Source organism: Anomalospiza imberbis, chromosome 6 (genome assembly GCF_031753505.1).
Source record: "Anomalospiza imberbis isolate Cuckoo-Finch-1a 21T00152 chromosome 6, ASM3175350v1, whole genome shotgun sequence".
Lineage (NCBI taxonomy): Eukaryota > Metazoa > Chordata > Aves > Passeriformes > Viduidae > Anomalospiza > Anomalospiza imberbis.
Genome location: NC_089686.1, coordinates 25558951 through 25631039, shown reverse-complemented (window position 1 = coordinate 25631039; position 72089 = coordinate 25558951). Strand labels below are relative to the sequence as shown.

Here is a 72089-nt window from a genome sequence, read left to right as displayed (position 1 = left end):
TGTTTCACACCAGCAGTAATCATATGGTGAGAGGCAGGGAATAGAAGGGATTCAAATAAAGGCCTCTATCCCCGTTCACGTGGTCATCAGAATTGGCTCCAGGCAGACTCCAGGAAGAAAGCTGCAGAAGCATTTCAAGACAAATCTCAGGCACTTAGGCAGCAAAATGGGAGATGCTTGAAGAGTCTGTCTACATGGCCCTTGTACAGCACTGTCTGTGTTGTACTGAAAAGCCTGCCTTTATTGTCTTCTGTGCTGGAGATTATTGATTTTTTTTTTTTTTTTTTGAACCTATCCAATTTTTAATTGGAAAATACAGCAAATTGCTTTAAGCAGATCTGTTTAGGGCAGGTTTAAAGGGGTTTTCCATTAAATTCTTAAACAACATTTGAAAATATGAGTTAAGAAATGGGAGAATATAAAGGGGAGGGAGGGAGATGGAGAATTATAGCAACAGATGAGAGATAAATGAGATTCTGTGGCTACTAGTAACCCCAGGTCTCTGATGCCTGTCACGTGCTCCACATGGACCAAGGAAATACAGGAGGAGCAGAGCTATTTCTAAAAGAAAAGGAAACAAGTAGACTGGGCTGAACGATGTCCAGGTTTGGAGCAGACCCCGCACTGAGAGAAGTTCATGCTTAGAACTCGGAGAGGGTCTTTCTCCTGCGGGCGTGTTCCGCGAGAGGGGCGCGCTGCGAGCGCTCCGGGGCGAAGCGCGGTGCCGCAGCACCATCTAGAGCCAGCTGTGAAGAGCAGCGAGGACGCGCAGCAGGGACACCCTGTGCTCCCTAAAGCCAGACCCTGCTGAAGAATGAGCCCGTAGATCCTCATAAACATGCGACTTCCCGATAGCCAGGTGGGCCAAGGAAAATGCTGGCTCAGGATGTGGAGCACGGGGCTGCGTCAAGAGGAACGGGAGAAAATGTAGGGCTCTTCACAGTTCTTTACAAATGTGAGTGCCAAAAGTTTAGGTTCTGATACTGATGATACTGTATTCAACTTGTGTCAGGAAAAGGATTTGTATCACTGAGCATCCGAGACACTCGGTTTTTTGAAGGAAAACTTTTCTTTCCTTTAACTTTTTGAAGATATTCCTCCAATCCTCTTCGGTGTTTGAGACTTTGTCATCATATAAATTGGTTGGATTTACTCCCCAGCAGAACACTGAGCAATAATAAACCAAAATTATGTTTAAGATCCTCTCCATATAGGACATAAAAGACAATTTCTGCAGTGGAACCATTTCAGAGAAGCCAGGGACTTGCCCTTACCAATACGCATCCTGAAATCCAGTCCACACTGGAGTGTTACTGCTGATTTCAATGGGACCATGATTTCTTTCAATGCTTCTACATCTCATGATGGCAAGTGCCAGATGCTGCTATAACTTAACTGAAGCCTCCTGTCATATGTACTGCACTTCACTAAGTTCACAGGTGTGCCAAATAATGCAATCTACTGGAGCTCTAGGCAGCATGATAGAGCTGAACATAGGAAGAAAATTGACTGCCTTTCATACAGGGCCTCAGTATTGACAGCTGATTGCTGTACTTCATTTAAGTGAAACAAAATCTTCAGAGAAGCATATTGACTAGTCTGTGAATAAAAATCATTCCATAGCTATAAAACTGGAAAACACAGACTTTTCCTGACAGCAATATTCTGCTGTCCCTTAAGAGGGCTAGGGCTCAAGGAGATGATACTTTAATTATTGAAATTTTATTTTCCTCTAAAAAATATCTTCGTTTTCTTGTAAGTAGCAGAATAAGGGCTGCTAAACCAGCTAGAGGTGGATTTATTCCTCTGCTTATAGAGCATCTTTTCAATATGGCCCTTATCTCTGCAGACTTTGCACACCATAATAGCAAAAAAATGATGGTAATATTTTTAGTAATAATAAATGTTAATTTAAAGAAAATCCAAACTTAAACATAATAACCAGAGACCAACAAAAATGCCAGTTGCTCTATTGCCATAGGTGGATATACTAAAAGGAGTGGAAAGCATCAGTTCTTTCTTTACTTCTTATCTTTGGTGGTAAGAGTAAAGGAATCTAACAAAAAAAACAAGGGGAAAATCTAATGTGGAACTAATGCAACATTTACCAGTTATTATCTGATTATTGTTCCTGATGATATTTCCGTTTCTCTAATCTTTAATCTTGTTGCATGTAGATTGAAAGACCTTCAGGGCAAGACTCTTTCTACATCTCTGTGTAACATCTAACACAGTGAGATCCTGATCCTCCCTCTAGCTTCCAGAAATTTATGAAATCAAAATATGCAAGTGATAAGAGTCTCCAAGCTTGACTCACCAAAGAGTTTGGGAAATACAGTACTTAGTTTCTCAGCACTCCTAGGTTCTTTGCCAGCTTGCAGAACTGGGAGTCCGTAACAGGTGCCCAGGTTCCACTGGCCTGGGCAGAAGCAACTGCAGCATGGGTGACTGACCAGTGCCAACACATAACCAATAATATACTAGTCAGGAACTGGATGATCCTGAAGGTTTCTTCCAGCCTTGATGATTCTATGAAGCATTAATGGGACCCTGCTGGTCCCCACACCTCCCTGGCAAATCTGTATTGTTGACGATAGGCTCAACAGAACCATGTGCATGCACATTACCCCAGAGCACACACAGTCACAGATTTGCCCTGTGTTTTATATGGCTCAAACAGTTCTCACTAAATGTCAAACTGTGTCTAAAAAGGAGGCACTTAGCCCAGGCGCTGCTCAAGCTGAGCAGTGCTGTTCCACAGCCCCACAGCTTCAGGGCACAGATATGCAAGTAGGAGTCGTAAGGTGGGAGATACAAAAGAGAATTGCATGTGTTAAACCAGAGACCTGGTGTAAGGAGCATTGCCCCTGTCTGTCCTACATGCACAACCTTCAGCTCTCCCCTGCATTTAGGAGCTAACCCTTTATGATGGAACCTGGCCACAAGTCACACCTACCAAAGAGAGATTTTGGTACAACTTCCCTCATGTCCCTTGGGAATTCAAACTCACTTAACAGATGTGCAGCATCCAGGGCCAGGATGGTGTCAAAACCACCAGACTCAAGCTGTTCTGTTTTTTCAAGGAATACTTACATATTCCTTGGGCCACAAGAACAAAAGAAAGTCCAGCTACATCCTTAAAGTTTAAACTCAAGAAAAAAATAACAGATTCTTCTTCTAATGAATAGTTTGATGTTCAATTGTAGGGATTAATTAATATTAATTGTTGTGTTTAAAGCCAACTATCTCAGAAGTCTTTCTGAATATTACCCCCCCCTCTAAGTAAAAAAATATTGTCATAAAAATTCTGGAAGCTATCAAAGAGATATATGAGCTGAGGAAATACAGATGCAAGATCTCCACAAAATACTTTGTCTTTTCCAACAGTTCTAGGAAAGTTTCAGAAACTTTGACTAGGGAATAATTAAATAGTCATTTAGTGCACGATGCATTGTAAAGAGTTTAAATCATGTTCAAACCAGACACGGGAGCATAACTTTCTTTTTAAGTTTCTACCGCATGCATTTCTTTGAGGATGAGATATTGCCACTCCCATGTTTTATGAGTATAGCAGCATACCACTTTCATGAAGGAAATGAAATTTGCCTTCTTCACCCATTAGTATGTGGTTATATGTGATTACAAGATCACAAGAAGATACCTGATACAACAAATTAACAATGAAAAAGTTTTTTTTTAAAGAGACAATAAAACCAATAACAATACAGGGATGTGACTTCTGCCAGTTGGTCAGCCACAAAAACTGTGGAAGACAGAAAGGTGTGAGCCAGAGGACACCTCCCTGCTGGGCTCCCACCAGGGCTGCAGTGGAAAATGAAACTCTGCAAGCCCACAGCAAGTGAGCTGCAGAAGACAAAGTGGAGTTTAGATGAAGAAGTATCAGGCAAAAAAAATCTATGCAAAGCTCCAGTACCCCGATGGGAGTACTCCATGACAACTACAGAAACTCATTCCAGGAGGGCTGGATGACTATGCTGATTCAAACAGAGATAGTTCAATGCTCTTCCTACAATGCTGTTCTTATTTGCAACAAAAGATTTGGATATTTTCAGTATTAACACATTATGGCAAGAATCATTGCTTTTAAAATCCAGGTAATACACAGAGCCAATTTGTGCCAAACAGCTACTCAAATACCTCAGGAGCATTTAGAGCATTCAGAGTAAACACAACAAAAATGTTGGAAGAAGCAGAGTAACAGCTACTAGCAAGTGGTCCAGCAAATAATTTAATCTCAGCAACCATCTACTTGAGACTGACACTTCTCCTTCCTTGGTGCTTCTGAGCAGTGGGGAACACCGGTTGAAGGGCTCTATTAAACTGAGATAATACAGGATGTTGACTAAATGTCAAAGATTATGTTTTTTTAGTCTACTTCAGAAACACACAAGGAAAATGCACAAGCAAGGATAATTAAATTTTTTAAAAGAAAAGTGTAAAAAAAAAAAAAAAAAAAAAAAAAAAAACACTAAAACACTTTCCCTAAAGAGCAGTCAGCAAGAGGTGGTGCAGTAGTGCAGAAGAGTTGACAGCAGGAAGGAATTCACAGTGAAAGATGGTCAGAAATACTAAGGCTGGTAGGGAGACAAAGCATAAGAAAACAGCACAGTAATATGAAATTAGTCTGGAAGGCATTTGGCATTAAAAAAAAATATATAAACTCAGGTAAATGGACATGCCAGCAATATCATTTTAAATGGCTTATAAATCATTACTCATGGTTTGCTAATGTCAAGAAACAAAGCTAGTAATAGTACTAGACTTGGATAATCAAAGTTAACAGTCAGTTAAGGTGATATTAATTGTACTTGACTGATGAGAAGGGGCAGAAGAGTGAATAGCTGGCAGAGGGAAAATGTAAAATTTGATGCCTGCTAAATGAGGCATGATGAATAATGGTTTTTCTTGTCAAAACCACTGCTAGATTCCCCTCAAGCTGCGAGCGGGTATTCAGGAACACGTGTCTGGTTTTAACCAGGGGTCTGATCATTCTCCTAATAAAAGCAACAAAAAATATGATAACTGATGCAAAAAGGAGCTGAAAAAGACCAAGATAATGTCCTATAGCCACAAGCTGAAATTCCATCTTATTTCATAAAATGTACATCCAAAGCAAGTTAAAAACAATCCAGGGAGGGTACCTATTATCTTGCATGAACAGACAGCAGTTGTTGACAGGAGTTAATAGCATTTCTCAAGAAACTGGGCTTAATCTGTTTTTTGTTGAAACCTTTTTTCCATGTATTTATTAAGAATAAGTAGAATTTCTGACAACATTCTCTCTAAACAAAGCATTAAAAGTGGATCTCACCTAAATAAAATAATACAGCAGAAACATAAGTCATTCAGATATTAGGATAAGGTTATTCAAAGAGTTATTATCAGTGGTTTTGTTTATCTTATTTGCTAAATCTTTCCAGAAACTGTTCAGCTGTTAGCCTGCTCTATTTACATGAGCAGTTGTCCTGTTACAAAGTGCATGAGGCTGAATTGCACTTTTTTGGGGAGGAAAGCAGAAACAATTGCATGTGTTGACTGCAGTCTGATGTATTCTAAAACTGCTCTTAGTTCTTGTTTTAGAGAATCAGGACATTTCCTATCATTATTATAAAAATTTAAATTGTGGTAGGGCAACTAATAAATCATTACTCTCTTTAGTTTTCTTTTTATGCACAAGACAACTCTGTCCAATTATTGGGTCAAGAGCCGCAGGTGTTATGCACATAGAAACTTCTTCCACATAACAAACCAATAAACATGCTGAGAGTCATATGCAGAACAGAGATGTGCAATAAAAACAACAATGCCCGAGATTCATTCCCTCCATAAACTACCTTTCAGACGTTTTTTTCTCTATTGTTGCTGAAGCAAACTGATGCTAGATGTTTAACAGCAGGCTGCAGAAATAATTTAGGCACAGAACAAGCAAAGCACGTCCTGGGGACGAACTGCTGAGCGAGCATAGCCACAGACCCATCAAGGTCCCACTGATTCCAATGAAGAAAACACTGAGCAGCAAGGGCCATGTAGCTGTGTGGTCTCCACATCAAACTTCTAAATCAAAGGTCAAAAAGAGCCTTAGCCAGCCGTTCATTACAGAGTTCTTACATCTCGCCCAAAGCAGCTATTACTGACCACCTTGAAGGACTGTGAAACAAACAGATCCAGTGATTTTCCAGATTGCCAGGTACACAAAGGAAATCAAAGTTTTGAGAGATAGAGAATTAGGACTCCCAGCCCACTAAATCGTGGGATTGGAAATGAGACCACATCACCACAGAGTTCAGACCAAAATTCAAATTTTCCCCAGATTTAGAGAGACTAAAAGTTCGAGTTCTAATTTAGATTAGATAAATTCATAAGCTCAAGGGTCTGCAAAGTCTGTTTATGAATCATGCTAATGGCATCTATTATAGAAGTGTACAGTGCCACTGAGATCAGTGAGGAGGCCTGAAGGTTTTACAGAACCCTTCCAAACCTTGCAGGCAACACGAGGCAAAAGTAGAGGTCAGGCTGAAAAGCAGGAGGGACTTATCCATAGAGCAGGCGTCCATCTACATGTAAATTCAAAGGTGCCACCAGTGATGTGTTAGTACGAATTAACTGATACCAGGAACCTAACATTTGACAGCTTACTTTCACTATCTTTGCAGCTCTGTGGTTACCCAGTTTTTTCTAGTCCAAGAGCTCTGCTATATTGCTGGAATACTCAGGGTACTACCTCTGCCAAGTTCTTCTCACTGCAGAGGTGCCTCCAGGCTGTCCCTACAATGATCTTGTAACCACAATTCCTTTCTCAGACACAAACATGTCTTCACACACACCTACAGCCACAAGCACCAATTAAACACTGTACCTTCTCCCTCCCTCAGACACAACCTCACTGAGTCTGCCAAGATGCTCCAGCATCGAACCCACCATGGGGAAATGCATCAACAACACTGAGCAGAACACGTGGAAGCATCTACCTCCTGATCACCTATACTGGGGGAGGTGGCAGATGAAGCTCTAGCCTGGGTGTGTGCCAGAGAAGGAGTGTGGCTTTGTGGGCAGTGTCTGAGTGATAGAACAGGCAGAAGTGTGCATGGGCCCCATGGAACCTGCTGCTCAGAGCACACTGTCATGCATCACTCAGAGAGAACACACTGCATGCTATTACAGCCTTCTATCTAACAAAGCCCATGGTGAGGAAAGTAAATACTTACTACCCAGGTAGTAAATAATTCAAGGTTTTGATATCCCCTATTTGGCAGAAGGTTTTTTGACAGTCTTTTTTTAACTTACACTTTTTTTTTTTTAATTGCAATGTTTATGAAAGTAAAAATACTAGCACCGGAATGACATAAACAAATTCCATATAAACTTGTAAGCAGATTCCTACAAACAGTTCTTCAGCCCAGCTTGAAACACCCCTGCTGATCCTATGCAAAACCTTCCAGTTTCACACAACTGCCTGCTGCTGATGTGACCTTTCAAAGATGTCAAGTTGAAGTGAATTACAGAACAGTTCAGTACACCTCAAACAGGCACTGGGAAGAAAGCACAGTAGTATGTGTTATTCAGGAGAGGGGAAAGCACTATTATGTATGTGCCTTGCTGGAAACCAGCCCTTCATTTCTTTCTAACAACAGGGTCTCCCATTTTGCACTCATTTCTGCAAGGAGCACGCATTGGTTGGTTTAATAACATCAATGTAAGCAACACACAAAAAAAAGGGAACTTTCACTCCTTTTTGATTTTGCCCTCCTACCCCAGCCCTGCGTGTAGATGAGATTTCCCTCCCCCTCCTCAATCACTTTATGTTGATTTTAGCAATATGTCTCTTACACAAAGAGGTGCTGAGGTTGATTGGGACTCTTTGCAGGTCATCTAGTCCATCCCCTGCTCTGCTACAGATTTCTAATCTCTGTGTTACAAGCATGCAAAAGCAGAACATATGTAGGAGGTATTCATCCATGAACTTTTCAAAGGACTCAAAAGCCTTCTAGCCTATTAATTTATCCAGACATCATACTTTTATATTTTTCCACCAGAGAGGAAAAAAGGCGTCTTCGTATGGCACCATGAGAAACAAGCTACAGCAAATTCCCATAAACACATAGTGGGGATCACCCCTCGACAATGAACATGCAGAGGCAGGCACAAATGAAGGCTTTGTAAATTGACGTACTTAGCACGGTCTATTGTCAATGGTAAAACTATAGAGAAGGGCGTAATGCCACTAGGTGTCATCTGCCAGAAACTGCAGCAATTCAAGTCACTTTATCTGCAAATGGGAATACACCGTTTGCAGCTCCAGCTCCTTTCCCTGAGAGTACTTGTAATAGGACCTGTAAAAACAGCCCCCATGTAAGAGCTGTCCTTTCCATGTGCTCACACAAGCGTGGGCTGAGGGTCTCCTTGCGGAGGTTCTTGGTGGGGTGAAGCAGGGACAACGTTTACTTGTGAAATTTTTGTGAGAATTGATGGTTCTTCTTATTTTCAAACCAAGATAAACATTTATAGCGTTGAACTAATATGTAAACACAATATACCAGCCCTGCAGCAAAAAAAGAAAAGTACGTGGGCAACATCCCTAAGAACTGTCGGGAAATGGGGCTTATGCAGATGAGCTGAAGCCAGGCTGCGAGGCTTCCCAGCCGCTCACAGCAGAGGGCTGTGTTGGGCTGAGCAGAGCCGGGACTGACAGCCGGGAGACTCAGACAGCTGCTGGGGAAAAAAGAGGTCTTAAGCAGAAACAAATCTTCAGGTCGCTCACAGTAGGACCGGGAAGAATCAGGAAGGACCAGTATGACCTCCCCTCATCTTCACCCCTCAGAGCACTGGAGGTCCTGCCATCACTTCTGCTTCATCCCAGTAATTCACAGTACATTGTGAACTCTGGGCCATGCAACCCATCCTCCCCTGAAATAAGCTTACTTCTCCTGTGGTTTCACCCATTTTTTAATTCCAAACATTAATTTATTTTGTTACACACATTTATTCCAGGAGAGAGTGGCTCCTTTGCTGCCGCTGTATAAATCGATTGTCTGCCCTTTGCCATAGGCACACATGCATTTCTGCTCGCTCCACTACAAAAGGGATACATCAGCACTGACAAATTCTGGGACAAATGTTATGGACTATTAGAAATCCAGGAATGTGGAGCAAATGCAAGGAAATGGAGCTGTTATCTAAGAAAGGAGATGGGTGCTTTAAAACACCACAGATTCTATGTACCTGATAGAACATGAAATATTTCATTTCAGTGATATAAGGTGGGATATTCTGAGATATACAGTATGCACTGTTGCTATAACAACATCAGGAGTGCTACCATCACAGCATTAAAACTGAAGATATTGTGATGGAGCTTGATTCATAAGCAAAGAGACAGAAGCCTAGAAGGCTGTAATGAGCAGGAACCTGAGTCAGATCAAATACGTTCAGGGGAGGAGCGGGAAATAGAACTGCAGGAACTGAACAGGGCAAAACCAGCATTAGGTGGTTGCAATGACCACTCAGCCCAAACAACTGCCTAGCACCAACGCTGCTTCATCATAACAGATTCATTTTGCTGTAATGACAAAAAGTGTCACATGTCAACATGAGGAAGAGCTCTGTTTCACCTCTTGTATGACTTATGCACATGAGGATAACCTTCAGTGTAAGAGGTGCTCATTTAAGGGCGAGTTCTTCTGTTCCTGGCATATCTTTGGAAAGATGAGTTCTTATTTTGCTCACTGTGACATGTCGATACTCTGAAGAAATTACAAGTATTGTGGTCTAGATAAATCTATTGGTGAGCAGCTGCCTCTCATGTATTTTTGAGAAGTAATAGTTCTGGTGTTTCCTGGAGTTTTATCAAGGGAGCTCTTTCCTGGCAATAACATGAGGCAGAACATCAGCAGAGAGATGTTCAGTCTTTATGGCACTTACTGTTGAGCGGGCTCTGTACCCCACTGTTATTTTCATTGTTGAGTCACCCAAGCACTGAGACACTTCTCACAGGAACAATTTGTATAGAAACCCATTTTGAGAAGGATAAGGTTCACTCTCAGAGGTACAGTGATTGCACATCAGGCAACTCAGACCGTTCTCAAATGAATCATAAAAATCTCCTCACAAGGGTAAATGTCAAGATGCACCGGCCATGAGTCACAGCTGTCATCCTCCCTCTGTTCTGAAAGGTTTGAATCCTTATGAATTGTCATTGAGACTGAGACAGAAGCATGATGCTGCTAAACTTGAAACACTGGAATTCAGCATTTCCACCATCATTTAGACGGATCTGTCCTGTGGCACTATTTCAGGCGAATGAGTTAGCAACTGGACCAGAAAGGTGAAAATTTATATAAATAGTAAAGAGCAAGAACTGTCAGAAACTCAGTATCCCACAGCAGCAGTATATTTCAAATCTCAAGTGTTATATGAGCTAAATCTCATTTACAGGTTGTGGATTACTGTCTCCCTTTTTATTTTCCTATACATCCAGTATAACCTAGGAATGGGGATTAGTCTGAATATAAACAATCTAATCAAAGCAAAAATTAAACAGTGTGAGAAATTGACAAGATGATACATATTTTTCAACCATCTTGTAAAAAGGGTGGGTCTCATTCAAGAGATACAAATCAACAACCAAAGACAAATTTAGCAAAGTGCTGCTTGTTTTTTCAGACAAAACTAGTCTGTTCATGCCAGCCTGATACACACAGTCATGTACTAGTCCCAAACAAACTAATTCCACTGTCACATAGTTTGAGGTTTTGAATAATTTGCAGCTAAATTCATTGACAGTTTACAATGAAGCTTAATTGGCTCTAGATTATCGCATTGTATTTTGTACACCTGGCTTTGTTTTAATTTCAATTAGCATTGCTGACATTGTAATCCCGTTATTGCTATTATGCTGGCAAGGAACAAGTGTTTGCACATGTTGTCTATCTGCAGCCAGAACATAAGCTCCATGACAGGCTGCAGTGTTCATCATTACTGAGCAGACCATCCCTCAATATTGCAGTCAGAAAGCAGTAAGCATCTAAAATCATGGGCCAGTGCAGATTCAACCTCCTCTTTTCAGTGCTGACAGCTGTGAGCTCCACAGTCAGGCCACCTGCATGCAGCATCGGCACCCATCCCTGGGGATTGCAGGGTGCACCAACAAGAGATAAGCACTGCCCCTGGCATGGCACCACCCACATCTGCTTAACTTCTTGCTTAACAAGAGGAGGTGAATTGACAGTGGAGTCACTAAAGTTATGAATCAATAACCACTCATTAATTTAATAAATGCACATTCCCCTATGCAGGGGAATAGATGGAGCAGGGACATCATGAAATCACCAGCGCCTGGTGATGTCTCAGGTTAGACAGACACCAGTCTAGTTCAACAAAGCAGATGCTGTTGATCTGCATAACTGGTCCTGCACTTGGATGGGACAAGAGCAAACCCACATCCAGTGTAATTTTTTCTGTGGAATTCAGATTTTACTATCCTAATATTGCCATTTTTCTTTTGTCTGTTTGTCAAAACAAACCACTTATTGACTTTAAGACCCACAAACTGCAGAGAAGTGACAGTTGCCTCCCCCTTACACCAGAGTAACTTAGTCCCTTAGCAAGCCCATCATTACACTGTCTGAAGAAAGGTCATTAAAGGGGACTGCACCAGCCAGTGTGCTCCAGGTCACCTCAGCACTGGAAGCACAGGCTGGAACAGCATCACACACTGGTCCTGTCTGCAATAAATAATGTGGGAGTATTGCCCAAGAGTAGCTATAACATTTCAGATCAAGCAGTCAGGTAAAATGCCTTCCAGATTAGACATAAAACCACAGTGCAATTAGGAACATACCCAGGCAAAACTGTGGGTGGCCAGCAAACACATCTGACATAGTAAAACAACCTACTTCTGCCACATTTCACCATGGAGGCAAGATTTATATGGACTTTTGAAAACAACAAAAGCAGGTATTTTTATCTTCTTCACGCTAAACACTTCTGATGAAATTAGCCAGCAACCTGGCTGTACAAGCCTTCCCTGACAATTCCCAATTATTAATTCAAAATCCCCTCGTAATTATTAATTATAATTAATAGGAACAAGTATTAATAATTAGACCTCTGTTAATATCCAGAAGCTGTGGCTGGGAGAAGGCACTAAGTAATAATCTGGAGTAATTTTATGGCAGACCAAGCCAAAACAACATATGGACCCTGGCTCATCAGGGGACCTCCTAAATAATCTGTAACTAGCACTCCACAGTTCTTTCCTAACCAAAATATCCACAGCTACTGTATGAAAATTACTTCAGCAAACAAACACAGGTGTAAATTGAAATGTTGAGAAAGTTAAAAGTCCTGGGCTTTATTTGTTACAGGGTATGCTAAAAATCAGACCAAATAAAACCAGAACAGTAGGGTAATAAATTTGGAGAAATATGGGTAAATAAATATCCATAAGGTAAGTATTACTATCCTTGCCTCAATAGCCTTAAATCAAGGAAAAGTATAACCAACCAAAGACTTAGAAAATGGGATTAATTAGGAAACAGACTTCCAGTACAATCAGAAAGAGCACAAATTTAAAATAGCATGGAAACTGAAAGTGAAAACAGTGAGCAAAGAGGGGAAAGGGCCAACAACAGAACAAAAGCAGGAGGACAACAGAAAAGAGCAGTCTTGTCAACTGTCATCTTCATAAAAATAGGAATTCTGTCTCCAAAACATCATTAAACACAACAACAAAACTCCAACAAACAAACAAACAAACCTGCAGGATTTCAAGACTGAAAAGACTTCCCCCCTCCTCCTTCTCCTCCTTCTTTTTCTTCCTTTTTTTTTAATTAAGAACGGCTTAACCTCACTTTGTTTATTAAAGATTTTGACTGTGCAGAGCCTGCACTTGGGTGTGCCTTGTTTGGCAGCGAGTTGCAATACAAACAAACTCCAGCTGTGGTGCATGAAAAGCTTAGGAGCAGCAGAGAGCTTAATGTCTCTAATGAATGTCTGTTTGGACCTAAAATGAGGCTTTGGAGACTCCAGATAAACTTTGGCATGTAACACATTTCAAAGGGGAATTAGGAACCAGATAAATAGGAGTTTGTCACTACTGTGCTCTGGATATATTTGCAAAACGGAGATGGTGATGAGATCAGAGTATTTTCTTCTGTGCTTGCCTAGGCATCATCATTCTTGTGTCTCCCTTTTACTGCATGGCAGGTCAAGAAAAGGAGAAAGATGTGAAAGAATATCATGTTTAACTTAGCTTCAGAACTACCCTTTAAGCACTGCAGCTATGTCCAGATTTGACTTGAAACATAAACCACCTAAAAGTATGGGTTTGTTCTTCTGTAACAGGTTGTCAATGCCGATCTGCTTTTCAAACAAAAAATGACTGAAAGCCAGCTTTAAGTGAGGATAAAACAGACCAGGTTTATCAAAGCTTTCATTAAACTCACAAGGCATAAAATAATCATAACCTTTCCAGTCTCTGTGCATCACAAAGAAGAAAACACATGGAGTGTGCTTCTGCCACTGCTCAAAAGCTGAGTGCATTTGTGGGCACAGGCAATCCTCACTCAGGTCCACCATCCCCAGAGCACAGACCTTCATTTGGCTCCATATTCTCCTGCTGAGGTTTCACTGGCTGTGGTAAAAGCACAATTAAAGGCACTGTACAAGTACTACCTGCCTGAACTTTCAGTCCAGAAGCCAGGTTTTTACTCCTCACATCAATACCCCTCCTTACCAAGCAATGCTACACATTTCCATGTTTCTGTTCCCTCACCTAGGTTCTCATTACTGTCTACTTGCTCAGGCTTGACCACAAACACATAGATCCATAATAAAAACAACCTTAAGTCACTGTTCTGTTATGCTGCACACCTCCCACCTTTCACAGATGCCAGGAACACACCACAACAGGTCTGGCTCTGAGGCGCATCAGTTCTCACCTGTAGTGCTGGCACGGTCACCAATCCCATGCTCCCCAGTCCCCAAAGATCCTAAGAAGCCAATTCTAGAAAACAAAACAGGAGTTGAGGCTGGCCAAGGACAGCAAGGTGGCGGTGGCTAACTAAGAAGATCCTGTAGAAAAAGGGTTATTTCAGCTTCTTGTGCTTAAGAAGGGACACAAGACAACCAGCATGTGGCAGCAAATGTGTGTACAGTAGGATACAGCATAGAAATAGTATTCTCACAGAATGCAAAAATTAATTATCATAGGGAAAAACAAAATAGACACAGAGTCCAGGATAAGTCAATATAAATCAGAAAGTCATTCCCTTCGGTTATGTTCCCAAAGCAAATCAGACTACTGTGAGCAATGCAGAAATCCTTCAGCAGAAACTGGCCAGCACAGGGTTGGCTCTAACTCAGTATACCTAGTTAACCAATTTCCTCTGCTGCTCATTGGTCATGGCCTTCACAAAGGGCTTCTAGGAAAAAGGAGTCAGTAATGCCCTCTGGAAGGCTCCATCTCCCCTCAGAAGCAGTTTGTGAACAGGAACTGTTGACCTCAGACATGGATAATCATTGCAATTATCAATGGTATACATATATATATATATATATATATATATATATATATATATATATATAGGCTCATAATGAAAACAGAATTTAATGACCAAAACATTCAATATCAGGTGATCCCATCTTTCAGATTATCACCAGTTTTTCAATATCATATCATATTAAATGGCCCATACTTCAGATCAGGGTTGAATCATCCTATTACCTGACCAGAAGCAGGGGAAAAGGTATGGAATTAATTTGTTTGGCTCTTCATCATGTCAAAAGAGATTGTGTTTAGCAGACTGCAGGATTTAAAATCCTGCAGATCTGCAGGAATTAAAAATCTGGTGTTTTTTCTTCTCAGTTATCCCTCATTACCTTCCACTTCTTCAGCTGCTGCCAAGCTCTGTGTTAAAACTAGTTGAAATCAATGTGCAGAAGATGAGCAGTAGGAATCTTTGTTCCCAGTTTTCCAGGGCATGCCCCAGTCCCACCCCTCACATTTGGGTTGCACTGCAGGATGTGCATGGGGTAGCACCATCACCAGAGGTGCAGCATGGAGGTGGCAGTGCAATAAATGCCCAAGTAAGGGTGAGGCATTAAGTAAGGATAAGATGGAGTTTCATCTGATTTTGAGAAGTCTCAAACAGTATCATAAAGCTTATGGAAGTAAGCCCTACTTGAACACCATCCCAAGGAAGGCAAGAAGCGTTTTCCACACAACTCCCTAAGCACAGTCTGAAGTGCAATCTCAACTGAGAGCAGCTTTTTAGGCAGTTTGCCAGAGATACACTCTGTATGAAGGACAGCAAATGGATTCTCACCAGAAAGCACATTTTAATTTTATTCTCCACTGAAGTTCAGTGTACCTAACTATAAGAAATAAGGTAAAAAAATCTCATGGAACTGCTCTCTCCTGCACAGACAGCTATTTGCTGTACTGTAGTCAGCTCAGGCTATCTGAAGTTCTCAGCCCTGTGCAGAGCTGAACTGTTAAGCCAAGGACCTTCCATCAGAAGTTCCCACTTGATCTGACCTAAGGACAGAGATCTCCAGCTTTAAAACCCTCAAACTGGCACCCTTCACCAGTGCTACCTTCACTATTCAGAGCAATTACACTGAGTGCAGGCAAATCTGAGTGTTAATGCTTTGAGAGTAGACTTTCACTTATTTCTCACAAATATTCAGCTTCACTACAATGGATTTAGTTGGCTAAAGGTTTGAATATTAAGTAACCACTTACAAAGGGAGAATAAGTAAGTGCTAAATACACTGCACTCAGCAATCAACACAGCAAGGTAGCACGATATCTCCAAACAGTCCAGACTCACCGAGATTAAATCCTGGCACTTGGCACATCAGCGATACCAAGCCCACTGACTGAACAGGCTGGGATAACTCGGCATTTCGGCCAAGCTACTTGCCACCCTAACAGCACAGTTACCCAAGTCCTGCTCTATCTGAACACACCTAGGAAACTGGGCAGAAAAAGAGAAACAAGAGCATTGACTCAAGACAACCAGAGGCTCGTCTTGTACTTGCAGCTTGTTGCTGTGCCATGCCCAGCAAGGCACGGGCTGGCAGAGGCGCGGAGCGGAGCCCGCGGCCACGGCTCCGCCCCTGCGGCTCCGCGCACACGGACACGGACACACGGACACGGACACACGGACACGGAGCCGAGGGCGGCTGCGGCTCCAGCCTCTCTTACAAGCAGCCGAAGTGACAGGCTGTACCCCTACTGGCTTCAGCAGAGTTTCCAAACAAGCTACGACGTGTTTTCCCCAGATGGAATATAAATAAAACCCAAAGAAAAAGAAGAGTCACTAAATTCCTATCTGCTGCTGTCATCTGTATATCCTACAGTAGCGTTTGCTCTGTCTCTACTCAGTTTCCTTTAAGTCACCAAAAGGGGGACTTTCAGCAGTGAGCGTCAGAAAACCACCCAGGGTTTCTGTGGAATTTGTAGGGTTTTCCAGTTTTGATGAGCATCTGACTATTTTGCCAGCCTCAGTACCCAAAGCTGTGCTCTCCATTTCAGAGAATGGCAAACCAGCCATATCACCATGGGAGGGGAGCACAGCAGGACATAGCCCTGTGGATGGTGGTAACAAAAATCCTTTCTGACATGGAAGGTACAGGAACATGAGGAAACCTTGCTAGATTTGGTGCTAACATGTAAGGAGGGATCACCTGGGGAAGCAAACGTAACAGCAACCAAGGAATGATAGACTGATCCTTTGGAAGGCTGAGTAAAAGGGATTAAGAAAATTACCTTCAGTACAAGGTAAATTTAAAGAAAGATGACTGTTACAAACTCATTCTGTACTTAGGAAATAAAATAAATACAAACTCATTCTGTACTTAGGAAATAAAATAAATAAATAACAGAAGAATTAGGGTGCCAGTTCCTCAAAGAAATTTACATATAAGCTCTTTATTCACCTCAGATAAAAACAGGGAAGTATATGGAAAACCATCTAGGCCTTACTATTAAAGATGAATGTAAAAGAATAGAAGGAGAGCCTAGAGACAAAATCAGGAATGGTAGACAAAGTGAGATGCAACTAAGAAGGAACATTAACAGATACACTTTGGCAACTAGAAGAATAGGAAATTGAGCTTAGGAATTCAAAATATAAAAATATTTTTCAATTGCACAAGTCCACAACACTTAATATCATCACAGAAGCCTCTTCACTAGAAACACCAGCAGTATGCAGATGGTAAATAGAATTCATATCAAAACCAAAAAAGGTAGAAGATTACATATGGCACTGTTGATTAAGTATTTCCAAGAAAAACACTTTAAAATAAAGAAATTAAATTAAAGATTCACAGATTGCTTGAAATTTTAACCCACAATCCCCAGTAAGAACAATAGGTTATGGTAACTCAGCCATCCTCTTTCATATTGGTAAAGTATGCTGTTTTCTGTTCTAGGATAATAACAATTAAAAAAAAAAAAACCTACACACACACACAAACAAAACCACACACCAAAATAACAAACACCAAATACAACCCAGAGGAAGCAGGTAGTCATCCTGAAGAACCCATAGGCAGTTTCTAGAAGGCAGAAGATCGACAGCACGTCTCTAACAAGGGGAGAAAAAAAGAGGAGCTGGAAATTAAAAACCTGTCATATTCAATTATCAGAAAACTACTAGAACAAATCATACCATCTGTAAACCCACCAAAAGTACTAAAGCAGATGAATGGTAGGGAACAAATCATACCAAACCAATCTAATTTCCTTCCACAACAGACCAATAGGCCTTGTGGACAGGGAAGAAGAAATCAGTGTCAAAGCTCAGTTTCAGTAAAGGCCTTTGACATTACCCAGTATGACAAACTTGTAAGTAAGTAAGCTGCAGAAGCAAAGATTAGATCAAACCACCATAGGATGCCTGCAAGAGTCATCAGACACTATTCCTAAGGACCTGTGGTGCCCTTTCAAAAAAAAAAGAAAACACATTGAGGTGGATATTTCATGGATAACTGCACCACTTCAACTTTATTCAGTGCTTTCACTAATAATTTGGACAATGGAATAAACAACCTTATTAAGTCTGCACCTGAGAAAGTAGGAAGAACTGCAAGCATACTGGATGGCAAACAGAATTCAACATAAGCAAACTGGAAAGCAGTTGGGACAAGGTGATAGGACACAAACCAAGCAGGAACTTAGGTCAAGCACTGTATTTTCATAATAACCCCCAATTTAATGACTTGGGACAGGAAACGGCTGGCAAGGCAACAGCTCTTAGGAGAGGGGAAGGCAGCAGATACCAAGCAAAAGACAAGTCAATGTCATGCCATCGTGAAAAGAGAAACATTGGTCAGGGATGTATGAACAGGATCATTTCATGTGGGTTTCAGGATACAATTTGTCTATTTCAGTTAGCACTGATAAGGCCTCAGACGAGGTAACATTCAGTTTCAGAAAATACTCGAGGCAATTTAGTTTATGGAAGATTATTAATTCCCTGCCTTGTCCCTCCTGCCCTGAAGTAACTTACTGCAAAAGAAAAATCATTCATCTTTGCACATTTTATCTAGGACAGGTATAAAGAAAAGCAGGATTATGGTTAGAAATAAGGACAAGTTATAACTGGACGGGTAGTAACCCCACCCCACTAGAGATTACCTGGTTTGTTTCTTTATTTGTACAAGCATGTGACACATACAAAAAGCATCCTGAAAAGACACCTAAAGACAAGAACAATCAGACCATTTTTTAGCTTCCAAAACTACAGAAGTTCCTGCTGATCATGAAAATAGTCTCCTTCAAAACCATGCACTGCATGTTGCTGTGCTAGCAGTCCCCAAAATGAATCTCTAATTGGAACAGAGCTCTGCAAAAGCACACAGCTGGGAGCAGCTGGAGAATCAGCCACTTGCAGACAGACAGGTGCCATTTCCTTTTCACTAGTGTAAACTCCACGGCTCACTTGAGAGCATCCTGTTAGAGTGATTCTTGCAGGGCTGTCATTTGCTGATGGCTTTGGAAGAAGGTTGTTTTGACTAGAAACCTTAGACTTACAGCTCATTTAGAAGCATAGCAGTTGTTTGATGTTTTTAATCCACTTGACATCCTGGCTTGTTATACCAGAACATCAAGATGGTATGACAAACAGGCTATTTAAATGGAGAGCAGGGACTATTTTCACAAGCTTCACCCCACACTGTAGAGGTGAGCTCTAATTCCTTGAGTGCTGTCATTCAAAACAAGCCACTGAATTTAGAGTTGTTGCTAGGGGAATTGCAGGGATCAGGTGAAGGTGTCCTGAGGTATATCAATTGAGTTGTCAATGGAAAATCTGTCCCATTCCCAGAGTAAAATTTTCAATCAAGGTGTAAAGAAAAACTGGAAGCTAATGTACTTGAGGCCAAACACACAGTGTGGTCAAGGGATAGCTAGCCTGGACACATGCTAAGAAGCATGCAACAGTCTCCCTGATACTCTCCTAAATTTATTTGTATGTGAAAGCAATGACTGGAAGCTGGGTTTCCCCCAGGTGAGTGACCATACTACTGCATTTTAGCTACCTAAGTTAAAGCTGACATTAACTTCGGCTAGAAAGGGTAACCACATCCCATAACCATTAGACTGGACATAGAGACAAGAGGAATTCAGGTTACAGGGATCCCCATGTTTGCCAAGATCTCAGAGACCTTATGGTCCAAAGAAGCTAAAAATCAGCTCTAGCAAGAAGAAGAGCTCTCTCTCTTTTCAGCTACTGCAAAAGGCAAAAAAAATAAAGAGCTACTCTCTGACAGAAGGCATCTAGGTGGCATTTTTAAAGTGTTCTGACCCCTACAATAAAAGAGTTCTTTACAAGGTGCTTTTTTTCTTGCTAAGGCAGATCTAGGGCTGGGAGAAAATAGAGCATTCTTTTTTAACAATCCTAACCACATATCATTCGGGAATTCACAAAAGAACATTAACAGCAATTCTATAATAACCAAAAGGAAAGAAAAAATTAATCCATAAATACTTACTGCAAAAAACAAGCTTGTTTTCCCTGGTTTACAGTTTTGGACCTTTCATGAGAAGAACAAGCTCCCCAAAATAAGCTATTTTCAAGTTCCACATGGAACAGCCTCAAACTGAATGAGTGGGAAATAGATTCTTCTTTTTGTTCTCTTCCAGAAAAAATACTTTACAGAAAATGAGAGGAAATATTCTGATTTCTTAGCAGCAGTCATTCAAGACATGTTAAGTCTCAAATATAAAAGTCCTCAAATGTAAGAATGAATCAATGTTTAAGCCCAGAAGACAACTAAGGACACATATTCCAAGGCAAAAATAACAACAAAGTACAGGGCAAGTCCATGAGACACCTATTCTGGAAACAGAGCTCATGAGAAGGTGAAGAACTGCTCAGCTTGCAAGGAAGCTTTATAGGAAACATACTTGCAAAATATTGCAGCAGATGCCTCTCTTGATTTTTTTTTTCCTCATTTCAAGCTCAGAAAATAGTGGGCCTTGTTCTATTAGTTTCAGTCTTATAATGTTTTATTGACTAAAAATAGCATTGAGGGAAATGCAGTGCTGCTGTAAAGATCACATTGGAATCATGTCACTACTGTCATCTCAGCACGTTCCCTATACTTTCACTCTGTCATCCCATGAGTTTCTAACACTGGATTCTGTATCATTCTCCTAATGCCTACTACTTCAGTTGCTATTATGAGCCATGTAAATACTTTTCTCACACTCCTTCACCTGACTTCTTCCTTGGTCTTTAAAGAACTATAGAAAAGCTGTTTCAAAAGTGCTTCTTGAGATCGCCTAGTCCAGCCTCCCACTGAAAGCAGGACAAATGGCAATACTAGTTCTAATCAGGTTAGTCATAAGTCTTGAAAACCTTCAAGGAGAAAGGTTTCAAAACTGCTCTAAGAAACATGTTCCTAACACCTAATTTTCTTTTTAGTCTCCTCAGGATAGTTTCTTACCATCCTTCTCAAAGAGCCCAAAATTAGACACAGTATTGCAGCAGCTGCTTTAGCACATGATGAGGACAAAAAATTTTCCTCAATTTGATGGCCACATTCTCCTACCATAGGCTAGCATGCAAGTTGCCATAATTGTATTGTGAATTCACTGCTGGCTCATCTTCACATGCCACTGATTCCAAGGATCTCTCTCAGCAAAGCTGAGAACTTTGCATTTCTCTTTGTTAAAGAGCTTGAGTTTTCTGTCAGCCAGATTCTGAACCCAGGCTCTATCTTGCAGCATATTAATACTTTTCCCCATAGAGGAACATTGACAAATAATTAGGGTCAGCTAAGAAGATACTGAACATCAGCCCCAGTATCACTTCACAGGGTGCTCCACTTATAGCCACTTCACAAATTAACATTGAGTAACTGCTCTGAGTACAGTGATCCATCCAGTCCAAACCACCAAACAGTCCATTCATGTTTGGTTCCATAGTTCCTCTGGTCCACATGCAAACACTGCAGGAGAGTGTGTCAGAAGCCATTCTAAAGGCAATGTATGAGAATGAGAATATCCACCAGTGCCCTTGCTGACGTAACAAGTCATTTAATCTTATAAGGCCATCTAGTCATCTAAGCAATGCTTTTACACCTCTCCTTTATACCCTGTCCCTACTTATCTCCACTTCTTTTTTTGTCTTCTAGTTCACTAACAAGCACCTTGCTTGTATGAGTAAGCCTTAAAAAAAAAAAAATAACCCTCATAGAGCAGACCCTCACCACAGTATCACAACTGATACTTTCCAGGTTTTGTTTTCCCTTTGTTAATGTAATTCAGTGCTTTACCCTTGGTAACTCCAGTCTCCAACTGGTCAAAACACACCTGGTAACTCAGCAGGTGAAATAAAATGGACATGGATGGATTTCTGTTTCTCTCATCCCTGTTGGCACGTCTGCTGTCCTGCTGCCTGAACCAATTTAAGAAAGCATACAGTGGTTGAAACCAGTCTAATGCACAATGTAAAGGGTCTATCAGTAGTTTGATGGAGAGTTCCAATGTTGCTGAAATGTCAGACAGAAGAGTTTTTTCCAGTAAGACTGCTTCTTGCAGCAAGTATCCATATCATTGGTATATCATGGGATGTATATACATTGGTTTCAAAAGGAATGTCTAATTATCAAATTAGAGATTACCAATCAGTGTAATTAACCTGCTTCCCAGACTGCAGTCACCAGGCAAAGGAGGAACAAAAGGCTTGAACTACACTTGCCACCCTTTTGAACAAGCCTTAAGATTTTTCAAAAAGTACAAGACAGAACATTTGTGCTCACATGTGCACGTGACATTGAGCAGAGGCAGTAAGGAAACCCAAGATGTCCTGCAGATACCTACAGGCTGTCTGCCTCACACCACGCAGCACAAAGCAGAGACCAGAGCTGGCATGCTTTACTTCAACTTCTTCATGATTCCTCACAAACACTTGAAATTTTTTCAATGTAAGCATAGCTTAATATAACTCTCTTTTCAAGGAGATGCAGAGAAGTGGCACAAGTCCTTCTGCAGGGTACTTCTGATCTCAGCATTAGGCACCATCACATTGTGTAGGCAGACCCTGCAGCTGTGTCCTGACCCAGAAAGCCCCACGTCCACAGACATGGTCACTTATTCTCTGGGTAGATAGCCCCTTGATCCCTTTCCAGTGAAGTCAACCTTTCCATTTGATTAGAAAATCAAGAGTTCAATGGTCCCTCTTTGTGGTCTAAGACAAACAGACTGCACATTTTATCCTCAGTCACACTGAGCTGAGCACTACTTTTTTGTCCAACCTACTGAAATACTCTACAGCACAGAAAGGGTTTTGAAGATTTTTTTTTTTAAACAAGTCTAACAAAAATTCATCTACTAATTCTATCCCGAGTTTGGGAACGATTTGCTAATTCTGATTAAAATTCAGGAAGTATTACCTAAGTATATAAACTTCTTGGATATTGGGATGTGGCACAGGAGGCTTTCTCTCAAAAATGATTACTTTGAGCTGGTAACATAACATGAGCAAAGTAATAAGCTGTCGGCAGTCTAGCATTAGTCAGTAGTCTTAACTAGATATTCAACTTCAGAGTGCATGCATGCCTCTGGATCACTCCTCAGATGAGCTAATAGGATAATCCTATTATTCCAGCAATAATAATATTCAAAGACATCTTCCAGAATTTCATAACCTTACCAGTGTGTATTGAATAGCAAAACAGAGCAATGTGTTCTGAGGCATTCGTTTCTTCCTTTTTAAAGTATGTGCAGCAAGAACATCTTGAAGTTTTTCTTGGAAGAGAGGAGAACAGCCAATCATTAGAGAGTCAAGAAAGGAACATAAACCTTGGCCAGAAGATTTTTGGTTTAAATTCCAATGTGATCATAGCTACATGATTTTTCTGCCTCAGTAGACACAAACAAATTTCACAGAAAAGACAAATATCATTGCCATGACATTTTTTCCCCAAAGAAGTTCTTTTGGGGGTTTTATAGTCCATGTTCTTGTCATTGTAAAATCTGGGCCTGAGATATGCTATCCATCTCAAATTGCAGAGAACACAAAATGCAAGACACGCTGAAACATTTCCACCTGCAGACATGGACATAAATAAAAAACACACATCATACACGATTAGCAAAGTGTTGATCACCTATTGGTTCCAACGATCTGATAGATCTTTTACTTTAGAAATTGGATCACTGTTTGACTAGGGTTTACATCAAAGCCTGTTCAACTCTCATCCAGCTAGACTCTCAGAAAAAGTTCTTCATACCTTCATAACTTCTTTGTATTCCATCATGCAGTGTCAGTTAAGATAGAGGATCTCACAGTGATGCACTGAAGGTTATGAAAAGCAGAGGGATTTCTGCCCAAATCCTAAACTAGGATTTAGATCAGACCTAGATATTTATCTCTCTCCACTACAAGGAGAAGGCAGATCTAGCTCTGGACTATGATCCCAGATTTTCTTCTTAAGTTGTTACACAAACAGAAGGCAGAAAAGACAGCAGCTATTGTGTTCAGTGATGACTACTGTTTAAGGCTGACCTAGCAGATCAAACAAAGAAACAATGCATAAAGGTTTTGGTTTCCTTTTGTCTGGGAGGAAAAAAAAAAAAAGCACCACACTGGCAACAGGATAACATATCAGCAAATAGGGAAAAACTGTCTTCCTACAACAGCAGTTGTAGAACACAAATAAGCAGGTGCAAGAAATTTCTGGCACTGAGAACCTTTATTGGGGTGCCAGTTCCAGAGTCCACAGCTCTGGTATTTTACAGGATGGCTGCTCTGTCCACACCTTTGTGCACAGCCCAAGGTACCCAAGTTCTCTTCAAGTTGTGTCTCGTCACCTCAATATAACCTTTATTTGTTGTTAGTCAACAGCAAGGACTCCTTCTTCAGCATTCATAATGCACACTTCACTTCTTCACCTGAATGGAACAAGGCAATGCTTCACATCACACCGGTCTGCAGCAACACAATGGCCATCTAACACACAAGATTCCCCTTTGCAGTGCTATGCTCCTTTCACACCTACTTCCTTTTAATATTGATGGATATACAAAATACAGTTCTTACAAAATTTTGTAAAGTCTCACTTTAGGATTCTCTGGTGTTTTCCTTCATAGGAAAGAAACCAGAAAAGAAACCCCACTGCCTCTGTCTCCAAACTAATTGCTACGTATTATGTTTTGACAAGAAATAAACAGTATTTACATATATATATATATATATATACACAGACACATACTGAGAAAAAAAGGATTTGTGCATATATGTGTATATAAAAAGATAAAAATTATTCAAGCCATACATACACTATACAGGTCCTGGATCTGTTTCAGGCTCCAGCCTGACATTCTGCAATACAATGCCTGTTTTGGTTAGTGCATCTCCTCCTGCAAAGGTTTTTAATAAATAATTGTAGAGTACCCAGCCCTGGAGGCAGCTGAGGAGCCTCTGCAGAGCTGGCTCTGGGAGCCCCAGGGCTTCCAGCACAGCGATTTGCCCCAGCTCAGTCTGCTGTCTCACAAACTGGAATTATCAGTTCTGCTATACAACACACCTAAGGCATTTTTAAACGTGTGTTTCTAATGATGCAATCAAAACCCCAAGAGCTATTACTATTAAAAGATTAACATACAGCCACTTGCATGTCTCTCAGGTAATTTTTTTTCTCATTTCTCACAATTGGTGTTTTCCCAATTTTTCCTAAATTACTGATGCCTCAATTTTTATCAACATGTTTGAACAAAAGCATGACTTACCAGCTGCCTCCTAATGATAGTCAAACTGCCTTTGACCTCCAGCTTGCACAAAAAAAAAAAAAGCTTATGGTTCTATCATAGAGGATATGATAGCTGAATAATCAGACTGCAGTGGGAAAGGAACTTGGTAGCCTTCTGATTCATTTATTGTTATTCAAATGTAATGATTAATTAAATCCCTACCAATACTCCTACTTTAAAAAAGAAATCTCTGCTTTGTAATGATCACCACTTGAACCATTTCTTCACTAGCTCAACCTAAGGACACACTGCAAAAACTTTCTTCTAGAAATTTAAACTTCAGTAAACACATCATATTTTATTAATTAAATTACTCCATCTTTAACAAAGTATTCAGAATCTAGAAAGATCTGTCCAAGAGTAATAGATTCTTGATTTATACTAAAAGAAATACTGAAAAAGACTGTACTCAAATTAGCAAATTGTATTCAAGTATGGCATCAATCAAGCCAACATAAGGCAAATAATTGGAAATTAATGGTTACTCTTCTTTTTCTCAAAAGAAAGCAGACAGCTAATAAAAGTCAGTATATCAAAGGCCTTTTATAAAACATTTCACAATTAAAAATCATGCTTAGCATTCCTAATGCCACCATACAGAAGGCATTTTTCTCACCCTCATACAAATAACATTATCTACTGCTGAAAAAGAGGTTATCAATCATGGCAGTAGTTTGCAAAGAAACATCACAATCAAGTATTGATTTAATCCACAGAGAGATTGGATTTATGCTATGTTACTTCAAAAAGAGTACATTAACTTATCATTATCTCTATGTATACATTTAAAATGCTAACATACAATTCTGGATACATTTAAATAAAACAACAATAAAACACCACAAAAAAAACCCAAAAAACACGATCCCAGAAACCTATGTTTTGTTGGCCAGTTATTACAAAGTGAAAGCACTGAATTAGAGGGAGACTCCTACCAACTTCAGTAAAGCTCAGGTTCATCTAAGAAGTTTAAGGCTCAATGTTTTTAGTTCCCAACACAACAGCAGGGTTTTTAATCAAATATATATGAAGTTTTTAAATACAAGGAAAAGCACTCTCTTCTCATGAGTACACGTTTGAGAAAATGAAATAATCTCAAAGACAGTATCTCTATAGATACTGTACATCTACAATTTCTGATGTCAACAGACGCTGCATAACAGACGTAACAGTACTGATTATTGGGCCATTAAAATCACAGTTCTTTGGTCAAGTATCACTTTTGGGAAGTTCTGAGAAAAGCAAGAAGCACTCGGAAACACATTAACTTCTCCAAGAAAGTTTTGCATCAAAGCTCTACTTTTCAACTTTTATTTTTTAAACAACAACAACAAAAAAATTGTCCACTTAGGAAAGTTGTCGCCCTCTTACATTTCAGAATACAAAACTGAAAAAAATCCCTATTAAAAAAAATACAGGACTTCAGCCAAGTATTCAGCTACTTATTGCTGTAGTTGTAACTCAAGTCCCTTGAAATCCCTATGTTTTGGTCATTTGTAGCGAAAACATGTTTGGAACACTAGCAGCAATAGAAAACCCCTTGAAAACCTAGACGTAGTTACACTGTTGAGTGAAAATCAGCAGAAACCATAGCCATAGGAACATAATAAAGCATCCTGTAAAAGTGAATTGGTAGCTAGAAAAACAGGGTTGATTTAAAGTGCTATCCCAAAGCCATATGTGGGCCAATGCCAGTAAAGTCCATTTCCCCCCCTACCCAGATAGAGTCCAGAACCACAACACTACTTCAAACATAATGAATGAAGTCTTCACTCTGCTTCAATGCCTCATCTCCCCCTCCCTCCTCCAACAGGCAGAATACAGAAACTTGAAATAATTGCTAATTCCAAATTTAGGTGATATGCACAAATACACTGTTGAACAAAGTTTGGACAGTGAACAGTACACCTGAGTTCAGTCATACAAACTAATTTTTGTAAATAGCATAAGACGAATATATCCATGTCTCTAATATGAATCTAGATGTATTTTCTTACAAAATGCATTAATAGAAATATCCAGGCAAATACATACCATACAATAGCAAAAGCTTTAAGCCCCATTTAATAAGATGACTTTCTGATTAAAAATAGAAGGCAATTAAGATTTACTCAAAATTACAATTAAGAAAAGCTTTCACAGTGCAATATTGAAACTGTCACAAAGTTAAGAAAATACTGATATCAAAGTACAATCACAATGTTAAAGTAGACAAAACTACTATACAAGGGCATATCTTGTAAAATTAAAGGAATGAACACAACATAGGGGACATCTCACGCCCCTGCTCTACATATCTCATTTCCTAGTCTTCAGAGTCATAATTGTGTCTTTCGGACATCAGTAGAAATCTTGGTAAAACTAAGAGGTTCATTCTTCTTTGTAGACCAGATTTCAAAGCCCGGTTACTTCTTGAAAACATGTTCTTCATCACTGCACAATTTCAAAGTAATGCAATATTGCCATGATGTGCTGGGGCATGAACACATAGCCTGTGTACAGTGCCATTCCAACAATGGACACTAGCATGGAATCTGAACTACAGTTGAGGAAAAAAGCATTTGAAATATAAACCACAGAAGACATCACAAACTATAGCATTAAAACTTTAGTGGTTACTATCTTATAACATTAAGTTTCTGAAACAGACATGATTAACTGTATTCAGCAATTATAAACCACGGAAGAACCTACTGAACACTGAAAAACAGAATGCCAGTAGAAGCAATCAGCTGAACTGCAAAAGATGCCTTGCAAGTTATCCACTGCCTTGTCAGTGACACAAGAGGACAGGCAAGAGCATGGGAAGTGTGATGGGAGAACAGAAAATTGGCACTGAGAAAACACATGTTTTCACATTCATCTTCTCAGATGCTGAGCAAGTCTTGCAGAAGCCAGCCCCATTCAGCCAAGCAGAAAAACATCAACCACCATAAAAATGCAAAACAAAACAAAACTACAATAATATGAGCAGCTTTACTGAATAAGAGTAACACCATTCTTATTTGTGGACAACCACCTTTTTAAGCAGACAGCATTAGATGTTTTCTAACTACTTCACTTACAATGCCACAGAGCATGAGCATAGTTTTGAGTCAAGGTGTGTGCTTAAATAAACACACTCATTAGTACTTTACTATATGAAACTGCACTGCAAAATAAACTTCATGTGAAGCTATCTGCTAAAAAATCTGCAGATGACCACTTTATTAGCTGAACTCCTAACAGACAGCTTTTGTAAAACTTATATAGAGAACTGAGACAATAGCTTATAAAGTACTGGTATAGATGGACTTTTGTCAACCTCTAGGGCTTTTGAAGCTTTATCTAAATAAATTCTGGCATCACAGGGGACAGGAGACAACCCCCACCAAAAAAAAAAGGGGGGGGAAATGATGCCTTAGGTTTTAGCTTCTATATTTTTCAGATTCTGCACTGCTTTACTGTGTAGTTCTGAGCTTCATATTAAGGGATGGTAAGCTCTCTTCACAGAGTAGCTAGACAAAACAATTCCTTTTCTAGCTTGGGACCAATGACTGATTCAAATTTCAGGCCCAAGAGCATAACAATGTGGACTGAAGAGAGAAAACATGATGGGTGGGACTTCATAAACTTAAAGCTATAATTGGACAATTACCTCCAATATGCTAAAGGACCAGAACTTATGAAAGTAAGAGACCTCATGACTGGTCGTCCATTTTGTGACCGTTTTGGGTTCATCTTGGGTGTAGTCCCGGCTGGGCTCTTGTACTGCCCAAGGTGTATCCATTGAGGCCTTTTAATAAATACCTACTTTATACTTTAACTCAGTCTAGCCTCTGTTCTAGGTCAGCCTTCATAAGGCATCAAGATTACTAAAAGATTATGGTTTCAGAAAGCTTAAGGTTTCAGAAATTCAGAAGTACACAAAATGAATTTAAAAAGCCGTTGACTTCATGCAGAGATTCAGTAAACTTAGCCCGAAACACTGTAAAACACACCGGAGATTAACAAGCGTGATAAGGCTAGACAGCAGCACTCAGCTTCCACAGGTGAAACCCGAGGAGCTGCGTGTGCTCTGCGCTCTCCTGCGATCAAGTCTGCACAGCACAGGCGTAACAAGCGCTCCGTGACCGACTCGCCCACGGCACAGCAGAGCTATGAGGTGCGCCTATTAGAGCTGCTTGGTGTATTTATAGTCCCACAGGATTATACAGTAAGAGATACTAAAATGAAGGTCAACTCATAAATCCACAGTTCCACATCAGTGCTCACTTCTGATACTGGAGCACAGCCACGCACCATTAGTTCCCAAGGCCACTGTGTCCGCAGTGCATCCATACAGCACCTGGCAGACACGACCCACCTACAGCCAAAGCATCCAGTTTGAGGACAAAAAACATTTTTGCTGATCTGAGATCAGAAGTGATGCTTGTGCCACTCTTTACATTTGTACGTTATGTGGCAATTACAATATGAACATTTTATGAAAGTAAATGTGCACACACTTTCATTTACTTAAATATTTTACACAAGGTAAAAAGGAAAAAAAGTACTCATAACTAATATAATTGAAAGGAAAACAAAAATTGGGTTTCCTCAGTGATACAGGCATGGCATAAAAGGAAGAAGATACATTAACACAGAATACAACATAAGAACCCCCACCTGAACAATTGTGCACAGTAAGTCTGTAAAACGTACTACTCCTCTTTTCCATTAATCTCCATTTCTACTGACTTGACACAGGAAAGAAATGACTGATCACACCACTGTTACTTGGGCAACCACTTTCACATAACTGTGAATTTCTTTACAAAAGTAAGTAGAATCTCAGTAAAAGCAGTTTCTTGGTACCACTTATACTCTTCTCTATGCTAACGTTTTAATTAATTTCTCTCTCTACTGCTCAGCATTAACTGGAGATGGCACAGGGTCACTCATATTGAGACATCATTTTAAGTCAAGATGAAAAAATCAGAGAAAAATACTTGTGATGCCACAGCAATACTTAAGAAAATGCACTGCCTGTACAAAAGGGCCAGGTAAAGAAGCAAACCTATAAACAGTCTTTATAGAGACACCTTTACATGAGCACCTGTCAAGTTCTTCCACTCTAGAACAGCCAAGCAAACTTACCAGCTCGAGGATTAAATAGCCATGTAATAAAAGCCATGTGACAAAGCAGCATGAAAGCCTAGGTTTGCAAGGCTTTACAGCGTGCACATTTACTTTCCTCTAGGCAAAATACAAAAGAAATCATTAAAGACACTTATCCTTAACAGAAAGGTCGGGATTTCAGTGCAAAAGACACCACTACCATAACTCCAAAGATATAAACTTATGCCGGAGGAGAAACGGACTAGGCTGCCAGGCGCCCGGACACAGCATGCGAAACAGCTCAGCGGGATTTATTCCCAGCCCAGGCAAGATGTTAGTTTGGAAGGGTGAGGAGCTGAGTCCCCGCCATCAAGGAGGGGTCAAGCCTCGGTCCCAGGCGGAGACTGCCGCTCCTCCGGCCGCCGCGGGCTCTGGCCGCGCTCGGCGCCTCAGGCCGGCTGCCCCCGCCCGGCCCGGCCCGGCCCGGCCCGGCCCCGCTCCCGGCCCGACTCGCCTCTGCCCCCAGCAAGTCCCGCCGGTGGCAGCGCTCTCAGCACGACCACGGCCCGAAAGCTCCCCGAGCACCGCGCAGGGCCGGCGGAGCCGCCACACCCGCCCGGCGGCCTCGGGGCGGCCCCGGAGCCGCCGCCGGACACAGCGCGACAGGGACGGGGGCAGCCCCGGCCCCGCACTCACGGCCCCGCCCCGCCAGGCCCAGCCAGCAGAAGGATACTGAAGACGGTGCGCTCCCAGGGCTCCAGCATGTAGAGCGCGGTGACCAGCAGGTACTGGTAGTACAGCCACGACATCTGCTTCCACGCCGAGCCCAGCGCCATGGCGCTCCCCCGCCCGCCAGCGGCCCCGCGCCGGGCCCAGGCCGCGCGGAGACGGGGGCGGTGCAGCCGGGACCGCCCTCCCGCGGCCCCGCCCTGCGCCCGGGCGGCCGCGGCCGCCGGCAGGGAGGCTCGGCGGCCTGTGGGGCTGGCACGGCGCCCTGCCGCCGCTCCCGGAGCGGGGGAGAGCGGCGGGGACGCACACCGCTTCCCCGGTTCTCCCCGCTGAACGTCGACATCGGGCCCAATCTGATTAAATTATACGGCTGACCTTGAACCCGGTAAGCTCCCGGCCCGAGTCACAGCGAGGACATGGTGCTGAAGCCTACGTTCTCTCATCTGTTTAATCTGAATTGACGTTCTGGGAATCATGGAAGAGCCAAAGCCTGTGTTTGGCAGGGCCTAAGGGAGACGTTAAAAATTATCTGCACGAGTCTTCAACTTCGTTCAGCTGTCGGAGGGTAAAGCCCACCCAAAAACGTGGCTCAGATAAATGCGACCTTAAGATAGGCCAGCTTTGGCGAGATTAATCCATATGTATAGGAAAAACAAAGAGGTGATGAATCAGTTCTTTACTGTGACTGTTCTAACGTTGCACAACCCTAAGGCACTCAGGGCTAGAAACCAGAGATTCCCAGGGACCGGTTTGGGACTGACTGTGTGATCAGGAAGGCCCTTGGCAGTTTATGCTGGCACTGTAGAAGGCACGGGTTGACAACCCGCTGGAAGGGGATGTGCACAATCATCAGGCACCTTAAATGAGCAGAGTGTGTGTTGCAACTTCCAGGCCCTGGTCCAGGCCAGTAGTCCAGACCACACATTCCAAGCGTGCACAGTGTAGATTAGAAACTGGAATTGACCCACTATACTTACTCTGCTTAGTAAATCAATTTGCAGTTATGTCACTGAGCAATGTGATTTTTTCCTTGTAGCCGCCCCACCCCTACCTTCACCTGTGCTATTTATACAATGAAAAACTAAGGAACTACAACCACAGGAGAATGCATGTTTGAGTTACTTATACAGCTGCAAAATACAACTACATGAACAGGAGAGAACTGTGAAAAAGAAAAGCAGCTGGCAAAGAAAACATAAGACTGTACTATTTTGTGTGGCAGGAATTTGAAATGGGATTTGAATCACCCTGAAGACATTTAGACACATCTTATCTACGCAGATTTATTTGAACACAAGGAGAAACGAGAGCATTCACATGGTTAATACCCTGACATAACTGCCTGTGGGAGCTGTTGCCACTATCCCTGCTGTTGCTTGTTGCAGTTCACAGCTGGAGGAGTCCTGTGTTGGTGTTGCTGCTTGAGTAAATGGTGGTAGTCATGAAAGGTGCCTTTCTGTATAAACATGTCCAAAATTAAGGACAAGTAGGGTATTCGGCACAACTAAAGCATTATTCCCATTCAAAGCTGCAAGGATGGTATCAACATGGAGCAAACAGGTCCAGTCCTCTCTGTTCCTGTGATTCCTAACAAAACGCTCTGCAATTCCAGTGGTAAGGCAGGCAAAATGCAGCAGCAATAAAGGACCTGGGATGAGAGGAAAGGTAATACCTAGAGGCAGGACAGCTCCACAGTATCATGCATCCGCCCTAACCCATCAGGTAGGTGGCCCCTTACACTTTTTCGGTATGGTGCATACTCATGAGAGTTTTTTTGCTAGCTAGCCCCTTATGGAAATGGACATTATTCCTCTGTACAGTTTCCATTTCTTAACCAGCTCCATTCTACCCCTGCTTAGAGACTGTCATCTCGTAATTGTTTTTCCTGATACCACCTGCATCGACACTTGAGCCCTTGAACTACATTCTCACATGCTCATGCTTCCAGTAGGTCAGTGCAAACATCCTTCACCTGACACTACAGAGAGCCTTTCTGTTTCATCTGGAATGTAAAGAGAAGTCAATCAAGGCCAGCATGCTCTAGAGCACAGACTATATTCCCTATTAAATGTATTCCTCCACACTTCTACCAAGAAACAGTTCTTCATACATTTAAAATTTCTTGTGTACACCTCTTGGCTTGTGGCACACAGTAAGAATTTATCCCACTTCATATGATCCCACAGCTATCTGATACTGCAAGTTAGATACTTCACTATTGAGTCTGAATGTAGGTAGTAGCAAAGATGAGATTGAAATCTTGTCTCACGCATACCCCAAGCCTCAGAACCAGTAGAGCTCCATTTTGTTTGTAGGTTGCATATGCAGAGGAAGGCACATCGTACTGACCAACCACATGTTCAGCAGCTGCATCAACAGTTCTCTACTTCGTCAAGCAGAGATTAAGTTTCTGCTGATTTGAAAATAGTAATTCCATGTTTTTCTTATGTAATCCTGACAGAAGAACCAGCATGTTTATTTCTTCCTAATCTCATTTAACAGCATAGAATGAGTGTGTGTAGATCAGTAAAATACCACACTAGGGACTACAAAAGGCAACCAAAGAGTTACAAGATTTTATTATAATCTAAGGCACACAAGATGTTATTCAGGTTTCTACCTCCAAAGTTTAAATATTTCTGACAATTCCTTAAAGCACATATAGCTAGTTATTCCTAGTACTATTACAAGAAAAAACACAAAGATTTTTTTTTCAGACAGACCAAATGTCACAGTTGAGGCAGGACGGGAACAGAAGAACTCCAAGATCAGAAGGTGAGAAGAAAAACTGATTTATTTCAAATGCACCGCTCTATCTATAGAGAACATCGTGCATTGGTCTTATAGTAAAAACATTTCACAGCATTGGTGTGCTCTGAATGACACACGGTGGCAGAACATATCTATAAACAATGTGCACAACGAGAGAGAGAGAATTATTTACATTCTTTTCCAACTCTCTCCCAGGCCCAGCCTGGTAGAAATGTCTCTTTTTCTCTCTGACTGAACTGAGAATATCCACACCTTGTTCAAGGTACAGTTAAAAAATATCATGCTATAAGAGATGTTACAAATAAAAAGCAAGAGTTTGCCTCTAGGGCACACACCTGAATGAAGACACCTAAGGATCCAGAATTAAAAATACAGTGGCTTCATAGACATAAATACCAAGTACAGAAGCTCTTCGTGCTTCCATAAAGAATGCAAATGTACTAAAGAATGTAAATGTACTAAAGAAACAGAAGCTCTTCGTGCTTCCATAAAGAATGCAATGTACTAAAGAATGTAAATGTACTAAAGAAACAGAAAAAGCAAACTATTTCTATGGTAATAGATCTGATTATAAATTTCTTCTTAAAATGTATCATCATAAGGAAAAAATGTCAATAAAGTCCAGTATTTTCTTCTATTATGTATAAGTAAATATACATATTTACATGTACAACATTTAGCTGTATTACTAGGCATTACTAGGCATGTTAATTTACGTGATCAGTGGCAGAATAGTCCATACCAGCAGAATCAATATAAGCTCATCTTCCACTCTGTATAAAGAAAAGTTTCAGTTTTTTGAGATCTTAATGAACCAAAAATCAAATATCATGACAATTCCTTCTCTATCCGACTGTCCTGGTTTTGGCTGGGATGGAGTTCATATTGTTCTCAGTAACTTGGATTTAGTCTGAGAATAATGTTCTCATGAACACCATGATGTTTTGGTTGTTGCTACGTTAACTACTAAGGCCCTGAGCCAAAGTTAACCTCTAGATGAACATTCCAGACAAATATTATGTATATATTCACTCATCAATAAAGTATTGTTATATGTATTCATTTATTTGCAAACCTTTCCATATCTGGAAACCTAGGAAGGCCTTAGTAGGGGGGTAGAGGATCAAAGACAACTCCCTTGGTTCCTTGTGCAGCCCTGGTGAGGCTTTAAGGAAAAGCCAATAGAAGAATGAAATTAGAAATTATGTCAGCTTGTTTGTTTACCAGTATAAAATCGGGGCTACTTTCACAGCAAAATCAGGGAAGCCTGGAGGCCTGCAAGGTGGACACACCACTGGAGTTCTGTTACCAGGCGTGATTCTCCAGTCCTTTACTGTGACAGCTTCCCCCCACAGCTGATGTTTTGAGGACTTGGATGATGGTGAAGTATTAGGGTATCTAGTGATCTGTCTTAATCCTATCTGTCTTAATCACTGTAGGCAATCTTCTGTAGTAATGATCAGGTGCTTTTGTAATGTAGTAATGATCAGGATAAAGGTTGTTTATCCTTTTGTAATTCTTTGCTAAGGATTATGTGCATTGCACAGCCTATCCTTTTGTGATTCTTTGCAGTTTTGCATTATAGTAAATTACATTGTTCCTTAAGTTGGTGTCTGTTTGTGTCTGTGTCTCTTGACCCTGCTCTCTGGCAAAACACTTAAGTGGTACTTAGGATAAGTCAAGGATTTTTCAGTGTCTCATGCTCTGCCAATGAGGAGCACCACAAAAAAACTGGGAGGGAGCCTGGCCAGGACAAGTGACCAAATTGGCCAAAGGGATATTCCATACCCTAAAATATCATGCCCAGTATATAAACTGGGGGAGTTACCTGCAAAGCAGATGGTCACTGTTCAAGGACAAGCTGGCTCTCGGTCAGCAGGTGATGAGCAGTTGTGTTGTTATGGTGGGTTGATCCTGGCTGGATACCAGGCACCTACCAAAGCTGCTCTATCCCTCCCCTCTGCAAATGGACAGGGGAAACACACACAAAGATCCATGAGTTAAGTATTGGGAGAGTTCACTCACCGAATACCATCATGGGCAAATCACACTGAACTTGGGGATAATGACTGAATTTATTACTAACAAGATCAGAGCAGGATAATGAGAAGTACAATAAATCTTACTTTCCCCTAACTCTCCCTGCTTCTTGGGCTCTACTTCCTCCCCCACCAGAAGTGCACTAACTTCTCTAATGTGAGTCCATCCCAGAGGCAACACTTCTTCCCAAACTGTTCCTTTGTGGGTCATTTTTCCAGAGTGCAGTCCTTCAGGCTCAGCCTGCTCCAACATGGGCCTGCCACGGGGTCACAAGTTCTATCACAACACCTGCTTTAGTGTGGGCTCCTCTTGCCGTGGGTTTGCAGGTCCAAATTTTCCTCCCCACTGGGGGAGAGGGTGGGGGGGGGAGTGAACAAGCAGTTATGTGGCCTAGCTGCCAGCTGGGATAAAACCGTAACACAGACCACGTATGCAAATCTACCAAGAACAACAGCCTAATGACATCAAACATTCTGACTGAATGTTGTTTATCCCATGCTATAAAATAACCAATGCAGCCATGGAAAATCAGTTACTATAAAGTATTTATTCCAAGCTGTTCTAATATACACTGAGACAATGAAGGGATAGTACATATACAGGGAATGATTGTAATATACAGATCTTACATGGTATTTACAAAATATTTAATCCCCAATGATACAACCGCCTGATGGTGGGAAAGAATATTGCTCTCATATACACACAGTTAACTGTATGACTTTTATAAACTTTGCAAAAAGTCCAACCATTATAAAGTTCTCAGATGAAAACGCACATTTATAAGACCACATTTTCAAAAAGGCAAGCGTGCCTGCATTTCTAACACTTCCCACGCTCTTAAAAACAACACAGGATTTTTCCCCCTGCATTTACACATTAGGAGTGGCTGGCCAGAACATTGAAGAAGTGAAAAACTTCATCTTTATCCATTACTGCTACTTCAGTTGAGCATTCAGTACACAATACTGGATGATATATTTCCTCTTCTTCTTGATTTGTTTGTATAGAGTCAATTTCCTTGCTGTGCTTCATTTTCTTACTTCTTCTCTTTACCTTCTTTCTGTATTTCAGTATTTCCTCTTTGTTAACAACACAGTTCATCACAAACATTGCTCTGTACTGTGTTTTGTAAGATTCATGTCTATGGAGAAGGGGAGAAAATGCAAGTTATACCATTCATACAATTCTGCTTCCAAGAAATCTGTTACCATCACTGAAAGTGGGATTAAAGACAGGAAGTAACTTGCCAAAGGGCTGAAAGCCAAATAAGTAGGAATTTTATAAACAGAAGTCACAGCTACAAAAATAATAAAAACATAGAACTGCAGCCATCTGTTGTTTTTTAAGGCATTTTAAAAAAATAATGTCTGTTGCTGAAAGAAACACCCTGGAGTACCATGGTATTGGTAGTGCAGAATTGCTACCTAGTCCTCGTAACAGTAAAAGATCAGGAAGCTGTGAGTGTAAATGACTCATCTACTGGCACTGACATCCTACAATGTCGTGCAAGTCTGAAATTCCTTATTTATAAATAATATCACTGACATATCACACTAGAAATAGCATGTCTAAAATAAGACACAAAATTGCAGCTGTCATCAGTCTTAACAACTGTATATCTGGAGTATGTAGCAAAATTCAGTTCTGTAGTTCAATTTAACACAATGTCCCTCAGGCTGCAATTTTACAGCAGCCTAAACAAACACAACAGTGGCTGCAGAAGTCCAATCTCGAATTCTGCTGGCTTATTGCTTGTATGACTGTGCTGAGCTATTGCAGTGGATTAAATCCAGGAAAGACCAGTCTGACAATAAAAATACAGTTTTCTGTTAGCTTAGCAAACTGAAATACTTAACTACATAAAAAGGTCAATGAGTACCAGAGCCAGCAAAGCAAAAACAGAGAAAAACAGTACCCAGTACTTAGATTATTTCAGGCTGCTGTGGAATTTCATCCTCAATCACCAAAAATACTCAATAAATGACAAGTATTTTATTGCTCATTTCAGAAGATTTCTTTCTACTCTGCTCCCAGTTCTAGAGTCCTTTCTTTAGCATGGGTTAGCAGCACTAACTAGGCCTGCAATGCAGTCAGATACTGAAGAGTAGCAAAACACACTGTGGATTCTCACCTAAATACCTTCCTGGCACTTTTAAATGTAACTACACTCAAAACTCTTAACTGCTGAGACTCAAACCAAGTAAAAATACACTATCTTTTATTTTGCTTAATCCTACTTTAACAAGACATTTTTAGACAAAAATAGCCTAGAATTGTTTTATGCCTCTAAACATGAAGCCAAAATATATATAGATAGGTATCTCTAAAATCCCCAATCTGCCTGAAATGCCTGTTGAGTCTCCACAATTATTATTTTAAAAAAAATTACCTACTCCACTATGCTAACGTTCTACCCTATTCTTCCCCATCTCCACACTGCAGGTTAAACTGATCATCAGTCTTACAAACCAGCATCTAACCCTAAATCTGACTCACATCTACCTGCCTTCTCATTATCAGGGCCACCTTGCAAAAGACAGAGTTGATAAAAATCCATAGATCAAACTGAATATACTAACAATACTACTGACCAAAAAAAAAAAAAAAAATTCAAAAAACACCCCTTATTGTTCATTGTTGTTACCTCTGGCAGTCCAGGCATAATGTTGTCATGCAAGCAGGGCAGTTCAGAACAGCATCACTATTTGGAACAGCTGCAGGTTTTGTCTGTCGCTGCTGGGGTGCTCTTCTCTGGTTACGGTACCTACCAATTCGAGAGAGGAGGAAGCAGGGCCAAAAAGTGAAATTACATGCCCTTGCTGGTGGTCGTATCAAACCTTTCTTTGCATTAAAATACACCAATTAACACTTGGCTCATTCTGAATACCTTTTGCATTAACTCAAAGGACATAAATGAGGAGGTGAGGGGGAAACATGTACCGGTATCTTTTGATTTACAGAGTATTTTCACTTGGAGAGACAAATGCATCTGGCATGAGAATTTGTGCCTAACAACCCTCTCCTCTGACAAAGCAGGTATCTCAAGTATGATCTCTGCAGGCAACATTCATTATCTCATTCAATAGATTTAAGTGGAAATTTTATTTCTGCTGCAACGACCATTTTTCTACTTCAACCCTCAAAATCCCCTCATTGAAGTAGCTTTGTATTGTTCCTGTTTTCTCTGCATATTTTTTGGCTTGCTAAGTTCAAAGTTTTTCAAAACCAGAAATTCAGTATTTATCAGGAACAAGTATTAATCAGCAATCAAATTATCTTGCAACATTTTAATTCACAGCATGGTTGTTTAGATGAGATCTACAGACAAAACTGGCTTACAGAATTTGGAAATCTTGATTTTAAAAATTTTGAAGTTTTGTGTCGTTTTGAAGATTCAACTTCTATTATATACAACCAAAACATTTTACAGGCTTTTATAGTTTCTTATGCTTTAAGTTTATACATAAAAACTAGTTTCATATCATGGATTTGACAGCACTAGCTTTTTCTCTACATTTACCATTTTCATTTAATATTTTCAGTTGATGTTAAGCACCTTACAGTTCAAATATTTATGGTGGCTTACCCTCTCCTCTGTGAGTCTACCCACTCTTGGTCTCTACTGTCTTCTTCTGGGTCATACAGCAGCTCATCATTGGAGAGAATCCGACGTTGCTGATGTTTTCTGTTTTTCCGGACATCCTGTGTATCTGGAAAAATTTGTGCAAGAATACGTTACATCCATCAGACACAGATTATCAAAATATACAATATACAATTTCCAATTTTTGTTTTCCATCCTTGCAATAAATCTTAAATGCCTGGCTCATCTCTTCTCCAAGTGTATGACCCCAAAGCATTACACTGGGATACATCATGAAATTAATTGCAGGAGCTACACTGAGATGATACAGGCTGGTAATTCCCCTCAAAAATGCTGCCTGCAAAAACAGCCTCTTGGCCCCTCCCCCCCAAGAGGATTTTACAGGATCTGAGTGAGTGGTACTATAAAGATGCCCTCCTCTTGCTTCTGTTATTTACCTATTTTATCTTCATCCTCTGAATCAGAATCAAAGTAAATGTCATCATAGTATTTTGAAGTGCTGGCAGATCCAGTCAGCCCAGTACTTGAGGACGTACCTACAGGTGAAATTAGAAGTAGTAAGAACACCCCACTAAAAGGACAGCAAGTATATAGCCCAAAACAAACCTTTACTTTCAAGTTACCCTGTTCAGAGTGCTCTGTTCTACCTGGGTGTGTTAAATAACAGCTCTCCCAGTTTATTCCCACACCCTTATCATTCACATCACTTGTGTTACTTCATTTACAGGCATTCTCAAAGCTGCTCCCTTCTCCCTCAAAGATGAACCTCAGGTACCATCTGAAGGAAAGTTTCTCCCAACACTCCCTTTAGACACAGAGGACACCACATCAAATATGCCTGTCTGTGCCTTACAGAATAAACACAAGACATCTTTAGTCATATGAAATAAATTCAGGTGTGGCACATTGTTTCACAAATTTTGATTACAATAAAATTCACTAAAAAATGTCCCCCAAAATTTCAGGATCAAAGAAGTTCAAAAAAGCCTAGGTGAACTGCCAAGCAGTCACAGCCACTCTGCATCGTAATTCCTATTCTGTGCTGTATGGATGTGGTGATGTAAATATTGCTACATATTCTTAACTATACAACCAAAACCTAAAGATGATTTGGCTACTAACACATAATTCATTATTTCATATGCAAGCAGATGTTAAGCTTGATTTACCCATTTCAGGTGATTTCCATTTGCCTTCCATAGTCCTCATGGTGGTGTTTAGTTCTGCTTCCATCTCCTTTTGGAACTCGTCATCGCTGGAAGACTCGCTCTCACCAGTCAGGCACTCCCGTATCAGCTTCCGCTTCTGGTCAGGAGTGCCATGCAGGAGCACGTCCACCTCATCCTCTGAGCTACACACATTGAAGTGGAACACACCTAATTAGTAGAAATAGGCTAAATCGTGGCCATAGTCACTTGCAGAATGGATATCTGAATTGTGTGGGTGCACTCCTGCGTTTATGGGCAATGTACATATTAAAACACTTTATTAGCTATGGGGTATTAGAGCTCTGGTTTAAACGCAAAGGAGCTTTAGCCGACTGCGTGCAGCCTGCCACAATGCCCCCGGCAGCTCTGGCTCCGCGCAGGGAGCTGTGCGGTCAGAAATAGAATAGGTTGCAAGGAAATCGCCGCGGCTGATGTGCGGCCGATCCTCCCGCACTCCGCGGGCAGCCCGCGGTCCACCCCCGGCGCTCACGGCTTCGCACCGCCAGCGTCGCTGCGCGCCCGGGCCAGCACACGCCAGGCGGGGACCGGGACCCGCCGCCGCCGGCCCGAGCCCACCCCCCGGCCGGCAGCTCCAGGCACCTGCTGAGCGCTCGCTCCTCGTCGCTGGCCTCCTCCACCACGTAGGGATCATCCTCCTCCCGCAGGCGGCTCATGGCGGCCCCGCTGCGCTCGCCCGCTGCCGCAGCCCGGCCCGGCCCCTTCCGGCCGCCCGGCGGCTTCCGGCGGCCGAGCCCCGCCCGCCCCGCCCGGAAAGGCGCCCCCGCCGCCAAGGCCCGGGCCAGAGCGGGGCCCCGGCGGCTGCCGGGCCGCCCCGCAGCGAGGACCGGCAGGCGGCGGGTCTTTTCCCTTTTCTCCACGGAGCTGCAGGCCCTCGGCTCGCGTTTTAAGCACTTTTTTCCAGCGTTACCGAGACAGAGTCAGAGCTTTAAGAGACACTCCCAATACCAAGAGGCTTGGAAAAAATTTAATGAGCTAGTAACACTCAACAGCCAGGACTAATCTAAAAACCGTTCCCACATCCTACTTAAAATATTTACAATATTGTTAACTATATACACATTGTCATCGTCGTCCCTTGTAGTCTATTTATAGATGAGTTCCTTAGGAATTATACCTGTTATATCTAGAAGATGAACAGCACAGCATTAGTGTAGTAGGCATTGCTGGGAATACTCTCTGTACTGGGTAAGTTGCCAAGACCCACTGGGCATCGTAGCCTGAGGTGATGGGTAGATGAATCAAAGCACAATGCAAACTTCTCTGCCTTTGCAATGTTTTGATGTGCAAGGCAGCAGGGTAAGTGTACGACACTGTGCAATTCACCCTATCTGAGAAAAACAAAACAAACCACACACGTCTGTGCGGCAGTACAGGGCATCTGTAATCACAGAGACATTGACTTACACTGCTCTGCATTTCCAACCGTACCGTTCACCCAAACTTCACTGCTCCACTGAAGGCCTGCAAACAGCATGTATCGCTTATAAAGCGGCAATCCCACTGTGAAGAGCAGTTCATCAAGTAAAGCCTCATTTTATGACATCGCGAAATTACACAACATAGCAGCACCTCTTGGAAAAGGGTCACAGTTCAAGGAAGGGAGACCAATCAATACAACTAACAATACTGGATTCATAGCTCTAAGTCTTAAGTCCAGATAGCAAAATGAGATCTTCTTAACGCACTTCTTTATAGAGGATACTTCACTTTTTTCCTCAAGCAAAACTGCTTCTGTATGAGAGTGGAGCAGTATTACTTTTCTCTGGTATTTTATGCACCTTCTGAACTCCCTTCTGCTATGTTATTTCCCCTTTCTCAGAAGAAACTCAGGAAGTTCTCTCAAATGTATTTCTGCCAAAGAAATTGCAGAGTCAGCCACCAAGCTCAAAACAATTTAAGTACACTGGATAGGAAAGTCACAGACAAACAGATAAAACCTGAGAATGCAAGTGAAAAGTACTGGGCGAGTAGTGTCAGACCAATCCAATACTTAGTCAATGTTTTTTACACGATGAAAAGAGAAAAAAATTAATCTAATTTACTAGAAAATACTAAGCTTATAGATGATACAGTGTCTGCATCATTTTAGAAAAATCACTGATTTCATGGTTTATTTTACAATAATTGGATTAGTCTACAAGTTAAGGCAAACATACTAATGCATCTGCTTTTCTTTTTAAATCATAGTTATAAAGGTTACACAAAGTTCTCCAAAATTTCTAAGAAATGTTCACAATTGAAAAAAAGATAAGTTTTTTGATATAAGTACATGGAAAAAAAAAACTAAGACAGTGTATACAATGCCATTATAGTAACAATATTCAAATATCTAATGGTAATATTTAGGCCATTTGAACAATGTGCTTCAAATGGTGATCTTCAGAAATTACTTACAAAGGTAAATAAGATTGCAGCCGTATCATAGTATTCATAACATGAACATTATTATATTGGCTATTTTCACAAAACCCGAGCATTTGGTTTCTGAACAATGAAAGCGTATAATGATTAAATAAACATGAATATGTATGTATAACAAGTATGCTGTTCATATAGTCTGGAGCTACTTTCACATGTTTAATTCTTTTGAAAGAAGAAGCTTGCTTATGTGCACTTTGTCAAATGTTTTCTCCAGAGAATTGTAAATGCCTATTTAAAGTCATGAAAACAAAATCCAGAGGAGGGCAGCCCTTGTTAGTGGGAGGACGGAACGTAGCTTATGTGTCACCATTTAACACTGCCAGGCAGCTCTGCAGAAGCTGTAAGTTACCCTGTAAAAATAAAGAATAATATCACTACATTTGTCTTCTTTCTTTTAAGCTTGTGACAGAACAATGTTTTTTAAATAGCAATGACATCACTAAATAAGAACAGACAGGTTTTAAACTTATGGAAAAACGTGTGTAACTTTTGCATAAAAAGTTTTTTTGAATGTAAGAATATAGTGTCATGGAAATAAAGAGAGCCAATTTGAGATTCAAAAACAAGCACTTAATACCCTTTCATGTTTCTCCCTAGAGGTCTAGTCTGGCCACAAAAACTATTCACTGCAGAGCACTCTCTCAGCAATGAAATTCACAGTTGCAAAGTTTAAAATATTTTGTATAGGAGGACCATTGCTCTGTCTCTAGAATGAGACCCCCTAAGTGTAAGTATTCTTGTGTCACATTGAATACTGTATTAATCAGCAAATATTAAACAATTCATAGCACTCAGGATCTCCTTGCTTATAGCAGCCATTGGAGCTGACAGCTTTGTTCAAGGAGGAGGCCCTGTTAGAAAGACAGCAGACTGATTTACATGCTTAGCCAGGTGATTTAGCCATCAAATTGAGTTTAGCCATTACAGCTGAAGCTACAGAAGTGATTATCAGAACATTATCTCAACTCTAAGCCAAGCTCCGGCCACCTTTCCACAGTTTTTAATCTTATTTAAAGCATTCTGGCTCTACTATAATAATATACAGACTGATTTTCAGGTATCTGAATGAATTTAGAGAATTGATACTGTTGTGAATTAAGCAAATATGATTTGATAAGCCAGAATTTACTTTGCAGGGAAAAAACCCCACCAAAACAACTCAGTATTCATATGTTCATTCATTTATGCTTACATCACTTTAAACTACTAGGTATTTACTATTAAGTACCTGTACTACATTTGTTCCCAAATCTGAAATCTCTAAGAAAAAAATGTCAAGCTGTTGACAGTGTTAAGAGCAATTCCTATCAGGTTCATATAAAATGCAAGAACAAAGCAGTCTGAATGCCCAGTTATGAACATGGAATAAACTGCTGACTTCTAAAAAATTTTTTTAATCAAAAAAGAAACATATAAAGAAAACTTGAGACACACAAAAGCATGTAAGTATCTGTCATTTGCATGCCATTCATAAACAGTCCACAAAGGTCCTTAAGAATTTATAAATACCTTTTCAGTTAAAACTGCTCCAAGTGACTTATGACAGATAAGCAGGACATTCATCCCTCAGCCCCAAAAGGTAAAATCATAACTCTATGGCCCCTTCAGGTTCTTATTATCCAGATTAAGCAATTAACTGATTTAAAGGCTTGAAAGCAGATATCCAGTTATGCCTACTAAATCCTTCTCAGTCTTGTCTGGAAGGCAGCAATTTCAGTTACAGCTTCAACAGTTTTTTTGTCTCTTTATATCTATACTGGCAGAGGACAGTCACAAGCTATTTTTTAGAAGGCTTGTAATTTGGTGACATGAATGAGTCCTATATAAGTAACATTCATGAGGACTTGGTGGCCCATCTTTGTGGTGTACAGGATTCATAGATTTAAGGTCTCTGCTACTGAAAAGCTGATTCTTGACTGTAATGATCTAATGAATCGAAAGGAATACTTCAGTCTGAAGTCTTCAGTCTTCAAATGGAATTCAATGTGAAGTACACTTACAGACTGCACACATTGCCTGTAACTAAAGTGTGACAATAATCTTTTGGCCATCTTATTACAGAAGCATGAAGTATATTTGTAATTTACAGACCATTATATAGCACTCAAAAAAAAAAAAAAAAAAAAAAAAGAAAAAAAAAAGAAAGTTACCAGGTACCAGGACATTTGTGCTGGTTTTAGCTGGGGTAGAATTCATTTTCTTCTCAGTGGCTAATATGGGGATATGTTTTGGATTTGTGCTGAAAATGATGTTGATAACATAGAGATGACATCGTTATTGCCAAGCAGCTCTTACTCTGCCTTTTCTGCTTCTTGTTCTGGCACAATGGAGAAGTGGTTGGGGGTGCACGGGAGTTGGGAGGGGACACAGCTAAGACAGCTGACCCCAAGTGACCAAAGGGATATTCCAGACCATACGACACCATGCTCAGTATATCAGGTGGGGGAAATAAGAAGGAAGAGGGGAGCATTCAGACTGTTGTCTTCTCAAGTCACTGTCACACATAATGGGGCCCTGCTCTCCTGGAGATGGATGAACATCTGCCTGCCCATGGGAAGCAGTGAATAAAGTCCTTGCTTAGCTTTGCTTGAGCACACATCTTTTTCTTTCCCTGTTAAACTGTCTTAAACTCAACCCACAAGTTTTCTCACTTTTCAGTTGTAGTTTCCAACTGAGGTTAAACCATCCTTCACACCAACATCCTGTTAAACCAACATCCTTTACATTTCAGTCGTCTCCAGACTAAGCCAGCCACTCTACTAAAATTTTCCAAATAGGCACATAATTCATGTTCATTAGATCAAATTTACAAAGTACACAAGAACCAACTTATTTAAATTATAATAAATCAAGGACAATAGAAACTGTGAGCCATTACTCCTTGTGGCTGCAGTATCTGACATACTTGACTTACATCACCACAGCTTGAGAAAGTCCAATACATTCAGATTCAGGAAAGTGTTTCTTGCCAGCTCATACTCCTAAGCTGTAGATACTAAAATTATTGGCAGAACCACAGTCACAGAAACATCCTTTTCAGAAAAGAAAGAATTACTGACAAAACATTTCAGCAAATCCCTTAGCACTGCATTTTGCTTACTTCTTTCTTCTGTCAGTTCCCAACAGACATCTGTTGCTAGTACACAAGAAATTATTTTTCCAAAAAACCCAGAGAGGCAATAGTATATATATTAATATTTGTGGAAAATGTATGTTTCTGTTTCTTTACGTGAAGGAATTGGCTGTCTTACTCAGTTACAATTCACATGTCAAAAGACTCTGAATGTAAAGCCAAGGCTTTGAATGCTCTAATACAAGATTATAACCGTAGCAGTTTCACCAGCTATCAAACCTCCCTTCTTGAACATGAAGTCCAACACAGGAATACCTCAAAATCCAACCATTTAAAATACTGAACAGTACACCAAATGCAGCTTTTGCACCAAAACGGCCAAACACTTACTCAGGGCTTACATTAGCTACAGCTGCATTAAGTTATGAAGAAACACAGAACTAGCAAAACAGAAGCTAAGCACTACCTAGGGAGATAATCCTAGGCCTAGAATGGCCACAGAAAAAGAAACATCAGTATGTTTAGAGTAGGTCACTGACCAATGATAATCTAAAGCTTCAATTTGGTAGCTATTCTAAATAAATCTAGGGTACATGCTGCGGCTAAGAAGGCAGCTCTCTTTTATTGCCAGACCCTCCCAGAAAAAACTGTCTTTTGATACAAGGAATGTTGTGAAAACAAGACAAAGTAAAGCTTAGGAAAACCCAGAGCAACTTTCAGCGCCTTCTTACTATGCAGCTGCACACATAATTGTGCCACCATAAGGGAAAGGAAGAGTCATGCATCATCATTCTTCCTGGCAGCAGTCTGCCTTTTCATCAACTTAAAACAAACTCAACCCACAGTCTGATTTTTAGCTTTTTCAAAAGTCTTGAGTTGTATTTCAAAATGATAAGAGGATATTAACACTACTTCCAAGAAGTATGTTATAGGGAAGTAGTATGAACATAACTGGGCAGAGAGGATTTACTTAGAATTTGTATGTACAGTGTCCCTGATTTACTGAGATTATTTCCCTATGGCCCTCAAGTCTTCTAGAGCTACAGGCAGGTATAGCTCACAAAATGCATGCTGTGTCTCAGAACCTTCTCTCAATTCTTTGGTCACTGACTTCTTCTGTGCAGCAGCCTCCGCATTTCGGGATTTGTGTTTTTCTTTCCACACAGAGCAAGTAACTTTAAACTGCAAGTCAAGTAGCAGCCTTCACTGTTGTCTGAATTCTTCCAAAAGAGCCTCTCAGTTGAGTTCAGCACCCACTGCTACATCATATTTCACCTCTATCTTTTTTGTGTGAGGCAGCTCCAAGTCCAGAAGACACATGGCTGGACTGATTCAGAAACAGATGCATCTGCATGGCATCTAGTCTGGAGGCATTCACTACTGAAAAAGAAAACCCGTAATAGAAGACTTCTAGCAAAAGGCTGCAGCAGTGGGTATCCATTGTCCCCACACCTCTTCCCTACTTAGCATTTTTGCTGGAAGCAAACACTTAGACTTGGTTAACAGGTCATGTTGCAAAGTTTGTCAGTGCTGTGCGCCACACTCCACTGACCAAGCAATTGCCATTTTGTTGCTTCTAAAACTTCACTACCTACAGTAAGTGCAAAGGCACAGAGACAGAGACTGCCAGCATCAGGCAAAGTATTTTGCCAAGAACCTAGAAGCAGGGGGCTTTTGACCTGATGTAATTAATTGACTGCCTATGTGAAAAACATGGCTTTCTTTTTTGTTTCTACTAGTCCTCTTCTGGCCGTACTTCAAGAGGAATTAGGTGTCTAGAAACAGCCCAGTTTAGGCCAGTCAAAACCAGGGCTACCCAGTCCTTTAAATGGAAGCATTTGATTTGCATTTCAGACATATTCCTCTAGCACTGCTCTTCCCACATGAGAAATGAAACATCCTTTCATTCAACAGGTTACACTATTTGTTAATGTTTCGAGATTTATCATTCTTAGTCAAAATGACATTTTATTATTGTAAAGCTTTAAAGCTTCAAAACTGTCTGGTGAATGTTGTGCTCCATGATGAAGTAGGTGAAAAGGGTCAGCAAAAAAAATTCATCTTCAAAAGCAGAACTACAATTCAAAGCTTCTACTACAGCTTCATGGGCTCTTCGTTACTAAATTTACTAGGACAAGGTAAGGCACAGACAGACTATTCTAAGAAATTAGTGTTAAACACAAGCTGTGGCAACAAACTAAAGCTAAAAATCTTCAAGCACTTCCAGGTACTGAGGACACAGGAAATACATATCAAGTTGAAAGCTACAGAATTTAAGCATCTTCCCCTTGCATTCCACAGTTTTTAGCTGTCAAAATTAAAGAGAATATTATTCCAACATTGTGACTTGCATAGTTAAAAGAAGTGATTCTTTAATAGAAGACAGAGACATTGTCAAAGCATTCCACTTCAAGGCACGTGGAGACTTCAGCAAGAGTCAGTTACAAGAGATGATGAAGAGTCAAAGATTGAAACAGGACAGAAGCATTCCCTTACTAAAGCACAATATGGCAAATCAATCAAAACTGTTCAAATAAGATTGTTAGGACTATTTAGAGTACGGACTGTTCATCTGAAAAAAGAGTCATGTGTTCCATACATTACTGATTGCTTTACCAGCAATACATAAATATCTCATTAAGCTGAACTTACACCTACAAAGATCTTTAAAAAAAAAAAAGTCCCCCAAACAACCCGTTTTACTGCACACAGGTTTTACAAGCAATGGGTTTAGCAGAATGAAGAATGACACTATCAACACTACTAAAAAGAAACTAAAGCAGCAATACACCTCTTAACAAGTCCTTTCAACAGATATATTCTGAGTTAATTCACAGCTTCCTATCACATTTGAAGAGAAATGCTAAAGAACTGATTTTTAAAAGACAGCTGCCTCCAGATATAAGACTGTTCCAATAAGAGACTGTTGTAGTCATCCGTGAAATCAAAAACATTGTGAAATTTAAGGACAGTACAGGCCTCCTAAAGTTCTTTTCCCACAGAAATTTATTTTCCTGAAAAGGCTATCTGCAACATGTCTCTTTCATTAGTGGTTTAGAATTTAAAGGCAAAAAGGTTCAAAAAGCATACTCATCATAACAGACAGGTCAGTGTGAGTTCATGGTTAATAACCTATACATCAAGTCCCAAAATCTGGCTAACAGGAGAAACCGCTTTCTATCTCATAGTGAAATGGAGAGATGAAGTTTTAGAATAGGTAAGTTTTCAAATTCTGCAGATGTAAATACCAAACAGCCAAATAAACATAAAACTGAAGGCAAAACTGTCTTCCAGGATATGAGTTTTCCAAGGGTACCTCAAGCATACCAATCTCTCAGACACACTTCACCTATACTTCATTTTCTCTTTATTAAAGAAATTTAATCTTTCTGGACAATGCTTAACTTGAAATTCACCTTCCTAAATGTGAAGTGTGTATCATACAACAACTGTAGCCATTTTGGTTAATCAAGCATTTAATGTTCTAAATCCCTTGAAATACAAGCCAAAAAAGATCACAGTTACCTTAGCATGCTTTAGTTCCAGTTCTGCTAGTTCCACCAGATTTTTTCTGAATGCTGCAACTCTTCTTGTCTTAAAGTCTATCAGTTCTATAGAAAATAAAAAAGGACTCATTAACAGTATCCCTGTTAGAGACTTCAGCTATTATAAGACATTTCTTCAGGATGAAGAGGTAAAGGGTGAGAGAAGAAAAAAAGAAAAACCTCACTTTTCATCTCAGCACATTCTGGGCTCAAAAGTACTGTGACTCAGCTGGAAGAAAGCAAACCATCACTGCAGTTCCACACTTCTAGGTAACCTTTTGTGGACACTAAGCTCTTTTGAAAAAAGACTGCCAAGTGGGTGCTTTTAACATTTATTTCTCTTATTCCATCTGCACTGTTCTTTCAAGGCTGATACTTGAAAGTCTTCAGGGAGTAAACTAAGCTAAAACTAGGAAGAACAACAGTATGCCTTCTGCATATACTGTTGTGGCTAACAGGATCACTCATTCTCCCCTGTCTCATAGGAATCATTAACCAGATTTACAGGCTCAAACAACTCTTCAATGATAAAAACAGGAGAGCATGGTGTTTAATCCTTGACCAGATCTGCCACAAATGATGACTCAGATACTACTAACTCACTGAAGTATTAACCTAAAAAAGACAGTAAGTTTCCAGAAGCAAAGTAACATGTAAATAAGGTTCCTTTTCTCTATTAATTCTGTAATTCAGTGAAATCTCATTTCAAAATTTCTCCCTTCTCTAAGGTAGTATCATATCTGTGACAGATTGGTGCCTTCAAAAAAGAAAGCATAAAACCAAAAGGGGAATTCTAACAACACTAAAATATTTGTTTGCTATTACTGCTAACAGTTATCATTTCGTATCCTAGCTTATGTATGTGGAAAAAAAACCTTAACATGTAATTTGCACCTAGACTTTGCTCTACCTATCAGAGCTATGATAAACCAAATAAAAATATAATTTGAACTTTCTAAAATAAATAAATAATAATTAAAAGATAATATTTCTGCTTAGGAAACAATACAAAAATCTATCCTTATTATTTACATTAATTCTCATTAATAACATACTAAAATGTTAATTTTCAAGTAGTAACATAGGATCAAGGACCACCCAAATACCTTGTTTTGCTGATTCAGAAATTTTTTCAAATTTCTGACAGCATATTTGCTGAGTAGTTTCAGCTTGCAGCACATCTTTATTTTTTGCTCTTGCTTTGTCCAATGCCTTATTAGCATTTTCATAATCCACTAGTGACCTAGATCTTCTGTATAGCAGATCCTATTAAAAAACAAAGGTTGTATGGAGTTTATAAGATTCTACCCAAGGATTTTATAATAGTCCAAGTAATTTTAAAAAATCAAATTAATTTTAGTCCTTGTTGCTGTATTTCAGTTCTTAGTAAATTATTTGCATTCACTTTATTTCATCCTCCAAGTCACAGGAATGTCCATACTAGATCAGATCCACAACTTAATACTGTTTGGTCTCCATCTTGTCTGACAGAAGCTAGCAACAGATGGCTTAGATCAAACTCCAAAAAGCCAAAGAAGGCAAACCATTGGAAATTTTACAGCTTCTTAGATTAGAAACAAACTACATTTAGACTATATATCTGAAATACACACAGAGCCCAAGAAGCAGTAGTAACATTTTTTGTGCTACAGTTCATGATCTTCTAACTACAGACATTTACTGTCAAATGCTTGCTCATTCTGTGATGTTATTTAATCACCTCACATCAAACAACAGTAAGAATTAAATTTTCTGTAAGCACAGAATATCATATTCAGCCCATGTGTTCTTGTACCAGCATTAGTAGATTATATGGAATACCCAATTTTAATATTTAAAAAAAAGCAGAACTGCTTGCAATTACAAACACCAAACACACTGCAAACACGAGAACAGCCCTTCCACTCTTTCTCGTTACTGCATGATTTGGCCTTGAGGAGTGGCTTACTCAGTTCCAGTCAGTCCCACATGAGCAACTACTTTGTTACTCCTTACATTCAACAGAAACAGGTTTTACAGCTAAGGAAAAAACTGCAGGCTAGAGAAGGCAGCATTTTAATTTATCTATATTGTGAGTTGATGATCCCTTATCACTTTCTCTTTTTTATTAATGTTAAAAAAAACACAACTTCACTGAACAAAAACCTATAGATTCACCTTAGCAGCTTGAGATTCCCTAAGGTAATATTTCAGAAGATCAGAAAGCTTAAGATCTTCATCAGCAGATACCCGAGCCTCTATTTTCTGGAAAAATAAAACAAAACACCACCATTAAACAAAAAAAACAGTAAGCAAAAGGATCAACTTAAAAACATCCAGACTTTGGGTATTCATTTGTATGATACAAATTAAATGTAAAATATGCAGTACACAACAGATGGTCTTTTTCAAAAACTAAAATCAGGCATTAATGACAGGATACTTAAAGATGCAAAATGAGAAGCAGTATTAGGATTTTTGTTTAAAAAAATAAATTACAGTATTAAAATATAAGGAATAAGCTACTCTATGAGCAGTAATTGACAACTGGCTTTCTATATTAAAAACTGCTTTTTTTCTCCAATAGCAATTATATTTACCATATGCAAGAAAAAATGTAGAGAAACAAACTTATATTAAGATTTGCACAAGCAGTTTTATGTTATTAGTGAAATCAAAGGAAAACAAATCGTTAAGGGACCTTTGCAGACTAATTGTGTAACTGCACATGCTAAATGGTTTAAAAAAACAATAAACTAATTTGCTTGCATTTGAAACAGATTAGAAATAGAGTCTACAAGTGCATTTTTAAACCATAATTTAAAAAAAGATAATTTCTGAAATGCAACATTTTGAGTCAAAGCAAGTAATTCTGTTAATTTTCTTTAAAACATGTGTTTATGCAGATACAATTGTCAGTTTAGGAAATTCACACATTTTTCATTTGAAAGTTTTCCTGATACATGATATACATCTTCTCTCCACCAAGCCAAACTAGTAAGGCAAAAGAGAAGATATTTGAAAAACTGGTTACAAGCATAAGCAACATTACTTTTGAGTCAAATAAGTGCAAAAACAGATCTTGGCTCCAGAAAAAAGCAGCATGACCTCAATTTTTTTTTGAATTAAGGACTCCATTTCTTCATTTCTTTTATCCATAACAAGTTCTGTGATTCCCAGTAACAAGTATGGAAGATCTCTATGCATTTTAGAGGAACAGAAGGGTATTACAGCAGACTGCCTAGAAATATTTGGTAGACTGAGGAGTCCTAGGGCTCATTTTACAAAACACAGAACTGAAATCTTAGCCTTTCTCATCCCATACTAAGCATTGCTTAAACGCTCCATTTAAAAGCACCCATATCAATCCACATATTAATGTCTTGTTGACACAGGATGTCTGTTTCATAGTACATACCCTCGTTTTGTCAAATAACTCTGACACCTTCAGAAAAAACCTGTGCAAAGGAAACATCTCATATTACAACATTGTTTTGAACAGTCTAATTACTTTCTAGAACTCACACTATAGCCTGTGTCTGGCAATAGAGATTGCAAAGGCATTGCTTACAGTTATAATTCACAGAACCCAGAGAACATTCTAGTTTCAAACTTCTAATGTGTGGCAACTGTGCAATGTAAGAAAGGCAAGGGACAAACAAAGCATAACAGATGGATACTTTTAAGTAAAGAATAATTGCTCAGCTCCTCAAGGATTCTTTATGCTTCTCTGAATTAACCCCCTAACACCAGCACCATGGGCAATGGTCTTACACTATTATCAAGTGTCCTTTACACAAATTTGAATGTACTTTTCTTCACACAGTAAACATGACATATGTCCTACTTGGAATTCAGGGATGCTGAGCAACAGTGTGGAAACATCTCCACTGCAGGAGACAATACACAGCTTCAGTCTTACAGCAGACTGAATTACAGTCAAATGATACTATTTTGACAGAAGACAGAAGTGATTTCTGACACACCCTAACAGACTACAACAAATATCAATACTGTCATCAAAGTATCTGGTATATAAGCTATCACCACATCGGAAGTATATCACTGTAATTCAGGTAAATTAGAAAGTTAACTTTCATGTCCTACCTGTTGTCACACTGACACCAACATCACACTAACTATGTGTGTATGTTGACAAGCACCGACATCTTTAAGCTAGTTACCTAAGTTTTATTGTCAGATACACCAGACTTCATCTTCAAGCAGAACACTGAAAAATTAAAGGACCAACATCTGTATGTAGAGACATCTTTCTTAAGTTCTGGGGATCTCTGTCAATTCCTTTGTTTTCCCAAAGGCACTAAGCTTGCCAGAACAGAAGAACTATTTTTCAGGATGTTGGTACACTCAAAAAAAATCCATATACTCAGACTGAGACCTGTGCTTGCTGCGTATATCAAAGCATTTGGAATATTTTTTTAAATGGTGAAGGAATTGTGGGTTTTTTTTCCTTATTTGATGAGGACTTTTCCATCTCAACTGTGCAATTTTCTACAGACTGTAGAAATTAGCTTTTTTTTTTACAGACGAATATTAAAACAAAACTGTTAAATGCAGCCTGCTAAATAAATGAAATACTAGAGAAGAAAATGTTTTAATGTGATACAGCTGTAATAAATTCTGTTTTTTTCCTAACAAGAGTTACCAATCTCAGCAGGCCACCATTATGACACAGCAAATTACCCCGTAGGTTATTAACAATATCTTACTTGCATATATCTGTGGAGTCCTGCGTTCCTAATGCATATAATGAAGAACCAATTCTATTATAGTCATCCGCCACATCTAGAAAAACAAACAAGCACTTGGTTTACTACCTCATTCCTCTTCTTTCGGAAAACTTTGAAATTCCTTTCTTCAAAAATAGGTATTTTTCTAAAAGGACATGCTTTAACACAAAAGTAGAATAAAATTGTGATAACATCGCTTAATAGGAAGGAGAACTTCACACAGTAAAAACAGCGCTTTCACCAAATTGCACAACCTGTAATTTACCTAGGAGTATTTTATGCAATTAGAACCTGCTAGGTGAATTTACTGTGCAACTTTTTTAGGTTTTATTTTGGTGGAAGATGTACAAATTTAATGGTTAAAGTCTGAATTTAAATTTTATTTTAAAACTCTTTGGAAAAAGAAAATCACAGTTTAACAGTAACAAAAAGTCTGTGTGCTTAAGAGCAGTTAATTGACTACAAATCCCAAACTACAAAAAAAACAGCACTATATACACAACACATTTTCTAGCACATCCCCATTTTTAAGAAACCCTTACATCTTCAACAAGTAGCCACTGGTTAAAGTAGCATTAGTGTTAAATCATTTTAAACAATGAAATTAGAAGCAGTATTTGTAAGAAGGCTGCATAATTTGACTAGTGAGGTATTGCCATATAATATAAAAAAACATAAAAAATAAATCTTTGCACGCAGAGCTTTTTAAAAAAGCTTAAAGTATTAACTCAATGGATGCTGAAAACTAACAGATCCAAGCAATGAACAGGAAATTACATTTGTTTGTTATTTCTGAAGTTTGTATGCCTTTAAGCAGAATTATTTTTTCTTAGTAACACAACCTTAACAGATTGAGTGGGTCAGCTTCCACATAATTCATTACTCCATACATCATCAATGCAGCTGGTTACAGTGAAAAATGGTATTAGGAAGCAATTAATCTCCCCTTCTATTCCTCCAATTTCAACATAAAAATTTATTTTCTGCTGGAAATAGCAAGTTGGTGTCTTTGCAAGACCTGCATCTCTCTGTTGATCATGTTATCCATAAACTACAGATTGCCCATTTCCAAAACAGGTTTCCCAGGTCACTGATCTACCCCTCTAGCCAGAATTTCAAAAGTGCCATTTGTCCCAATTCACAGTTTGGCAGAAGTTGTCAGTAAACATCATACATGATTTGAGCCTGGAAACCAATGAAGCTTTGTCATGAGTTTGAGCAATCCTTTCTCGTCAGATCCTCTACAGCCTCATTTCAAAGGATTTTCCCACTCCTACAACTAATGTAAACGCCTTTCTCACTCTGTAAATAAATCTTGGCACCTCATTATCATGAATGAAGTTCAGTTCTCATTTTAAGAAAGCAACCAAAACCACCAGAAACCACTTCAGGTGGGAACTGAATGCAGATACAGGGCCCTTAGCTCATTTAGCCATAACTGACTCTTTCCATCTTCTAGCATAAATACTAAAACTACAAAAGACTCAGTGTTCATGCAACAGCAAGAGAAGCATCTGAAGAACTCAGAAAATTCTTAGTTTAACATCTTATCCAATACCCATTTTAGAGATCTTATCAATGGAGATTCATAAAAGGTTTTTGTGACCTGGTTTTGTATGAACTATATTACTGTAGACAGCAAAAACAGTATCTGTAAATCAGACCCAAACTTCAAGGGACAGACAGACTATGGAAGATCAATTTTGATTTATCTAGGCAGAAAAACTTAGAATCAAGAGCAACACAGGTCAATTTCTTCTGAGCTTCTCAAAACACAGTAATCCTAAATCAACATGATAGTCGTAACCCAAAGATTTTTCATTTTCTCAAATAAATGAACTGTACTTGAAAAGACCATCTAGAGCTTTCAGAAATCAAGTTGGCTAGCACTCAACTCATGAAGAGAAATCAATAGGCAAGTGGTAAATCTTGTCTCAGTAAGAAAAGGGATCCTGCAAACCAGGCTACTCAATGTACGCCTTCCTGTCTCCACTCTAAATGGCTAAAAAATGGAAACCTACTCTAGAACCAATGGCCCAAACAGGAGTTTGTTATGAGCTAAGGTAACTGTTAGCAAGGTAATGCAATGCCCAGTTTGCCAAGAGATTGCACTCGGTGGAATCAACCACATCCTATCAAGAACAACTGCACTAGGAGTAAAATCTCATGTACTGCCGTATTACCAACCTCTACACCTAAATGATTAAGTCAGGCTTCAAAACATATTAATACTTAAAGTGTATTTCTTTTCAAGCAGACAGCATGAGCATGAAGAATAAACATATCCTCAGTGTTGCACCAGGCCGTTCCTACTCCATCCAGTCTACTGCAGCAAAGCCTAAACTTAGAAAGCCAGATTGAACTTTAGACTCTGAAGGCTACACTTGGAGAAATGAATTCACATTTCACATGCAGAAAGTAAACTAAAAATTACTTCTTCTCACTAACTACTTCTGTACACTTTAACCAGTGCTATTTTCACCCTGGAAAAAAACTCACTTTTATGTGATCTTGTCATTTTATCAGATTTGGCAGAGGCATCTTTGACTCGGTTGTGATATTCTACAAGGAATGTTCTCTCATGTTCAAAGAAGTCATCCACATCCTACAAAAAAAGGGAACAATTAAAAAAAGAGGATTTCACCCACTCTCTACAGAGCAATTGCAGAGTAAAGTTGCACATTTCACTGTTGCTGTGACAGGAAATGCATCTGGTTTTATTCTCTAAAACACCATTTATATGAACTAATTTCTTCTCCACTTATATCATGATCTTAAGTTTTATTAAGAATTTAGTAAGGATTAAAAATTTGCAACACATATCCTAAAGGTCTATATAACTAAACATGAAGGAATAACAAAGGGTCACAAAAGGAGACAGAAAAATAGAATACATGTAATCTCCTTAGGAAAAGGGGAGAAGGGATGAAAGTCACCCAGTAGCACAGAGGCTGTGGTCTCAGACAAGATGATTTGAACTCCTAGCTCAGAACACTGATCTTAATGAAAGACTTCTTTCAATTTGATAAACAAAGGTAAATGTTAATATTGTCTGTATTATCATTTGAGATAACTGGTTTATACTTATTTTTAAAAACCCTCTAAAATAACATCGATGCTCAGTACTATGGAATAGCCTACAACATGGGCTTTGAACAAAATTCTTATGAAACTCGAAGTTATTTAGACTTTATATTTTTCTCCAAGTCATAATTAATCCATGGTTATATCCACTTTCCAGCAGTTTCAAAAAAAAAAAAAAACCTAGAAACTTTTAACTCTTAAAAATTGCTACCAAACAGAAAGTTACCACTAGAAAGAAAAGAGATTAAAAATTATCCTCTGCAGAATTTCTGCTTGCTATAAAAGTGATCTTGTAGCTTTTGGAAAAGTAAGACTTAAATTGAATTTTCATTACTTTTTTTTCCCTCAGTTACATTCTTACATCTACTGAGAAAAATCATATAACCTCTACTGCTGCTCCTTGAAAGAGTATACAGATTCTACAGGACTGGGAAAATTCACTCCATTAGAAACTTCTGAACAGAAGCCGTTGTCAGACCTAGTTCTCCTTTCCACTACATAAAATGGCAGGCCTGAACAAAAAAAAAAAAAAAACCCAACCAGATTATCAATTATCTATGTATAAAAAAAAGGTGCTTAATTTCATAGAGTACTGAAAGGCCACAAGAAAGCTCTCAGTTATTTTGAGTTATTTTGCATCCAGGCCATAACTTCTCACCCATGGTCTGCCACTAATTCTTAAGTTAGATATCACTATAAATATCCCATTTTTGTACGTATGTAAAATTCTGCTTCATTAAAAAAGGACAAATGTTAATACATTTTAAGTATTGCTATGTGAAGCAGTAATCACCTTTACTCCTGAAACAATGACACCATCTGCTGATTTAACCATATTTTTGAAGAAGTCTTCAAGTTTCTCTTTCTTGTTTTTCCCACGAACACTCAACTGAAAAACAAATTAATTTATCAAGTTAATTCATTTTCTGGAGGCAATAAAAGCTTTAAAAAAAATTAAATAGAACTACATACCCCTACCTGCTATACCTAGAACAGTTTTCCTGTTCTCTGTTTATTCTTATACTCTGCACTAATGGGGACAGGGCACCTTGCATACAGAATGAAGACTACCTCATTTACTAGATTGTTTAGCACCTAAAATACCATTCTAGGAGAAAAAAAAAAAAAAGGAAAAAAAAGAGATCAGAACCATTCTAGCACCTGCAGATAGTACCAAATGTACAGAGTGTACATTTCAGTTACCAATAACACAGTATTTATCATGCACAGTATAGCTGAGTTGATGTAATGATAGTTGAGTTAATACAACCATGTTTCACTCTTTGGTGAATGGCAGATCTTTGACATCCAGAGGATTATGCTAGTTTAAGCCTCCTCACACTCTTCCTGTCCATCTAACTTCTCCCAGTTTATGTAAATTGAATGCCCGAACTGGTAAGCATTTCTACATCAAGCAATAGAGGAACCTCTGTAACACATTTTGAATTAAGTCTGCATAAAGTTGAGCCAGTCTTTGTAATAATTTCTTCCACTCAATGTTGATTCCTGCAATTTTAAAAAGTAACTGAAACTCTTTGCAGAATAGGAGCAAGCACTGTCTCCAACACCAAAGAGTTATGAGTCCAAAATACTCTCCATTATCTCAATTCAGTATGTTACATGTGGACAGCCACACTAGTCCAATACTCAGAAAAAAATTAACAATATTTTCACTCAAATCATTAACATTATCAGAATATTTCATCAGAAATTCTCTCTAGTTTTGTTAGCAACAGAATTTACACCACAGTTCCAAATCCTAAAAAATTAGTGTTCCATTTTGTTGCATCATTTTTTCCCTGCAGCAAATAAAAATAATTCAAAGAGTAGAAAAGTATATTGTCAAATGGAATCACCACCAAAAGCTCATCTTTTTAATCCAAAATATACTGGATTTCCAGTAACATTTTTGATGCTGAGGTTAAAGCATATAGAGTATTTGGTTTCCCAGCTGGCAGAAAATGAACTCCTACAGACTAAATGAATTTCTAACTTTTACAATACAAATATGTCTGGCATGAAGGAATTGATGTAATTTGCTCCAGGAGGTAATTCCCTCTTAATCAGTTTTCCATCCTACCATAAAAGCACATCGTGATTTCTCTTGCCAGCAATTCAGTTTTCAATACTCACATCCTGATTATATTCCAAGAATACATGGAAATTTAAGTCCTTTCTCAAAATAGGATGTGCTGCCACGCGACACAAAAACACTTCATGCATTGCAACTGTCTTCTTGAATATTGCCAAATATTCACTAAAAACAAGAAATAAGACAGACATAAGAATTTCATATGAAGCAATTAAGTTTGAGATAAACCTAGTGAGCAGCTTTAAGAGATCCTCAGTAAGGGTACAAAATTACAAGCCGATATATTGAAGTTTATCACTCCAATGTTTGATATAAACATAAATAAATACTGTGATGTTAATACTAGGGAGAAATTTGAAGCCCAAACACATTACAGAGAGACTTTTAACAAAGAGTCAACAAATACACTCTAATTTTTATGGTTAGCTAACAGACACTGGTTTGCTGAAAGCGTAACCTCATTTCATTGTCCTTTCCCCAGCACCCCAAAAATCAAGAAACTAAGGTACAGGCTACAGTCCCTCAGCACTATGTATTGATGTGCAAATTCCTTCCTCCCCATCTCCATCCCCTTGCCCATTTGCACCCTCCTTACTTATTTATATGTTTATGTAGTTTTGTTAGCGGTTTAGACAGTCTTTTATTTCATGTTATAGCACCTAGCCTTTTTGAGCCAAAGCTTACATTGATGTCTCACTCCATAGTCGTTCTAAAAGTGAAATTAAGAGCTGCATTTGGTAGGTACAACAAAAAAACACATTTAACCATGACAATCACATAGTTGCCCTGTTCAGCCAACTCATCTTCAAAGCAATTACTCACTTGCAATTTAATTAAGAGGAAGGCACTCTTATCAATAAAAGTTTGCTAGAATTCATTGTGCGTTGCAAATTCAATGAGTAAGATGCAACTCATCTAAAAATGAGGAAAGGGCTCTTTTTCCCATTCTGAGGTCAAACAGTGAAATCGTAATCAGTGTTTTTCCTTCCACTATGTGCAAGGAGGTTAAGATTTACATACCAGCAAACCAGCAGGGCCAGTGTTGGGAGATGTTTGATCTCAGTGAGAGTAGTAGTCATTCAGTGAAGACAAAAAAGGAGGATGCAGAGGATGGAGGTGGCAGTAGAAGAAACCCAAAGTTTTCTGTGTTATCCAACCCCTAACCAGACCACAAGAGAATCATGATCAGGGCCGCTGGAAAACCAGATTCTTTAAAATCTATAGTGTTCTGCTAATTTCCAGTTTTCTGCATATGAAGTGTATATCTACTCTGCTATAAATTATGTTGTACATCTCACTAATACAGAGCTTTTTAAGACATTTGCTCACAGCAGCTGAAGTTCGGAGAGAAAGCAGCAGTTGTAAGAGTTCTATGTACTTTTCTTGCCAATTCAGAGCTCTTGATAGAAGCAGTCTAGAAGCAGCGTAAATATACACTTGAAAACTGAAACCAATGACAGGAAAAAGATCAAAAAAGTGAATGCATGATAAAGAAAATGGACGAAGCAAGGAGAAACTTCACTGTGTAACTAAATATGGAACAAGAAGCTTCAGAGGAGTTATTTAAATATAAATTAAATTCATAGTAAGGAAAAATAGTATTTTCAGGAAGTATACTCTCCTTGTGCAAAAATTAAAAAAAAAAGTGACAAAAAAGGAATTTTCTAGTAATCTTTATATTTCTTGGGGAAGAGAAGGTTGGCATCTATGTTTACAGTACCAACCACATGCACAACTCCCTATTCCCAATCACTGCATGTATTACCCTAAAGTCTAATTATACTTATCAAATGTGGAACACCAGAACTAAAAAAGATAGAGGTTACCTCCTCCCTTTGCAGATGTTCTGTGAAGAACAGGATCTAAGTACTTTCTTTCTTATGAAAGAATGCTCAAGAACAAGCTGATTTATTTAATGTTTTAGAATACCTTCCATGAAATTATTTCTATAATTTTCCTAATGGCACTGATCATGATCACTAAGATTAACCTTGGTTATATAACAACTGGATTCTCAAGTCTGTGTTTCACAGAGAAACATTACAGTAAGATCAGAAACGTGGGACAGCGAACAGCATTAAAAGTTTTGGAATATAAATGAATTAATAAAGTAGTAATCAAGTTGACATACGCTTCCAGTTCTTGTTTCATCTTGGTGAATTCTTCTTTAGTCATTGATCCTTCCCCTTCTCCAAGTTTCTGCAGTTTCTCCCTGGAGGCATCAAAGTCAGGCCTGGGTGGTGCTGGTGGAATCTGGAATTGAATCCAATTTTTTTTAAGTTCTCATTTTCTCAGTCAAACAACACCCATTCACAGTACAGGAACTGTAGACTGCCTGCAGCTTTTTAATACATGTTTCTCTCTTTCATCAATCATTACAGCATTTCTGGATAAAGTATCTCATTCATGAGTTATTTGTGCTGCATTACTACACCAATTTCAGTCAAGTGTCCTTGAAGATTACTAAAGTATTAACTAATGGCTTCAGTTTAATTACAACAGAATCCAAATAATACTTCATTTCCCATGACAATGACTTAAAACTTGAAAAAAATATTCTTAATTAGTTTTGGTTTAGCTTATTTGGTAAGAAATATTTCTTATTTAAAGAAAGAAAAAAGAGAATTCCACACCATCCATTTCTAACTCCCCAAAACTTTAAACCAAGAAAACCGTTCCTTATTGTTTGCAGGCACTAGCTCTTTCTTGCAACACTGCTGACATTAAAGACATATGTGTTGAAGTAACAAAGCCCTCAGTCAACAAGGGTCTAGGTTAATTTTGTAACACAATATATTAACACTGAAAGAGAGAACACCAGAGTCAAACTAAACCTGAACTAGTGCCAAGAAAGGAACACAGAACTAAATATGTTTAAATTTTAGTTTACTGATATTGGCCCATTACATTAACACATTAAAAAAAAGAAAATAAAAATCCAGCATCTAGATAGCCAACCATCTGAAACAAGTTATTACCACACTGAAGGTCGAGTCACTTCAAATAGCTTTTCTGACGAGGAAAAGACTAGCTCAAGAATGGTATGACCATCACTGATTATACTCATAATAATTTACCCACTAATCAATTAGAAATATCTGTTTACCCTCTGAATCAGCAAACACCCCCCAAACACAAAACAAATACCTAACTTTCATACCAAGATGACAAATATTCCTATTTGCAATTAACGTATGAAAAGCAGCAACATTTTTAATATGCAGTATCATTTGGTGCCTGTTTTGAGACCTCTGCTCCTGGAATGCCTGAAATTAACTTCAAACTGTGCGTTATTATATATTGACGTTCCCTGTAGTTCTACATGGTATATAAATTGGTTTTTCCTTCCTCTTATTTATGGAAAATTATCTGATCTTTATAATGAGAACTCAAAAAGTCTACCATTCCAGCTAAAACAAAGGCAACATGAAACTAAGTTAAACATTAGCTTGCAGAAACAATACCACCAAGTTATACAGTTCAACCCTCTCCCACACTTTTAACACAGCGGCATAAAAATACACTTGGAGATAAATTAAACTACTTACTTCTTAGGAGTAAAGGGCAAGAAAGCATGACAGCTACTGTAGCTTTCTTCCAAGCTTGCTTCAACCGTTAATTTTGAGTAATTGCATAGATTGAAGTATTAGAGAAGCTTATCTGATTTAATAAGGAATGAACACCTGCTGTTTTCACTGCATTTAAAAGCAGTCTCAAGTAGTTTTGATCCAGCCCACAGAAAATGGTACGTATAAACCAAAAAGAATACCAGTACTTACAATATAGCCAGCATAGTCCTCATTCTCAACAAAAGAATCATGAAGCCAAATAAACTCTTCGTGTTGCCGGACAACAGAAAATTCGTTTTGTTTGAAATTTGGTAAGGAACTCTAGAAGGGTAAAAGGAGGTAGAATTATGGGGGGGAAGGAGGTAGGGAGGAAGAAAAACTCAACAAAAAATCAAGATTTTTCACTACTACATGAGAAAAAGCCTTGAGGGAACAACAAAAGTCTCCAAAAGTTCATACCACAGTAATTACCTTCATCTTAATTAGTGCAGTACCCAATTGGCATGGGTTGCCATAAGAGGTTGTGGAGTGTCTGCTTTCATTGACATGTCTAATATCTTTATCAATTTAATCCTGGAGTTCTGTTTAGTATCTTTATCAATGATCTGGATGAGGGAACCAAGTGCCCCTTAGTCAGTTTGTAGATGACACCAAGTTGGGTGGAGGTGTTGATCTGCCAGAAGGCAGGAAGGATCTGCAGAGGGATCTGGACCAGCTGGATCCATGGGCTGAGGCCAATTGTAGGAGGTTCAACAAGGTGAGGAGCCAGGTCTGCACTTGGGTCACAACCCCAGACAGTGCAACAGGCTGGGGGCAGAGCAGCTGGAAAGCTGCCCAGTGGAAAAGAACCTGGTCAACAGTAGCTGGACATGATCCAGTCTGTGCCCAGGTGGCCAAGAAGGCCAGTCGCATCCTGACTTTTATAAGAAATAATGTGGCCAGCAGGACCAAGGAAATGACTGTTCCTCTGTACTGGACACTGGTGAGGCCACACCTCGAGTCCTGTGTTCAGTTCTGGGCCCCTCATGACAGAAAAGATACTGAGGTGCTGTAGCGTGTCCAGAGAAGGGCAACAGAGTTGGTGGCAGCTCTGGAGCACAAATCTGATGAGGAGTGGCTGAGGGAGCTGGAGCTGTTTTAGCTGGAGGAAAATCAGGAGTTGACCTTATCACTCTCTACAAGTATCTGATACGAGGCAGGCGCGAGTTGGTCTCCTCGCTCAAGTAATAGGTGAGAGGACAAGAGGAAATGGCCTCAAGTTGCACCAGGGGAGGTTTAGATTGGATATTAAAAAAATTTCTTCACCAAAATGGCTGTCAAGTTTTAGAAGGGGCTGCCCAGGGAAATGATTGAGCAACCATCCTGGAGGTATTTAAAACACATGTAGATGTGGCACTTAGGGACAGGGTTTAATGGTGGACTCAACAGCGTTGGAGTAATGGTTGGACTCAGTCTTAGAGGTCTTTTCCAACCTAAGTGATTCAATGATTCTATAATCTAAACCCAAATGGACAAATCCATGCACTCTAATTTAATGGTGAGAGTGAGGGAGGAGATAGGATTAATGATGTCCAGATATTTTATTCAACTTCAATTATTCTGTTACTCTGCAATCAATAAACATTCGAATCTAAAAAAGCCACAAGCAACAGTAATTTTAAATGATCCCTGAATATAATACAATTACAAAATATGCTTTTAGAATCTGAAACTATAACAAGATCTAATCAAATTTAAAAAAACTATACTGAAATATATTCATGTACATTAAAGATTCTACCTGCAAACAGGCTAATTAATAGGCATGGGAATGGCATAATAACACATCAATACAGAAAAAAAAGAACATAACTTTCTTCTAAACACTTTTTAAACTCTTAGTTATCTTTTTCTTATTCACTGCAGCTACACCAGTCTCGTAAACATGAGATAATTCTACTTTCTCATTTCCTCTAGATTGTGTTACACTTTGTTTCAACAAACAGTTTAAGCAAACTCTCTTTTGTATATAATTAAGAACTGTTGCATGTACAAACCCAGGTTTTACCTTTGTATGGACTGTGAATTTCACTTTATCCCTCTCACTGAGTGCATCAGAGATATCCACTTGCAGAGCAGCATCAGTCTGGAGATCTACATTTATTGCTCTAAGCTGAAGAAAAATATATTTAGCTTTAGTTTTTTTAAAAAAGGTAAACTATTTCCAGTATTCTTCCTTTGAAATGAACCCTGATCCTGCAATGCTGAAGAGGATCACAAAACCCCTCAACATTAAAAGATTATTTCCAGCAGAAAAAGACATTCCAGTAGTACTCCTTATGAATGACCATACAAATAATAATCTCCTTTAACAGTATGCCCTGTTAGTGCACTATTTTTGTTTCTGTAGATTGTTAACTTGCTAGTAATTGAGATGCTCAAGACAAAGTACATTTACAGATAGCAACAAGTTTGGTAGGTTTTTCTCTTTATTGTCCCCATTCCTCTGAACTGACAAGCTGCTTTAACTATACTTGTGAAGTAAATATACTTGTAAAGATAATTATAAAGATATTAAAAATTGGAAAGGTACTTTTAAGGGGAAAAGTGGTTCTATATTTCAAAGAAGCAAGAGCAGTTATTTACCTGATTTACTCATACTGTCTTACACTATTCTGTTCAACATATCTCATCATATAATGAAAAAGCTTAAAAGAATATCCTGAACTTCACAGAGCTAAGTCTTCTTGGAAATATTTTTTTTCTGAAAAACCCCAAAGCAAAACACTCAAACCCAAGACTTTGATGTCTTCAAAATGAGCATGAGGAATGGCAAAAGTGCAAGGACACTTTTTTTGCAAGTACACGTGTTTTTTTCTACAAGACATGAAACCTGAACTCCTTCACAAAATAATTACAGTCACATTGCAAAAAAGAGACAATGATCAAATACAGCAAAACTGAAATATTATCTGAGCACCACAATATTTGGCAGTAACTGGACCAAAGGCTTCAGTACTTGGTGCAACCTCATCTAGAGCCCAAGTGGAAATTCAAGTCCCCTCACTCTTGCACCCTTGTTGTTCTAGAGGAATTCGTCCCATGACAATTTCATCATCATGACCAACAGACATTTGGAATGTTTTTACAAGCACTAATGCTAACCCTGAAATCTTTTCCAATCACATTGTCAAAAACTATTTCAACATCATGCTCACAAGGCATATGCTTTACTGAGACATAATGTTTTCTCTGATGCTGCATTTTTTCTACAAATATCCCATTCTACAGTATAAAAAATGCTTTACCATACATAGATTTGGACTTTTTCTCCATACATTTTTTTCAGGATTGCATTTTTAAGTCAATACTTAAGTACAAAAATGCTGTAAGTATTCTCAACACATAGTACAGAGGTTACACATGAGCAGATTTTGAAGGTAACACTGTGAGGCACTGGAAAAGCTCCAGGACAGAAGCATCAACTGCCACATCTTGTTTTTAATATAAAGTTACCTTTATATTAAATCACAGTGGTCAGATCCCACTCTAGTCTTGCTGTTAACCTTGATGCATGCAGAACTCTTGCCTATGTAGCAGCAACCAGACTCACGGATCTTCGAATTAGTGTATTAAAGTAAACCAGCACCATGCAGTCCAGCATATTCTGCTAAGGCTAGCAAAATGTAACTGTTCAAAAGTTCTTACACATAGCTTTTTCTTACAGTGAAGTTGGAAATCATTAAAATGACTGCACAGTAACATATTCACACAGTGATCGGGCATCGCCTTTTGTTTTGTTTTCCCAAGGTTTAGAGGGTCACTGCCTCACACAAAGGCATATTATCATGCAATGGTTTCTTGCAGATCACTTCTTAGAGGCAGAATCTCCCAGCTCCTACTGAGTTTCCAAAGTGCTTACCATCTAATTTAGCAAAGAAAAATATAATGACATACCAATGTCTCCCTTATGTCATGACACCACATTTTTCAGCGTGTAAAAAGCTTTTTGTGGTTACACTGTCTGGGGTACTGTTTGTTTTTCTCTGGTCCCCCCAGAACACATTAACAGACTGAGTAATCTCAGCAAATAATCTGGATTATCTAAATGGTATTTTTGTAATCTTTCACAGTCACAAATATTTCTACCAAAATACTTTCACACCTCCTTTTTTTTCAAAGTGGTACTATACAAAATTCTAGAATTCAGTATAACAGCTGATCAAGTTTGCCATTAGAGCATATCCAGTGCAGCGCAGCCTGATCATATGCACTATTCACAACTTCAGATACAAAAGTCCTATCTGTGCTGAGAGAATTAAGAACTAAATATGACAACTTCACCCATTACATACAGCTGTAAAGGTCTATTTGTTTGATTTATACTGAGTTAAGTTTGTAACAGTTTTGAAGAGTTTAATCATATGTTAAGTTATGCCATGTAGCCTGACTGCCAACAGGGAATGTTTTCATCTGCAATGGTAATGAAGCATTTATGAAAGGTGTCAAAGACAATCAGAAAGTTGAAGGGCTTTAAATGTATACATGTGACACAACGAATCACATTGCATTACTGGAAATTGAATTCACAAACAACATCACCACACCACAAACTTAAACAAACTCTGCATCACTACTTCCAAAATAAAACTGCCACCAATGGATGGTTTTCTAGTGACAAAGGAAGCAGAAAATGAAAAAATAAAAGAAGTCTAATACAGACTTCTGATACAGAAAGTACCTTAAAGTACAGAAAAAATAGAGATAGGGTAGTCTTTTAATCTCGCCCCCCTCCAAGTCTAATACATACAATACTGCATCATAATTTATGCTTACATATGGTATCTACATCCATGCTGAACAACTTGCAAAACAAAACCTGATTTAATTACTTTACTGTTTCCTATGCTATACCGAGAAAGTCCCTATTCTATTCAAAGGATCTAGAAAACACCAGAAGCCAAAACCCAGGCCAAGTGATGTTACAGTACTAACTGAGAGCACAATGCAAGGAGAGGATTTAACATCTAAATTCTTGCTTAAGGATCAATTATACTTCAAATGATAATGGAAGGAATCTGGTACAGACAAGGGAAACAACCAAGTGTTACATTCCTAGGTAATGTCATCCATTAACACCACTTTCCTGCTCTAAACTCTTTCAAAAATGTTAGAGTAAAAGGTCCCTTTCTTCAGTTGATTCTTTACAGGCAGTCAAATACACAAAACAATGGGACAAAGAATACCTTTGCAACAAAAGCTTTCGAAGTGTTTTCACAGCATTAAGTTTCCAGCAGACCTGTTTTAAAGGATAGCTCATTTCCATTGAATGAGTGTCACCTAAAGAGTATATAGATATAAAATACACAAGGCAGTACTAATGGAGCAATACTACACCACTTTACAAAGCATGTATTGTTTACGTTAGAGAGAGCACAAAAATCCCAACAGCGCCCAAGTTACACCACGCAAAATCAATCCTATCCCATTTCCTAAATGAAATTCAGAAAAGCAATTCCCACAAGTTCATTTTATGCAGACCGTTTATAATAAGTTCCTTCTAAAGACCACCCACTGCTACTTCCTCAAAGATGGTTCTCAGTGCTCTGTTTTACAGTTCTCCAGAAAAGGCTTCATATGGTGTAACACCATTGTTTGAGAATTACTCTTGTGTGTGGCATCAGCATAAATTCCAGCCCTGTTTCATCCCACCACCCCAAGATTAAACTTAACACAGCTGTAGCCAAACATGTTCTGCAGCAGTACAGTTGTCACAGCAATACCTGAATTCAACAGAGGCAAGAGTATTGATTTTCAAAACTAAAAGCTCAATTACTCCAACGAGAAGTTGCCATCCATGCTTTCAAATAAAGGCTTGACCTACTAATTATTTAATTGCAGAGAAAGGCAACAAATCAGAACTAGGGAATCACTTTATGAAAAGATGCTTATTTTTTACTACTCTTACTTAGAAAAAAGTATTACAGTTTTGAAGATTAAAGCACAGCAAATCCGTCCATGAACAGACTGCCATATTGCTTTTGATTAACTTCCTGTATCACAAACAAAATCATGCAGATAACAACCTGTGTTTTAACCCCAGGCATTCAGACAGAAGAGAAAAAAAATTAAACCACCACAGTGATCAGTGATTGAAAATAAGAAACCCTAAAAAAATCAGGGAAATGAGAAGGCCACTGTTCTAGTTTAATTCTTCAATACTGGATGAAGACGCAGGAGAGAAAAAAAAAAAAAAGACTGCATTTAGCCAACTGAGATGGTAAGTCGTACAACAGTACAAACAAGACTGCTAAGAGATTTCTTACGGTTTTCAAATTACCTTGTGAACTCTTAACGACCTGTAGCCTTAGAGGGAAAACTAATAACCAGCCAAACAAACAAGTTTCACAGGAGGTCAGATCCACATTGTTATGTTCTACCCGCGCCTTCAGATAAAGGCAACTTAAAGATGCGCATCAAAGGCTGTTCCTAAGTACCAGGGACAATCTATGTAAAATACCTATGTAAATAAAACTCCACAACTAGTAAGCTCTTCAGTCCTTGTTCTGAGACACTCAAAGGGCAACAACTACAACCTCCTCTCTCTTTTATCCGGTATTCTTAGTGAAGTAGCTGTATAGCTAAAGATAGAAGCTTTACAGTGGCCAGAATTGGCCTGAAACGATATCAGACCACCTTTTTAAATTTCTGGCCATAAACTGGAACTTAAAATGCAATTAATTTAACATCTGACTATGGTGTGCATGATAAAATATTATACCAACACAGTCTTTCTCAGATTTTTGTATTTTTAGTAATATACTGTATACGGTCACTTCAATAACCACCAACAGCCAAGGGAACCTAAGCAACCCTGAAGCTGCTCTCCTACCTTGCTCACAGTTGGTCTCTTTCAAGGTACTAAGTGACAGGGATAATCAGTCTGACTAAATTATACTAGGTTAGCTGATTTGTTGCTAAAGTGAGGCAGGCAGGTTAAATAAAGATGGATACAGCGGTCAGAAGAGAAACTAAGGCCAGAAACAGAAAGGCAGAGAAAAAGGTTTTCTCAGTAAGAAACGTAATTATGGCATCCTGTCCCAACAACAGAACTTCTCTTCAATAAAGAGTTTATTATGCAGCATGTGTCTGCAATGTAAATGTCCCACTGTTATCTATGGGAGAGCCCCTGGGCCTGAAGGGAGAAGGGAGGCCAGGACCGCATCACCCAGGCCCTAGATCGCGGCTGGCGATGGAACCTGGCGCTCCACAGGGCTGGTCAGCCTGGGCAGGACCGGCCCCGCCGGGCGTGTGCAGCGGGAGAGCGGGGGCCGCAGGGAGAGGACAGCCATCTCCGGCCACGACCCCCTCCCCAGCTATTCCCACGACAGCACGAAAGAACTGTCCTTCCAAAACTTGGCTGACAGAACAAGGAGGAGCACACGCACACAGACGCCGGTATCAGCGGGAGGCTGTGCCAGGAGCAGATCCCGGCGGGCGGGCGGACGGACGGACAGACACAGCCCGGACGCTCGCTGCCCAGCATCCCGCCTCCGTCCGACACCCACGCGGCGGGCTCGGGCCAGCAGCGCCTGGAGGCCCCCGAAGAGGGGCTGGCCCCGTTTCCCCCCAGCCCAGCCCCAAACGCCGGGTCCCGACGCCTCCCCGCGGCACTTACACCTCGGTCCTCCTCCGAGAGGAAATCTGGGCCGTCGTCCGAGCCTTCCTGCTTGGGGGCGAGGCGGCGGCGCAGGCAGGGGGGACGGAGGGGCACGGCCGGCGGCAGGGAGGGTGAGGGGAGACAAAGCGCACAGGTTAGCGAGTGCCCGGCCGCGCCGCCCGCCCTGCCCCGCCCCGGCCCGGCTCCGCGGCCGCCCCGGACCCACCATCATGGCTGCTCGCGGCGCTCTGCGCCCGCCGGAGCCGCGGCCGGGCGGGGCTGCGGCGCGCGGGGCGGGGCGGGGCGGGGCGGCGGCGGCGAGCGGCGCCTCTCGCGAGGGAGCGGCCGCTGAGGGGAGGGGAGGGGAAGGGAAAGGAAGGGAAGGGGAGGGAAGAGAGGAGAGGCGAGGCGAGGAGAGGAGTGGAGTGGAGAGGCGAGGGCGCCGGGCGGCGCTTCGGTGGCGGCTGCCCCGAGGGAGGGGAGTGGGGCTGGCCCTAGCCAGGGCGGTGGTTGCTCGTGTCGCAGCCGCGCGGTGCTGCCGGGCGCTGCTAGGGCTGGCGAGTACCGGGACGCGGGTGTTGAGGGCGCTGGGCGCGCCCCGTGCGCGGGGAGCGGCTTTGCTCGGTGGAACGCGGCAGAGCAGCGCGCCGGGCCTCCGGAGGTGTGCGCAGCGGGCAGCGCCGAGCCCCGCAGCTGCGTGCGCAGGCCGGGGCCTCCGCGCTTCCCTGCACTGCGCTGCTGCCCGGCGTTCGTGCGGGAGACGGGCTTCGCACGTTTGTGCAAGCCTGGGTGTGAAACTGTGCGATGACAGCGCGAGAAATTAAGAGGCTTATAATATGGCTTTGATTTTTGGGCAGTTACGTGATTTAAGAGTGACAACTGCCTCTTTCACACTAAGGAGTGGAGCCTTTAGATGCCGCTTTGTCTAATGCAGTGGAAAAGGTCAGCATCCGCACAATAAAGCAGATGTAAGCGTGGAGGGAGTTTACACCTGAGACTGCATTTTTGTGTGAATCAGAGCTAGAACGGCCAAGAAACAGCCTCAAGTAGGGTTTCATGATCAGCACACTCCGATCTCGGTGTGGCCGAGGGCTGCGGGCAGGTGTGGACATCAGCGCTCCCGTGGGCCTGCACCCCCACAGAGGAGGGCGCCAGCCCACTGCAAATTAAGACTGCAACAAATTCGTGCTTT

At 39.9% G+C, this 72089-nt stretch overlaps 3 protein-coding genes across 4 annotated transcripts; all 3 read right to left on the bottom strand.

Moving 5' to 3' along the window:
• Nucleotides 1-27334: 27334 nt before the first annotated feature.
• On the bottom strand, nt 27335-31292 carry SPTSSA (serine palmitoyltransferase small subunit A). Its single transcript, XM_068192938.1, has 2 exons — nt 31101-31292; nt 27335-27822 (listed from the first exon to the last, which is right to left on the bottom strand). Exons 1-2 carry the CDS (start codon nt 31201-31203, stop codon nt 27719-27721), a joined length of 207 nt encoding a protein of 68 aa, XP_068049039.1. The 5' UTR covers nt 31204-31292; the 3' UTR covers nt 27335-27718.
• Nucleotides 31293-36436: 5144 nt separating this feature from the next.
• EAPP (E2F associated phosphoprotein) lies at nt 36437-41469 on the bottom strand. The gene is made up of 6 exons (XM_068192937.1): nt 41324-41469; nt 40685-40866; nt 39953-40051; nt 39498-39621; nt 38556-38675; nt 36437-37052 (listed from the first exon to the last, which is right to left on the bottom strand). The coding sequence occupies exons 1-6, from the start codon at nt 41395-41397 to the stop codon at nt 36788-36790; spliced, it is 864 nt and encodes a 287-aa protein (XP_068049038.1). The 5' UTR covers nt 41398-41469; the 3' UTR covers nt 36437-36787.
• Nucleotides 41470-42827: 1358 nt separating this feature from the next.
• On the bottom strand, nt 42828-71225 carry SNX6 (sorting nexin 6). Of its 2 annotated transcripts, none has more exons than XM_068192935.1 (14): nt 71124-71225; nt 70916-70963; nt 65306-65410; nt 63469-63579; nt 61821-61942; nt 59731-59854; nt 58391-58486; nt 57013-57118; nt 54493-54568; nt 53181-53220; nt 51941-52027; nt 50890-51049; nt 49764-49849; nt 42828-43515 (listed from the first exon to the last, which is right to left on the bottom strand). In XM_068192935.1, exons 1-14 carry the CDS (start codon nt 71127-71129, stop codon nt 43462-43464), a joined length of 1221 nt encoding a protein of 406 aa, XP_068049036.1. In that variant the 5' UTR covers nt 71130-71225; the 3' UTR covers nt 42828-43461. The 2 variants fall into 2 exon arrangements, with proteins under 2 accessions (XP_068049036.1, XP_068049035.1); XM_068192934.1 differs by having other exon boundaries at nt 70916-70966; nt 71124-71182.
• Nucleotides 71226-72089: the final 864 nt, after the last annotated feature.

Excerpts from the sequence above, each read along its gene's own strand:
- SPTSSA (XM_068192938.1), bottom strand. The coding sequence starts at position 31,203 with ATGGCGCTGGGCTCGGCGTGGAAGCAGATGTCGTGGCTGTACTACCAG. Across the intron at positions 27,823-31,100 it reads CTGGGAGCGCACCGTCTTCA|ATTCCATGCTAGTGTCCATT; the intron begins GTATCCTTCTGC and ends ACTGTAGTTCAG.
- EAPP (XM_068192937.1), bottom strand. The coding sequence starts at position 41,397 with ATGAGCCGCCTGCGGGAGGAGGATGATCCCTACGTGGTGGAGGAGGCC. Across the intron at positions 38,676-39,497 it reads GTAGACTCACAGAGGAGAGG|GTACCGTAACCAGAGAAGAG; the intron begins GTAAGCCACCAT and ends TCGAATTGGTAG. Across the intron at positions 37,053-38,555 it reads TTATGCCTGGACTGCCAGAG|ACATGAATCTTACAAAACAC; the intron begins GTAACAACAATG and ends CCTTCTCCATAG.
- SNX6 (XM_068192934.1), bottom strand. Across the intron at positions 57,119-58,390 it reads TCATTGTTTCAGGAGTAAAG|GATGTGGATGACTTCTTTGA; the intron begins GTGATTACTGCT and ends CTTTTTTTGTAG. Across the intron at positions 51,050-51,940 it reads GGGAATCTCAAGCTGCTAAG|GATCTGCTATACAGAAGATC; the intron begins GTGAATCTATAG and ends GTTTTTTAATAG.